Source organism: Vipera berus (assembly GCF_964194415.1).
Source record: "Vipera berus genome assembly, chromosome: 2".
NCBI classification, from domain to species: domain Eukaryota; kingdom Metazoa; phylum Chordata; class Lepidosauria; order Squamata; family Viperidae; genus Vipera; species Vipera berus.
Window position 1 is genome coordinate 103,872,447 of NC_138203.1, and position 72,089 is coordinate 103,944,535.

The 72,089-nt window shown below is 39.4% G+C and overlaps 1 protein-coding gene across 2 annotated transcripts; it reads right to left on the bottom strand.

Annotated features, from left to right (window-relative positions):
- Window positions 1–1,468: 1,468 nt before the first annotated feature.
- CLCN1 (chloride voltage-gated channel 1) lies at window positions 1,469–57,131 on the bottom strand. Of its 2 annotated transcripts, none has more exons than XM_081320329.1 (23): window positions 56,807–57,131; window positions 38,893–39,031; window positions 36,826–36,957; window positions 35,578–35,706; window positions 34,840–34,973; window positions 32,923–33,000; window positions 28,710–28,788; window positions 27,507–27,632; window positions 27,072–27,156; window positions 24,406–24,507; window positions 23,416–23,500; window positions 21,413–21,562; window positions 19,768–19,837; window positions 19,161–19,271; window positions 18,845–19,058; window positions 17,730–17,863; window positions 14,918–15,129; window positions 14,026–14,122; window positions 10,290–10,372; window positions 8,482–8,520; window positions 6,723–6,827; window positions 5,023–5,109; window positions 1,469–3,225 (listed from the first exon to the last, which is right to left on the bottom strand). In XM_081320329.1, exons 1-23 carry the CDS (start codon window positions 56,981–56,983, stop codon window positions 2,989–2,991), a joined length of 2,805 nt encoding a protein of 934 aa, XP_081176455.1. In that variant the 5' UTR covers window positions 56,984–57,131; the 3' UTR covers window positions 1,469–2,988. The 2 variants fall into 2 exon arrangements, 1 of the variants encoding a protein (XP_081176455.1); XR_014025468.1 differs by having other exon boundaries at window positions 3,207–3,225; window positions 6,723–6,823.
- Between the last annotated feature and the right edge of the window lie 14,958 nt (window positions 57,132–72,089).

Below are 72,089 nucleotides of genomic sequence, written 5' to 3' on the forward strand. Positions count from 1 at the left end.
CAAGAGGACGCTCTCTATAGTAGACCAGTAAAAGGGTCATAAGCCGTTGTTCTACCCTGTTCTTCTGCAAGACCCTGAGAAAGTGAAGCCTCTGTTGGGCCTGTTGTATTAATGCACATGAATGAGAGAATCAAACTTAAATTATTTACAGACTTACCCATTTTGATTCAGATATGGAAAAATCAGACTGGCAAAGATTTGCCTTAAGTGCCTGATATGTATCCCAAATTCTGGATTTGGGATTAGTTAAAGTACTGTTCCAAACAGCCAGTATACCTCTGGCAACAAGGAGGAGCCAAGATGGTGGACAGGCAGCAAAGGCTGTAAAGAGCGCCTCCAAAAGTAAAAGCTTTATTTTATTTTACTTTATTTTAACTTTTTAACCTCTTTTAATATTGTATTTTTAACCTACCCCCTTTTAATCTATTTTAACCTCTGGCAACAAACTTGTAAAATGTTTAGACCAGCAAATTGAAAGAATGACTAAACAGTGATTAAATAAAGCTGATCTGCATTTAATCAGTCTTGAATAGGCAGTTTGGGACGAAATATTCAGACAACAAAAACCCTGTCCAATGTGATTCTGACAAACCTGAGGAAGGCATTTCCCAGAAAAAATGGTAAAATCCACCATAGGTAAGATTGCCACCTTATTTCCTTTATCAGATCAAGTAACAACTCCATGAAAGATTGAAATTCACTGAATGATGGAAATCTGATGATGGAAAACTTCAATTTTCCATATTTGACTGGTGTGAAAACTGACATTGCCAAGTCTAGGCAACTTTCACTACACAGATGTGTTCTTTCCAATCTTTTCTCTAAATGTATGATGCTGATATTTAACTTGACGGTGATACTGTTCTGCTTGGAATAGTGTGCTTATTTTCCTGAGAAACTCTAGTCAAAATAGCAAGAGCATTTACAAGGACTAAATCTTAATCTCTTTGACACTAATGATCTATGTTCCCAAGCCAGGCTTCTCATACCTGAGCCAAAATATTTTTTCTCTCCATTTGTTAGACCAAATCTTGCTCGGAAACACTAGTTCAAACAATTAACACATTTATACTGAGTGTGGCTGATGATACAGTACTGGTACCGGTCCTGTACAGTACTAATAAAACAGTACAAAAAGAGTTACACTCTGAGTGCAATGGTTGCAAGAAGAATTGATTATTTATTTATTTATTTACTTATTTTTAATTCCATTTATATCCCGCCCTTCTCCAAAGACTCAGGGCGGCTTACAATCTAAAGCACAAATCAATGTGCTTAGCAATAGCCTTCATTCTATGTATATGCCTGCTTATTAGGGCTTTCGCTTCCCCCCCCCAAGCGGCATTATTACAAAGTCAGCTTATTGCCCCCAACAATCTGGGTCCTCATTTTGCCTACCTCGGAAGGATGGAAGGCTGAGTCAACCTTGAGCCTGGTGGGACTCGAACCTGCACTAATTGCAGGCAGCTGGTGTTACTTAAGGAGGCATTAGCCCACTGCTCCACCAAGGCTCTTATAGATGCAAGAGGTTAGGTAAAGCAAGGATTTTTCTTATTTGGTTATGTGGCATACACTTCCGATGAATCATCGAACTCAATTAACAATCATTCACTAAGTTTAGTTGTGCTTGTTATTTCTTACAGAATGCTCAGTACCATCCTGTTCGTAGGGATTCCTTTGGAAAGAGCCAGTGTTGTTAGATTTGTATAAAAGTTACACAAAGAAGAAATGCAGAAATATTCTTAGAAATGCCACCCGCTCTTTTATTTACTGATGCTGCTTCTCAACACATCAATTTCTTCCCGTATCAGATTTTAGTCACAGCCACAAATATGTTTAAGACAGTATTTATAGAAATTTCCTTCAAGTAAGAACAGTAGGATGTTTTAAGATGTACGTGATATTTATACCCTAACCCTTAACTTGAATCCTTGACTTATCAGCATTTAGACTTCACTGACATTCCCTTCTGGTTTGATGTTGTTGTTTTTCCCCAAGACTTCAATCAAACAGTAAGGTTCAGACAAATGCATCACTACAGGTAAAATTGAAGGTTTATGAATGTGTTTGCATAGCTAAGATGGGGAATTATCTGGATAACAGTAGTTGCATTACTTAGTCAAGTATACTTGATGATAATTTCCTCAATAAAGAATCAGACTTGTTTCTAGTATTTTTACCCCAGCAACAAGTTTCAGAGGAACATTTCAATACATGGGAGATTTTTTTTAGGACAAGGATGTGCCAATTAGTAGAAATAATAGACATTATGCCTATAATGACAAAATGAGAAGAATTTAGGGCGGGCGGGGGTGAAGTAGAGTCACATGTAGAGCGTAGATTAGAGTTTATTTCGAAAGAAAGGACATTGCAAAAAGGGGGTATGAAGCATTTGTCATATTTTGTTTTGTTTACAAATTGAGATGAGTTCTCTACATCAGGACTGAGCCTGGGCTAAGTTCTCTGACCCTTCTTTAGATCAGAACACCTCAAAGGGATGAAGAGTGCCATACACAATGGTATGTGGGAATGACCTTCAGAGACAAGAGGGAAAGCCACAGATGGATGGAGAGCATGGGAAACATTTCAGAAAAGACCCACCCTAGTTTTCTGGCAAGGAAAAAGAAAGGAGGGGAGAGGATCCTTCCACCCATTTGCTTTTCATGGAAAATGGCAGAGGAAAGCCAGTCCACACAGCCATGCAAGTTCTCCAGCATGAATTATCTTCCACTGATACCAGCAAAGCAGGTCACAAGTCTCTCCTGGAAATGCAAGTACGGTGGGCAGATTATGCTGAAAGATGAGGTAAATTTTTCCAAGGTGCAATTCTATTGTCATATTGTTATCATCCTTATTATCTTCTTCCAGGTTTCTGGAGCACAAGTTAAGGTCCTTGAGTAGGTCTGAGATGTTCTCAGCAGCTGGGCCAAAAATTTCTATGTCCTCCAATTCTGTATCAGCATCTGAAGCAGGGAGTTTCCCTTTTCTTTACCTGGGGAGGGAAGATTCTTGTGAGAAAGGGGAACTAGGGCCCACTGAGTTCTCTGGTCCTGAGTCCGCTGCAGATTTCCCAGGGACTGTATCACTGTTATCTTTGCTCCACAACTTTGTAGACCAATTGGTATGCTCTTTGCTGCTTGAAGTCTGAGTGGCATCACGGAAACTTGCAAGAGGAGGACGAAGTTGGACCCCAGTACGTGTAGACCCTTCAATAGCTTTCTGGAGCTGAGAGTTTGAGAGACACAGAATTAACAAGGAAGTTGCATAAAAGTAGCCTTCTTCCATCAAAATAGACCAGGAGGGCAATCATTTTCATCCTAAGGACCACATTTTTTACCCTTCTTGGTTTGCCTTATCACATGACAATGTTACCAAAATAGGCAACATCAAAAACCTTTTATTCCCTTTTTCCGCATTTAAAACCATTCATTCATTCATTCATTCATTCATTCATTCATTCATTCATTCATTCATTTTTAGACCACTACAACATATGAATCTCAGCAGTGTACACAAAGTATGATTTGGAAATATTTAACACAGTTAACACTTTCCATAATAAAATTTTGGGCAGTGGGGGTCTTTAAGGTCACACTAACTGCTTTAACTCTGCAAAAGTTAAGGGACCCATTTTGTTTCTTAAACATCAAAAATGCAAAAAGATCCAAAATTTTCATCTATCTCTAATACATGAGGCATTGGAGGCCTCAAATGGGCTACTGGGAGTGAGGGAAGTGGATTGCAGCTCACAAGTTATCCAGTCCTGTCATACAGACACGCACAACTCCACTCTGATATTTACTACTCATGCTATTGAGATCCTCATGTCAGAAGTTCATAAATGCTCAAGGAGGGGGGAAAAACCTTTGATTATCATTATTTTTACAATACAACAGAGGTTTTTTACCCCCAACTAGGTGTCTTCAAGTAGTGCTGGCTGGAAATTTGGAGAGTTGCTGAAAATGACTGCTCTATAAAAATACTGAGGAGTACATGTACATGAAAGAAGTAAGTGGCTCAATAGCCATTATCTCCTCCCTAGAGACAGGTCCCCAACCTTTTGGGCACCAGGGAGATTTTTCCATGGAGGGGAGAGTGCGTGCTTTTGTGTGCTGCCTGCATCCCATGGATGGGGCTTTGCTTGTTTGTGCTGACCAATTGCTGGCATGCCGCAGCCAGGTACTGGTCCATGGACCAGGGGTTGGGGACCCCTGCCCTAGAGAACAAAATTCCTTTGAAGGAGATGGCAAATAAATAAATAGCATCATCACAAACCAAAAGAGTCCCAAGATTCTTAGGAAGAAGACAAAGTCATGGAAGTTAAACATGTATAAATTCAAATCCACAACCTAATTTCTCCTCTTCTGAAAAAGGCCACAATCCAGTTGGCATTATAGCCAATAAAACCATAATAAGACTAAAGATCTTTTTTTTTCCTGAATGTTAAGAGGATTTAAAGAGGGATTACTCTTGTAGTGCAGATAATCATATATCTGTATATCAGATTTTGCAAGTTTTAGCAAGGCTGCACTAAGCCTTCAAGTGAGTATGCTTCAAAAATTAGGGAAGGCTGAAAAATAAATAGAGGTCAGAATAAAATAAAATGTTTCAATTTAAACTTAATGAAAATAAAATAGTGCACATTACTTTTTTGCAGGTACTGATATTACAAGTTACACTTCGCTGGCTTTGTATGGAGAAGCTCTGGGAACTGAATCTAAAGTCCATAGGGGAGTAGTGTTATATATCGCTGATAGTATTAAAAGAATACATGAAATGTAAAATAAAGCTAAATGGACGCGAAAGGGTCTTAAATGTATTTTCTAAATGTGGACTGAGAAGGCGCCACCAGGATTCCAGAAGGAATGGTAAGAGTGTGATGTAAGTGGTGTATAATGAGTAGCACTCCTATCTTTTACTGTCTTCTCCCCATCCCCTTTATGGGTTTTCTGTGAGATCTTTTCTTTACTCTCAAGCAAGACTCGACCGGACAAAATACAAAGGTAACATGATTTAAATTACCTCTTCCAGTGCAATCACACCCTTTAGTTTCCCCATGCTGGTTACATAGGTATGGGTGAGTCCTAGCAATGAAAACAAGGTATGTGTCTACAGAAATGAGAAGAAAGACCAATTAGCAAATAAAACAAGCCAAACGTTGCAAACTCGTGAAGAATTTGAAATAGGTTAAGAATGGTGAATTTTTTCTTTAACCCATATTAGAGCAAAGCCAAAGAATGAAACCTTCATGTCTGAAATTGGAATAATTAGAAGTAGAGATCAACTTATCCAATTAATGCAATGTAATACTTTGTTGGCATTAAAAAAACAAATTGTACCAAGTCTACTGATATTAAGTTACATAGTAATGTGGTATACAAAATAAATAAAAGATTATGGTTTAAATATTTTTCCAATTCTACATAACCTATGACACATCAGACTAAACTATCTTTCTCTCATATACTAGCATGCTAAGAGTATTCTCAGGTAGCAAAAGCAGAGTGAGTTCATCTAGATGGGATATAAATGGAATTAAGCTCTTCTTAACTCAGGGGAATATAGAACAGTCATAGACGGGCATAAGTTAGTAAAAATGAGATGCTATAAACCCGAACAAACCAAACCAGATAAAAGGGAAAAGTTGCCTTTTGATTTTGGATCCAGGCTTGTATTTGTCCTTGCAGATATCATTTTAGGTGAGACTAAGGCTTTTCTTCTTTGAAAGACAGGAAAATAAGGAAGATCTTTGTGCTATAGTAGGGCCCATCACTCCTAGCTTATATTAAACAAAACCATGCTGCCTAATTAAACAAGGGCACCTTATACATAGATTGAAATGCTTGGAATTGATTAAACATAACAATTCTAAGTATGTTTTCTACAATCTTATATTTACTGATGGATCATAAAAAGCACTGTTATTAACTTTTTTATTTTGAGTTATGTGTTGGAACAACATTGAGAATAAAGAACAACTTACTCAACAATTTCTGTCCCCAATTTTAATAGTAAAATTGCTCCTGCAAAGATTAAACAGTTGCCCAAGTAGTTTGATCCCTCTGTTTCTTTCATACAGGAATCATTTTAGTAGACAAGATTGTCTAAAGACATACCACTGCTTCTTAGATGAAACTTTCTGCTAATAGCATAAACTAAGTATCAAGTATCAAGAGACAGAACCGGCAAGAATGATAACAAACAATAAAATAAACTTAATTGAACATTGGGAGTGGTTCCTTTGCTTTTAATGCTATTTTTCTCATTCAAATCCTAGAGGTTCAGCTTCATATTGAAAACTGCAGCTCTTAATCTACTCTGCAAAGTTGCATGGCAAGGTGGCGACGTGCAATGGAAAAGAGATGGGTGAAAAAGAAAAACAATCTGTGATAGTAAAATAATTTGGTAGGAACGGGGGGGGGGGGGGGGGAGGAAGAAGGAACTGAAGAAAAAGAGAACAGGTCTGTATTTTGTAGATTAAGCCAAATTCTGTACCTTTTGCTTGCCTGAAAGAGTAAAACTAAAGAAGAGTTGTTGAGGCCATACTATATACGGAGAGCCTTACTCCACCTGATAGGTTAAAGCTTGAGCAAGATCGCACAGTATTTTGAAAACCAAAAAATATAAAGAGAACTTGAAATCAGAAGAAGGTGTAGGCCTTGATGGGAGTAGAGTTGGATAGCAAGGTAAGTAGAGAATAGGAGATAAACGCAGGCACCTACCTTATGCAGTGATGTTCTCTCCACCAGCTGAAAGGGAGAAGGATCTATGCGGCAGCTGCTGAAGCACACCTTTTTCTCAAGCTCCTCCTGCTCCCAAACTTCTATCTGACACAGGGGAAGAAAAACAGTTCACAAGTTCAGAGAAGTAATTTGCACCAACCACTTTCCCAGGCTGCTTACTTTAGCCAGTGAGCCAGCATGATTTAGTTCTCTTGGGCAGTGCTTTTTTTGTAAAAGAAAAAGGTGCCGGAACTCACACATGTCATACAACCCGCCTTGCCTACCCTACAAGGTTCCATCCAAAAAAAGGTACCGGAACTCCGTTCTGAGCGTTCTACGAGAAAAAAAAGCCCTGGTCTTGGGTATATTTCCCAACTTGTCCAATTCCTCTTCTAACTTTTGGGTTGACTGGAGAGCAGTTAGAAAGCCATTTCTAACAGGAATCTGAAACCAACCTCTTTCCTAAAGCAAACACCATGTTTTTATTTTTGCTATTGCTATCAGTACACTTTGGCATTTTCTTTATATTTGCATTCCTTCTCAGAGATTACTTTTTCCATGAATACTTTGGTTTTAATTTTAAAGCCCATTCCCTAATGAAATCAGGGGGAGGCCTACCTGGATATTGTACAGATGCTCACTCATACAGACATTATACAGCCTCTCTTAAGAGCAAAAAGTACATGTTCCAACCCATTCTCCTAATTTTTTATTTTGCAAAGTCCTAGTTTTCCATTGCCAGTTCAGTCATGTGGTTTTCAGTAATCATGCTTGCTTCTGCAAAAAGCTGCTGTTGTTAGGTTGCTGCTTGGAAAAAGGATGTGCTACCAATAAAGGAGAATATTTTTGGCTGAGGGCTGAAATGAGGGGTCCTTGGTGCTCTCTGAGCTTGGTTGTCTTCTTGCAGATGTTTCATTACCCAAACTAAGTAACATTATCAGTGCTAGCAGTTTACATTACGTAGTCTAGGTAATGAAATGTCTGTAAGAACACAAGCTCAGAGAGCATCAAGAACCCCTCAAGGGGTGTGTTACTTACCAGGCCTGACAAAACAACACAAATTTACTTCAAGAAGCATTAGGGACTCCAGAAATGATCAGATTCACTCCAGCAAAGTAAAAAAGACTCTACTAAGTTTCTCCCCCAGTATTTTAAGTTCATGCAGCTTTGGGACTATGCACAGCATTCATCAAAAAAAACACCACCCTGAGCCTATGTACCACCATAGATAGAAAACTGGATGAAAGTGAACATACCCAACACCAACTAAAGCCTGCAATTGCAGTACTATTGGGTATCCCAACCATGTGGTCTTATTAATACTACCTGTTTTCTTGAAGTTACAAGTCACACAGCTCACATATAGGTTATAAGCATGATAGATATTACACTGTACTTTTTGTCATAGACCTATTAAGTAGCAAATATATTTTTGAAAAATGATTCGTGCAATACTTTACAAAGGTAGAGTTAGGGAGTGTAGTAACACATATCTTCCCTCTTTAACCTTCAACTTTTTCTTGCAGGCTATTATATTGCCATGCATACTGATAGTAACATATACAACAGCTTAATTGTCATAGAGAAAATAAGGAGAAGTTTTGAGAAATCACATTTCATAGTGGAGAATGGATAAATATTGTGGTGTTTTTTTAAAAAAATAATAATCACATTACTGTTACATGGAATCTCCTGACATGACATTGACTGGAAATGTCAACCCTATCAACTCTGTCTGTTGCTTTACTTCCAAACGTACCTCTTCTGGCTTCATTGGGTCTTCAAACTCAGCTGAATCCTGAAAGGAATAAGTAATCAGTTCCAAGATCAGAAGAAAGGCACCAAAGCTTAAATCCAAATCTCATTTTCAGAACATAAATGTTGCTCCTTCCCTAACACCGTTGCTGTAACCAGCACTTGTATGTATTATGAGATTTAGCACATGGGCAAAGAAACCATGTAAGTGCATATGACATGGTAATGCATTCTAAGCTTGGGTTACAGTTTCTAAAACAAAAGTGATTGTCCTCCAAGCCTGCAAATTGGAAGACAATATCTGGTGAATCTCAAACTGTATTCCTTTGTTTTATATCATTGCTTTTATTGGCTATAGAAATGCCCAAAAAGGCAGAGGAACATCCATTTAGCAATGGTGTTAGTCTTTCATTCTGAGGGAACTTACCATATTACCTTCTTACAGACAGGGCAGATAGGTAAACTCGGGGTTCTGAATACTTGTCCACCCCACATCTTTTGTTTCTATTCACTCCATTTACTTTCCTAAATACAATGCTGTGGATGTGCACACCTTTGTAACATACAAGTGCATGTGTAATTTTTATAAGCAAATAAATGGAACAAAATTCAAAAATACCCTCTTATCATTGCAGCTTTGGGATTCTTGTGTTTGTAACAAAGAAATCTATTATTTGAAGAAAGCCTTTACTATAATAATTACGGCAGATCCATGAGGAGGCTTGTAGTATATTAATCTGCAAAGAATTTTTCCTAGGCAGTGATATTATCTGTTGGAAGGATTCAATTGCTACTCCATCCCTCCCCCTTCACAATCTCAAAATCAGTCTTGTCATGTAGGTGTACAGATTTTTAAGAAATAATAATAAAGAAAAACAATTTGCAGTTTTTCCATCCTTATTCTTTCCATTCAAAGAAATACAAAGATGAAAAACATAAGGTATTCTCAAGTGGTTTGGAAGTCTGGCTTAAAAATACATTTTAAAAAATAGATATGCATGCTAATGTATAAAATATCTGTGCTGATATCATGACAGTTCAGGGATGAATGAACAGGGATAGGTCAATTCTAGTACTGAACATCTTCCAAAATCTTTGGCAGCAAAAGACCATGATTGATGCTAAGCTTCCCTTGCTATTTTAAGTTTTCCTGCCTAAAGGGATTAACCCTATTAAGCAAAAAGAGACAAGGGTAAAACACTGATAAATGACTACAGAATATCAGTGTTGCATGGCTAACCTATTTCATTACCATAATGAAGTACGTATGTTGTATATCACAAGGTCTGTCTGGAATATAAACAGACTGTCCAAAACCATAATATTCCCATTCACTTTTACTATGCAAGGTTTTGATCTCCTGCCTATCCTCTTCATCCCAGCCAGCCCAGCCAAACTGGCAGTGCAAAGGGCTGTCTGGAATGTGGGGTTCAAAAGTAATTCCAAGTAATTGGGAAAGTCCTTCAAAGAAGGAAGAAAGTTCTCTGTCATATCCCAGCCTGAGACTACAAAAACTATCCAAAGAATGAAACAGAAGGTACTGCAATAGGAAAAGCATTCCAGCATTCTACAAAATTTGTGCAGGACAGCAGAGATTAAAGTCTCCTGCAGCACCAATATTCATTCTCTTTCCCTGGTACATTTGTGCCCACATGCACATCTGAGCCACCTGGTCCTTCATTTTGAGAAGTTTAATTTATTTCATTTCTTTCCCACTTCTGACTCCCAAAATGCTATTTTCTCAGGGTATGAAAGCAATCAGGACTCTTTTTCCAAAATTATTCAGGCATAGGATAGCTTTCTTGTTCAAACCTGCTCAGTGCTTTTTCGCTGAGGGGATGGGCTGAGACAAAGGAGTTGTTCCATCAATTTCCTCAGCTGCCAACATCTCCGGGCTGTGAGAAGGGGAAAAATGCAAGGAATGAAATGGTTGACCACTGGGCTGTCTACAGGTATGATAAAAAAAAATCAAGATGGCAGCCACAACCTACAACCAAAGCTTCATCCATTTTGACACTGTGGCTGACATCTTGATCTTTTGTACTACACTCTGCAGACACCTCTGACTAACGAGCAACAATGGTTTTTTTCCTACTCTCAATAATTCATACACATTAGGCTGCTTCTGCATCACCTCTGATTTCTAAGCAAAAAAATGCAAGATATTTTCTACAGAAGAGCAAACGGAAACAATATAACTTCATATAAATATAATTCTTATTATTTTTCAACTGAGCACTTGGTGCTTGTTGGCTGTCAGGGCTGTTAGGTAGACCAGGCCATGAAATCAACTCCACGGGAAGGCTGAAAGTACTTTTATAGACATTGGCTGTAATAAGAGAATCTTGCAAATCTGAGAATGCTGTACCACCTCCTCCTCCTCTTTCTTGCAGTTCAGTGAATTTAGGGAGGCCTCTGCCTGAGTTTCTTCTGAATATTATCTTGTTCTGGACTTGTTCAGCCCCTTTTGCCTAGGCAACAGATCCCACATATCTCCATCAAGGTCCACTTTTTTTCTCTCTACAATGATTCACCATTTCAGTGTGGAAACTATTGACGATTTGATAAATGTTGTCCTAAGTTGACTGAAGTTCACACAGATGTTCTGTGCAGATGGCCTGTTCATAAATGATCATTACTATTGAGTAATAAACTCTACTGGTTGAGTGGCAAAGGAAATGGAATTGTTTGTGACAGCATTGAAAGGGAAAGAGACAAGGCAAAGCCAAAGATTAAGGCTGATAATTGGCCAGATACCAAGAAAATGATGGATCTGATTTCTAGAAGCAGAAAGTGAGTGGCTGGCTATCTGACCATAGAGAAGCCAGGCTTGGGGAACCATGTAGTAGTGACTAAGCTGCCTAGGAAACCCTACTACTAGCTGTACTCATAGATTTCTAGCACTTGAAAAATCATGACTTTCCCATTTTGTTCCAAATATAATCAGCCTTCCAATTTCTGGTAATCATGCTATGTTCCATATACATGGAAAGATCATTAGTCAAGCATGCATGCTGTATTTTCCCCTTTTTTTCTTAATTGCCTCGAAATGAAAGTAGGTGTCTCATTGTGCCGATTTAGTTTAGTTGTGTATGTATATATCTGTTTGCAGCTTTGATGTTGCCTTTCATTTCTTTAAAAAATTATTGTAATGCTTGTAGATAAGCTGAGAAAACAGAGATTATGTTGTTATCTCTAGTCAATTTCATTACAAGAAGGAATCAAATCAGTCACCTGCATAGCTTTGCTGGGGAAAAATGTCATTTGGCTTTCTTAAACCATTTCATCAATCATCAATCAATCCAAGTGTCTGCAGTACAAGGCCAGAGAAGTGCAATTCCAAGTACATTCCAATAAATACTTTAATTCATGGTTAGGGTTTGAGTTGTAAGTCATACCAATTTCATCTAGTAACTTCTGCCTAGCATGATCAGCTTATAACTGGCTCTAAATCAGAGAACCAAACACATTGGTTTTATAGTTTGGCTCAAAAATATCCTGGCTAGTTTTTCCTTGCTTGTTAGTTGTGTTAAATGTGATTAAATATTGGATCGTCAGTGAGGAATATGAAATGACTTTAAAGTTGGAAATGCAGACAGAATATTGGGGAAGGACGTCTCTAATATGTCCTTCCTTACCAAACTGCACCTTTCCTTCCAACCATGCCCATTATGCCTCAAATAGAGGTATAAATTTTCATATGGGAAGCTATCAAAGAGATTGTATTGCTGTTCTGCTCCTTTCCTGAATGGATTAGCTGCAGCAAGAAAAAGATAGCAGAAGAATGAGAAAACCTGGAGTGAATGTAGATGGCTTCTGATGTTGTCTGGACCTTTTATAGAATTGTGCAAAACGAATGACAATTGCACACTGTCTTAAAAGACATAGGAAACAAAATGTAAAATGCATTGATCACAAGAGTCAATAAGCTCTAGGCTTGTGTACCAAAGAATAAGCAAGGGGTGGGTTTTTTTTTTTAGGAAAACAGGATTGGATAAATTAAGAAAGACAGGTCTCCTTGGTGATTATAAATAGATGTCAGATCCAGCAGGACAATTGCCTGCCTTCAGTCTTGGAGCACTGAGGAATCACAATTGGAACCTCTCTCTGTTACCATTGTGAATGCTAACGTGCTGGTGAATAAGTAAGCCATATATAAGTAATAGATGGGGCCACAGCTGAGAATACATTATTGGGATTCTCACACAAAGGTTGCTATGATCAATTATAAAATAAGGATATACCAAAATATGAACAAATCCCTGGGCTGCACATATCCCAATCAACTATTTTCTAAGAAAATATCTGGGGACAATACTAGTAAGCAGCCTTACTTCCCAATAATTTTCTTTTAATTCAAAGAATGTTAACAAAACTAGGCTTAAGAACCTAGGAGTGCCCATGGGACATGTAGACGGGCATACAGTCACCCCATACACTATAGTGAGGACTCTAGAATTACAGAAAAATAAATGCACAAATTTAACAGAGATCAAATGACAATCTCCTGCTAAGCATGCTTTTATATACTGATGTCTGCCAAATTCATGCTTCATTTTGGGGCAGAATGTACCTAGAAAAGTATGTGAATCTAACAAAGGTATGTGTCAAGAAGTGTATCTATTTCACATGTCTTATTCAAGATAAAATATGCAGAGTCTGATGGAGTGTCCTTCCCCGTGTGTTCAATAATCCCCCTATATTTTCCTAGCAGTTGTTTTGGAATTTTCCTTTCCAGATGGAATCCGTTAAGGAGGAGAAGATGGAACATCTGTCCTGTGCTTTTCATTAGTAGTACTAGGACTCCTCTGTCTGAAAGCAACCTGGATTTGGAAGTTCTCCTTCTTCTCATTTGAAAATAGATCTAGCAAACCAGGACATATGTGGACATATTTGGAGGTTCCAAATGCTTTTAACCGAAACTATGCTGCAATTCTTACTGGTGCTTTTACTTTAAATGTTTTATGACATTTTATTTTGTTTTTCATTATAAGATTATTAAAAATGTAAGTAACCCTGAGGATGTGTCTGGCAAAGCAGACACCGCTCACTAAAGAAATCTGTAGCATTTTGGTTCTATGTTTATGGAACTGTGACCTTGAGAGAGAAAGCTATGATGAATTAGAAGAATAGAAAGTTCTGCCACAACCTGGTAGATGAAAATATATTAATATTAAACAGCCTTATGTGGTGGAGTAATACATGAGCTCAGTGGATGAAAAATGTTGTGGAGGGATAAACTATATAACATAATTGTATAATGTAACTTCCAACTTAGGGGCTCTCATCTCTTAATTACAACAAATACTTCTAATACAAATGCATTCTGTATTTGCATAAACATCTTGTTTCTTTTATGATCGCCTTTCTGTTCCCCACAAAGTAAACATTAACAAGCTGATAAGTCAGACATATGTCCACTCTCCAGCAATTCAAATGAGGTCCCTCTTCTCTCCCATACTCCATTACCCAATTAGAATAGGCTCTTTAACTCTTCAAATATTGGCCATCACATCCCACCCAAAAGAAACTAGGTAAGACACAGTACTTGGAGATTGTGGAGGTGTTGGTGCCTCTGCCATTAGCTTGTGAGGAGTCACTGGGCCATTAGGTCCTCCTGGGTAATCAGGGGTTAAAGCAGGCTGCTGTGAAAATTATTAAAGAAAAGAAAATAAAGCAAGAATTAGCATTTCCTTTACATAAATACTGTATCTCAAAGAGGTTTTTTCACAAGGCAACTGGACTTTCTTGTTTTTCTTTGAACATATTTCGCTTCTCATCCAGGAAGCTTCTTCAGCTCTGACTGGATGGTGGAGAATGGAAAGATTTATATTCCTGAAGACAGCTCTCCATTCCCCACTATCCAGTCTGAGCTGAAGAAGCTTCATGAATGAGAAGCAAAATGTCTTCAAAGAAAAACAAGAAAGTCCAGTTGCCTCTTGAAAAAGCATCTTTGGGAGGAGTTTGACCTGGATGACTGAGAATCCCCATAGACATAAATACTGTTCTTTTTTTAAATTTGCTGCTTCTCTAAAAATTATTATCTATATTATTTCAGCAATCCTTATGAATTCTTCAGCAGAAGCAGCTATTTTCCCCATACTGCAAAGGGGTTGCTCTAAGGTGAATTCAGTGGTGGGATTCAGCCAATTCCCACCACTTCTGCAGAACCGATAGCAAATTTTTTGTTGTCCAGGCCCAGAATGGACTTCCGGAAGTGGGATCCACACAGAGAACCGGTTGTTCACATATTTGAATCCCACCACTGGGTGAATTGTAGTTTCCTTAGTGGCACTCAATGAGTTTTCTCTGAGATTTGAACTTAAGACTTCCTGTTTCACATCTCATCTACCTAGTCACTATGTCTCATTGGTTAAACTTTCTATTTTTCTCTCTCCGCTATTGTTGTTTTTTCATTTTATTAATCTTCTATTCACTACCTCAGTATTTCCTTTGTCCTCTTCTTCCTCATCCACATCCTCATCCACAAAAGCGAATGACTCATGCTTCCACTGGTGTCCATCATAAGATCCGTCAATCAGTTTCTGTGGCATCTCCCTGGCAAGATGCAGACGTCGCTCTGGGCTGAGGTGTCTGCGCAGCAGAGCTTGGAGCTCCGTCCGCTCCACTGAGCCCATCAGAATCATGGAATCTATAGAGGGGGGAAAGCAAATAAGAAAATCTAAGGTCTAAAATTCAGAGACTGTCGCGATCAGAGAGTCGCTTGTCAGATAGTCAGCTGATGATGACCCTTACACCTTTAAGATGAACAGGAAGTAATGTCTCTGGATTGCCTTATGATTTTAGATATGTTTTCTTCTAAGAACACAACTAGACTGTAAGCTCCAGCCATATATGAGGAAGGTGACTCCAGGAAATTTCCCTTTCACAATCACCTCATATTCTCTCTTAAACCTGGCTAGTAACAGGCCAGGACTGTAAAGGAAAATAGAAAGATATCAAGGAAACTCAGAAAGCTGAGTTTCATCATATGCCACAGAGCAGCAGATTTCAGTGTGTTTGGAAGAGCTTGGAGAACTCTGGAAAGCTTATCTGTTTCCCATTGAGAAAGAATCTAACAGCAGGCAGCATTCCTTTCATATGAGATGACTCAGAGAAATGCATTAAATAAAATTTAATTTTAGAAATGGAAAAAGTGGAAGAGAGGAAATGTGACGGGAATCTAATTATATAAGAAAGGTAGCTAGAAATTAAGACACTCTGGCCATATCTACTTTCTGCTTTGTCCACACCATTTCTCTTCTGCCTGCACATGTGTGTCCTTGAAACATTCAACAAATTCAGAATATACCTCCAAATCTCAACCAACTATTGAAGTTCCACTGTAGACAAGTAACATACAAGGAGACACTGTTCCAGAGTCTGGCTAGAATCAAAGGGTTTCTTCAGCCATGATTAGGGTGTAAAAGAATGAGTGGAATCTAAGACTATATAAACATTTGATCTGCACCTAACAAATGTCATTTCAACAAGGCTCTGGTTTTCTTACCTAAGGCAGTCTACAACCAGTTCTTTGGATTGCAAAAAAAAAACAGATGATCTGTTATTTCTCTCTATCCCTTTGCTGCCACCTACTTTATTATTTTTCTTGCACAGCTGCCCAACTCACGACATAGGATAGCATACAAATTAAAAACAATAATAAAATCAATGCATTTTCAAAACAAAACAGGAACCAAGGACATTCATCAGTGTGTTATCAAAGATCTGCATTTTGCAGTCCAGATATCTGTTATTTCCTCATTAAACTATCAAAGAAGCTTTCTGATCATGAAGCGGCCTCAATGTACCCCTTCCAAAAATACATTGCCCCCCCCTTCCCCTCCTCCTTCTGCTCTTCCAACAGGGTGAGGTCTCCTCACAGCATTGCAGCTGCTGCTGATTCAGTTCAGTATTTGACACCAATCCCCTCTAGCTGCCTTCTCTCCCACACAAGACACTGGATCCTAGTGCAAAGGTGGTTGGTGACCAAACATTATTGTCCAGCCATTTCTATGGCAATTGGCCTTCTCTGTTGCCAATTCTTAGTGCAATTTCTTCAAGCCACTTGACGGGAGGATTGCTAGGTTCATCTATGGTGACAGAATATCAGAAGGTGTCTGGTAGCCCTTTTTAAAACTAACGAGTTTTATTAAAGGATATAAGCTTTCTTGAGCTGTAGGTCACTTTATGCAATGATGCATTACTGTATGCTTTTAATTGGGGGGAAAAACCATTACTTGGAAAAAGGACTACCATATTTCTCCTGATTTTTTTCAGTACACATCTTCAGTCACAGATGACTATGGAAGCACTGTTCTCAGTAATACCAAAAGTATTGGTGCGTCTCATGGAATATCCTTGTTTGGAAGGAGAGGGGAGAGTAACACTGCATTGCTATCTTTAAATTCGTCTTTTCAGCAATACCAAGAATGTGCAAAAATGCAGGGCTTTTTTCCTCATAGAACACTCAGAACGGAGTTCCGGCACCTTTTTTGGGTGGAACCTTGTAGGGTAGGCAAGGCGGCTTGTATGACATGTGTGAGTTCCGGCACCTTTTTCTTTTACAAAAAAAGCACTGCAAAAATGAATTATTTTCTAAGCTGCTTCACTCAGGGGATACATATTCATTAAATCAGTGTCTTCTGGGTTCCCAGATTTTTATGACTAGTTGGAAATTGCACTACTCTCTCAGGACATATTGACTGATTTCCCCAATAAGTAAACATTGCTAAGAAAAACTCTGTTTTTTCTGCCCCAGGTAAAAGGACGAAAAAAACACAGTATTTAAATTATATTTTGAGAGAAACTGAAAATTAAATTGAAACTAGAGTTTTAGCTTTGTCCTCTCTCCCTTCATACTACAGAACTATACTACAAGAATGTATTTGTGAATTCTTATTAGTGAGACAATATTCCTGGCCTGTAAAAATTACTTTTCAAAACAACACATGACTATTCAACAAATCCACTAACCAGCTGGATTTTTTTTTCCAATGGAAGAGCAAGCTTTTGTTTGGGCATTCCCACTTAGCTAGCAGCCATCATAAGTGCAGTCAAAAACTCTTATCTAACAAAAATTAAATTAATACTTAAAAGAATTATAAGCTTTACATTCCTCATTAAAACCAATCAAGCAGCTGATCAGAAAAGCTTGGAGTGGACAAAAGTAAATCCCCTTTCCTGAAACTTTGTTGGCAAGACTGCTTTTAATTGAAAACAGGAACTGATGTGCTTCCTTACAAAGCTCACCTGGAGAATCCACCAGAGGAAACGTCTTCACGGTGGTGTTCTGGAGTATGTCCTTCAGATCCCGATATTTGCAATTAGAGGAGATGAATTTGACATCACACACCATAATGTCCTCAACAAAAATATTGTATTTGCTTGAGTGGGCATAAGTTAAAAATTAAGAAAGAATAAGTAAAGTGGGAGAAAGATTTATTTATTCATGTCATACTTTGTCCCAGAGCCCTTGCTGAAAGCTACTTCCTATCAAAAAGATACCATAAAATCTTACTAATTAAAGCCTACAGGATATCATTAAAAGACTGAAAAAACTAACATAAACATAAAACCCCACAGGCTTTTAGAAAAACTTGCTTTAATTAATCTAGTTTGCTTTTTTTCCTTGATATTTTTAATTTACTGGTCTTTGTATGCCATCCAGTCAGGTTGTTTGAGTTGGACAACCATATAAATGCAAGAAATAAATGAACACACAAACAAAGGAACATAGGAGCTAATCCCAACAACTACAAATGCCAGGGGGCAGCCATGTTGCAAAAGAGAGATTTCTTAGGGCTCAGAGAGGAAGAAGTGACATTTTCTGAAATTCTTTCCATTCAGGCCATTGGGGGGGGGGGGTTGAAATTTCAGAACCATCATTCAGTTTAAATTATTTCCAGGAATTATAAAAGAGCCAATGGTTTTTAATGGCCAGCCTTAATACAGTTCTTGAGTGTTCACCCTACTAACAAGAAAGTTGACCTATTTTTAATGAATTGAGTTTTTCAGGAGGTGTGAACTCATGCTATTTCCCAAACATAACTGAAATGAACTTTACTTAATCCATTTTTTGGAAGTTTGTACAAGGCACTAGGCAAATATGTGATTAGCTGCTTTGTGGTTCAAGGTATCGTGGAAAGAGCCAAACTTCAAATCTTCCCCACATAAAGTCTTTAGGGTAGCTATTGAGCTATGGATTGCCATAACTGATACATTGGCTACAGATGATCTCAAAACAAATACATTCCGATCTATGGACCATCTGCTTTGTAGCTTGGGACTGAACTTATCTCCATCTCCTCCTGAACATCTCACCACCTTTTATCCTGCTCCCTCCCTTCTTGGTCAGTCCTAAGTACCTTATTTGGTTCCAGCCCAAGTCTGGTAAATAGGGCAGTTTCTTCACTTGGATGATGCTGTCATAAAGGCTTGGCTGCAAACTCTGAGCCACCATGTTGGCAAGAATGACGGCCACCATCATTGGCAGGATGTGGGCAATCTGACCGGTCAGCTCAAAGCAGATCACTGCTGTGGAGATAGTGTGGCTGACAGCACCTGTGAGAGCTGCAGCTCCTTTCCCAGTGGCAGAACAGGACAAGGAAAAAAGGGGGAGCAACATTAGCATCACTTGGATCAGAACTGGAACCAGAGAAAAGAAGAAAGTCCTACACTTACCAATTACTGCATAACCACCAGGTAAGATTTTGTAAACAAAGCCATCAAAGAGAATCCCATCAGGAAAAATCCAGGCCATGATTTCACCAATCAAGCGTCCAAAAGCAGCCCCTAAACCCAACAAAGGTAATTTCCAAACTGTCTTTATCAGAGTCATTAATACACACTCATGATCTAATAATATTTTAGGGCAACGAGTCACCACCCAGAGCTTAAGCAACACCCATCCTTGCCTCCTTTTATGCCAAAATAGGAAGAGTGGGCTTCGCTGCTATTTCTGAGGACTTCAGTAGCTGAAGTTTCAGCTTGCCAGAGGGTCAGATTTTCAGGCTTTCCAGTGGCAGTCCTCTATAAACTTGCCCAAGAAAGCATCTTGGAACAGAAGATGAACAGAAGATCACTTGTGGGTCTGCCCCAATCATTTGCACGACATGAAGGACACAGGAAAGTGGTATGTAGATAAAATAGGAATGGATTGAGGGAAGGAGACATGAATTCGGGACTTAGTATTTCATAAAAACACAATCCCCCTTTTATTTATGATTCTACCAGCAATTCCCTCCATCACAATCTGTCTGGAAGTTTTCACAAAAAGATTAAAACTCACCCAGCACAAACACTGGCATGAAGCCTCCACAGGGTATTGGCATAGTTGTGGCAATGACAGACATCCAGAACTAGGACAGAGATAATAAATAGTCAAGGTTACTGTGCAATGCCCGCTCCTTTTGTTAGAAATAGCTTGAGGGCTCCCTGGAAGATGAAGGTTTCAGCAGAATCCCTGTTTTCCACTCTGACTGGAACAAAGTAGCAGGATACAACCAAGCATCCACTCCAAGGAATCTTCTTCAACAGCTACCTTTCTCAACTATTCTCTCCGGTCCTTTTCCCCACACAATGGGCTTCTCTAAAAAGGAACATTTTTCCTCCCTCTTAAGCTGTATTGTAGGAGCTATTTTGATGTAGAGCAGAAAGATCTTATGGCTGTTAAATTACAGAGCAGTTGTCCAGACCAATCCATCTCTGTTGACTTGGCCAACTTCTGTCTTCCGTTTAGCACACTGTGTGTGTGTGTGTGTGTGTGTGTAATGCATCAATTAGATCAACATTTTTTAAAGTACTAGCATAAATACTTCTTTTGAAACTCCCCTTAGGTTAGGTAACATACTACTTGTGGCTCCCTTCCCACAATTTGCTAAAAAAAAATCTTTGTTCTAGAAGGGATGGAAAGAAGGCTTCTTTTTATGACCTGTTATGCTACTAAGGGACGCGGTGGCTCAGTGGGTTAGGATGCTGAGCCTGTCGATCAGAAAGTCGGCAGTTTGGCGGGTCGAATCCCAAGTGCCTGCCGCGTAACAGAGTGAGCGCCTGTTACTTGTCCCAGCTTCTGCCAACCTAGCAGTTCGAAAGCACGTAAAAATGCAAGTAGAAAAATAGGGACCACCACGGTGGGAAGGTAACAGCGTTCCGTGCACCTTTGGCGTCTAGTCATGCCGGCCACATGACCACGGAGACGTCCTCGGACAAGCGCTGGCTCTTTGGCTTTGAAACGGAGATGAGTCGGAAACGACTAGCCCCTAGAGTCAGAAATGACTAGCACACATGTGCGGGGGAACCTTTACCTTTACCTTTACCTTATGATACTAAAGTAGTCCTTTTCCATAGTTAGAAATAAAATGTAGCATTTAGCATAGCTTTGTATTTTCCATAAGATTCAGCAATAAATGCAACACATGGCCAAATTCACTGTACACTGAAGCAAATTCTATTCAGCTAAATCCCTTTTTGAAATGGATGAACATAAAAATTAACTTTTATTTTTTTTATACTGCACAAATTCACAAATTCATTCATTAGGAAGAAATAAAGAACAAAAGCCTCTTCCCAGTGGAGCAAGAACAAATGATAGACTTTGAAGGATAAATTCAAGGAACAACCTATTTACACTGTAAATAAAGGAGCAAGGAACAAAGCAATTACTTTAAGGAATGGATGTTACAATATCATTTTGACCATTCACACTAGGAAAACTGGCATTAAAACTGTATTTTATGCAGTACTGCTTGCACAAACCTTATCTGAAAAAAGGTGGAGAGTCAAATAGCACCAAGATACAATGTTTGGGCAATGACATCAGTGAGTTTCTCTATAAACCAGGAATTGAAGTTTTCACAGTTCTTTGATTCTGCTCATCGGAAATGGCTGATAATGTGGTGATAACAATACAGAACTTGCCAGGTTAGCTACCTTACCTTCATGAGAAAAAACAACAAGATGATGACAAAGACGCTGACTTTGGGATGGATCCAAACCGCAGATCTCCCGAGAAGCTGTGGGTCCTCTGTGTGCTTTACCCAAGTGAAGTTATCAAAGAGGCTGCTGATGGCTTCTCTGGGCATCAGCTATAAGGAGAAAAGGCAATTATGCTTGACTCTCAGAGAAGACGTCTTCCCTACCACAGTGAGGCAAATTTAGCAACAGACACTGACATTTTGATATGCATAAATTATGCAAATTTGAATTGCATATTTTCACTTCAAGCATGGCATCTCATTGTAGATGTGAAAAAAAATAATTGTTTTGGCTTTTTGTTATGAAGTTGTATTCTGTGACAGAACCATGTTTTGTTGCCCTTCCAGGATCTCTTTATAAAAAAAGACCTGATTACATTTGTTGGAGGCCACTTTTGGACAAACAGTCTTGCTGTCATCCAAGCCTTCAGGTCATACATTCAAAACAAAACCAGGCTTGAAAGGGCCATTTAAATAACTCTTGATCTTCAAGATAAAATCTTTGAGAATCACTAGCCTTGCGGAGAACCAACACCAGAGAAGCACAGAAATGATTTAATCAACTGGTGCTCAACTGCCAGCCAGCCAATGATGCTTTTTCCCATCTTTTTAGTATTGTGACAAAGTAAAACCCTTTCCCCTTTGTAAACATGCTATTTTGAAAAGGACCACTCCTCTTGAATCTGGTTTGGGGGATTTTAACAAGATATCAACATTCAGCTTTAAGGCAAAACACTGGGAACTGGGAGGCGGGTGTCTTTTCTTACAGGCTCTAAAAATGCAGTGCACAAGAGATAAGCCAAATGCTATTTCTTCTGCTATAATCATTCCCAGTTTGAAATCAGCCAGGTATTATATTGCTGAAAAGGAGGTTTTTCTCAATCCCTGATCATATTTGCGATCCAATCCGACAGGTCCTCCAACAATCCAGATGTAATTTCTATTATTTCAGAATCCAGGATATTACTGTATTTTTCCGTCTATAAGACACACTCTTGTATAAGACACTCTGGCATGCGAGTTTCTCCGTGCCGATCAGCTGTTGGGAGGAGTCAGCAAAATCGGAAGTTCAGCCAGCCAACAATCTTGCCCTCTCCCCCCTCCCATTACTGGCAAGCCCACAGGGGCTTGACACCTGCACCAGGCGGCATGGCAACCCACACAAGCATGCCCTGGGCTGCGGAGGTTACCATTATTTTTCCGTGTATAAGACACTGCACTTGTATAAGACGCACCTGATTTTTGAACAGGGTGTTTGCAGGAAAAAATAGCCTCTTATATATGGAAAAATACAGTATCTATATTTTCTTTAACTGTTTTGACGATGTTCTCTTTTTCCAGCATGCAAAGTACAACTGTTTAATAGAAAGAAGCTTGCATAAGCTTGCTGTGAGCAAAACTCTCTTCGGGTACTACTGTGGAATTCATCCTTGATCCACGAGTCATAAAAGGGCCAAGGTTGCCTACCCCTGGCATAGCCCTTACTGAGTCCAGTTTGTTCTATTTGCAGTTCACTCAGTAAATCATGAAAACATATAAGATATATAAGATATATAAACCTGGTCAGAATGAATTTAGATCTTATTTTTTTCAGGGGCAGAATCTCCTGCCTGCCCTTATCCTGTGCAACAAAAGAAGGGATTTATCATTGCTTTTCTTCTCAGCAGGCAGACAAAATAGAAGGAAAAGCAAGAGTTTATGCACCAGTAGTGTGCTAGCACAAACAAAGAAGTGTTAGTGCTATCTGAAAAGTAAGTGCAAATGGAAAACACTGTATCCTACATTCTATGAAACAGACACTTGATGTGTATTTTTATGCACTCTGTTATTACAACTGTTAGTTTTATTGGGTTTTTATAAAATCTATTGTTTACATTTGTACACTGTCCTAAACTCTCAGGCAATGAAGAACAACACCGCAAAGTTAAATGATAAATAACTATTTAGATAAGTGGAACCCTCACTTCTCCAGCCATAAACTGTCCAAAGCCAGGAGGGAATGTCACAGATGCTATCACAAAAGTTACCACCCCAGGATACACAAGGCGGCTGAAAAAGAAAAGAAAAAAAAGCAGGAATTAAATTCTCACAATGGTCTCTGAAAGATGCTGCGAATGCCGTCTAGAAGGCAAGGGCTCAGCCAGTGCTTTCAATACTGTTTCCTGAGAATGTGTTGAACCTTTTCCTCTTAGCTAGACATCGGTGTGAGTTATATAGGGGGAGGAAAGCCACCTATCAGGAAGTAAGATAAACACTAATCTCTTGGAAGAGTTTCTTGTTTTACCTGAACTAGAGCATAATTCAGCAGATTCTACCACTTGTCTGTCCCTTGAACTTTTTTCCTCTAAATCTAAATTTCCAGATCTGGACTGAAAAATTCAAATGATCATTAGACAATAGTCAAGAGATAGAATGTTATCTATTTCTTTGCTGGCATCTGGAGGTCTCTAAGATATTTACAGCCCAGATTTGTTAGCTCTACCTGATAGCAATTCTAGCTTTAATTTAACACTGTTCTACTTACTACAAGAGAAAAATAAATATTTCAATTGGCCATCTACCATAACCTCTTAAAGCACAATAAACCTTAAGACAATATATTTTTTAATTTCCTATGTTAAGAACATTTCCTGAATTATAGTTCCTCTAATTATTAAAAATTTCAATGCTATCCAAGTTAATTTACATTTTATAGAAAAGGAAGCATGGCTTCAGTCTTTCCTATAAAGATCTGAATGTAGGAAAAGTGCCATCTTTGTAGAGATGGCTGTTGACTTGTTATTTTATAGATAATCTGTCTAGCCTTGACACCAAATAGTTATTAGGAATATGTCTATATCTATAGCTATAGCTATCTAATCTGTGTGAGTGTGTATGTGTATATATAATATAACATAACACACATAACACATTCAATAAAGTTAAAATATAACAATTTAGCAGAGCATACTCACTATTTGGTTAGGAACCGACTTAGAGTAGTATGTTGTCTGACAAATAAAACCACTTGTCGATTGAAATAAACAAAAAACGCTCCAAGGAAACCAGAACAGATCCTATAATAGAAGATTTTTAAAAAATTAATCCTAGGCTTTGAATTTACATAAGAGTGCTGTTAAAATTAGATTTTAAAAAATCTATAGCTAATCTTTCAACAACCAATCAGATTCTTCCAGAAAGCTTCAAGGATAAATAGCAAAATATATGCCATTTTGAATTCTGCACATTCATTTATATTTAAGTTCAACAGTATATCCAGAAGGCATAAGCAACAAGAGAGAAATAAACCTTATTGATTAAGATGATAAAAATCTTGAAATGGTGCATAACTTTCCTGGCTTCGGTGCGACCATTTGAATGCTTAATTTATGTCAGTTGTTTTTTTTAAAAAAAATGTCTGCAAATAAAAAACAAAAAGAAATGGCTGTATCATTACCAGAGGTTTCAGCCCATTTTCTGCATCCTGATTTACTGCAAGGAGAACATTCAGAAATGTTATCCATTTTCTGTAGTTTAAAATCATAAAACCTAGTCTACTACCTCAGAATTCAATCTCTAACAACATAATTCTAATCTTCTGTGATTTGTATACTGCAGAGATGGCCCTCCTCCTTTACGTATATATTCCCATAGTTTGCTTTTCAGTAGTTAGATGTTCATATGATCATAAAATTGAGATAATATCTCCCAATATAACCTCTAGTGTGGTGTTTCTTAAAGTGTAGTCCTAGGACATAGGTGTGTGTGTGTGGGTTTCTCCCAACACTCTACAAAATCAAAATTATTTATCATCTTATGTTGAAACATAATACAGTATTAAAATCCAATCAATTGATCATGAGTAGCAATTGTGGCAGCGAATTTATTGAATTTAATTTTTAATAAAATAAATATCAATAAAATATAACCCATACAAACAAAAGCTCTTGAGCTGCAACAGGTCCAAAGGCAGTTGGAGGAATCACTACTTTGAGTTATTTTGCTTAAAGGTTCAGGACCTACAACTGCAACTCAGCATCAAAACTCTTGGGAAAGCATGAAAACGTTTGGGGTTCTAAAACCAAGACTAGAATATCAACTGCAGCTCTTTCTTAAACTGAATATATGTAAACATGCCACTAGGGTTGCAAAGTAATTGTTGAATGAATTCTGTCAGGAGATTAAAAAGATTTCTGGTACAGGATACAAAGAAAGAATTGCAACGAAACAACTTTCTGCACTTGCGGTATTTCTCAACCCTGTATGATAAACTGCACAACCAAAAATGTTAGATGATGACTGGAATTTTGCTCTTAGTCATGAAAGTTCACCATCTCTCAGCACAACTTAGCAAACTGAGGAAGGGACTGTTCATATAATTTGTAGAAAAGGCAGACTAGAAATCTAACAAATATATAGTGTTCTCTTTTGTATCTGATCATCCCAAAACAGAGTGTAATCTCTGTTTTTCCAAACAAAAACAAAACAGTTCCTTGTCAGTCAACAGGAGTGCTGATTTACCACCACCTTATAAGATACTTAGGAGCCAAGGACTTGCAGCACAAGGAAATCAGCCATCAACATGCCAATCAACATCAACATGCCAATCATGCCAACAGAAAGCCACACCCAACCAATAGAAAGCCATACTCAACCAGGTACCACATAACTACAATGCATCAAATAACCCAAAGGAAACATTCTGGTAGAAAGAAGATCCCTAAAGATTGGCTTCAGCACAAGTCTAAAAGATCATCATCATTGGAAGGGATCTTGAAGGTCTTCTAGTCCGAACCCCTGCTCAAGCAGAAGACTGCACACCATTTTAGACAAATGGATGCCCAGTCTCTTCTTAAAAACCTCCAGCGTTGGAGCACCACAACCCCTGAAGGCAAGCTGTTCCACTGGTTGATTTTTCTCATCATCAGGAAATTTATCCTTAGTTCTAGGTTGCTTCTCTCCTTGGTTAGTTTCCATTCATTGTTTCTTGTTTTGCCTTCTGGTGCTTTGGACAATAAGCTGACCCCCTCTTCTTTGTGGCAGCCACTCAAATAGTGTAATGTTGCTGTCATGTCATCCCTAGTCCTTCTTTTTACTACACTAGTAAATTCCTGCAACCATTCTTCATATGTTTTAGCTTCCAGCCCCCCTAATTAATTTAATTGGTCTTCTTTGCACTCTTTCCAGAGTCTTAACTTATTTTTTACATCAAGGTGAGCAAAACTGGATGCAGTACAATATTCTAAGTGTGGTCTTGCACGTGGAGCAGAGGTTTAGACTGACCGATCCAGGTTGGATCCTGCAATGTTATCCTGGAATACATATATTTACCTTCATTCATGAAAAACAAAACTATGTTCCTTCTCTCAACTGTGCTAATATCAGGCAGTTCACTGGTGTGTGAAGAGTTAGAATTGTATTGGGAAGAAGGCAATGACCAACCACCTCTATATTATCCCCAAGAAACTGCATGGACATTTCTACGAAATCCCCTTGAGAGATGAGTATGACTCAAAAGAGACCTTACCTTTTTCTAATAAGGAACCTTCTAATTTAACTCTGTTTCATACTGAGAACTTTCAACAAGGCTTCATTCCCACACCTGCCTGTACTGCAATTAGGTGTGCTCCAGTGGGCTTACCCTATTACAGCAAATGCCGGCAGCTCCTGCAGGTCAAAAGGAAAATCCATGCGAAAGTTTGTTCTGAAGAGGGCTGTGATGGTGACTGTGAGGAGGGGGTGGAGAGAAGAGACAACCAGCGTGACCAGATAAGAAAAAAAGAACATGAAGATAGACTTTCGGTACCCAAACAATGAGAATACCCTAAGAAGACTCTTTATTACCATCATCTAAATTTTAAGAACTTCACTGTAAAAATCATAAGAGTGAAATTATTCAGCCTAAATACCACTTTGTTAAAAATGGTTCTGTTGTAACTAAAAACCTTTCTGCCTTGCATAGACATTCCTCTAACCACTATCCCCCCAATTTTGTAGAAGTTGTGTGTAAAGCTAATTGTTGGAGGGAGCAATAGCCACAAGAGAGGCTGGGAGGAGATGTGTATTCTCATCTTACTTGCATCCTTGTTCCAGACAGCAAAGACTCGGAAAACAAAGGCGCTGAATGTGGCTGCAAAGAATCCACGCCAGTAGTTACGGACTGCAAAATAGGTGGAAGTGACTTCAATGCTAAAGAGGACACCTACAGAGCAGATAAAAATTCTCATCAGTACAAAACAGTTTATGCACACAAAATGCATCCAAATACTATTTCCCTCAGCCATCACTCCCCAAAATAGGCATTTAGAGAAGAGATTCAGTTACAAGAATAAATGGGCACGAAGGTGAAGTTTACTTTTTATTTATTTTTTATTTTGGAATAGATTTTTGTTTTGTTTCATTTTTAAAGTTGGAATTAAGGCCAAATAGGCAATAAATGTAAGGCAATACTGAATTTCCGTGAGTCATCCTTTATGTTAATTCACTTGTTTCCCAACTTTTTGTCATCGGGAGAATATTTTCTATTTAAAAAAACCCTTTGAAGTTGGATTATATATTAAATTCACTTCACAAGAAGTTCTGGATGAGACTACAGAATCTAACTGATTCCTTACATCAGGGGTCCCCAATCCCTGGTCCGTGGACTGGTACCAGGCTGCAGTATGCCAGCAACTGGGCCGCACAAACAAGCAAAGCCCCATCTGCAGGATGCAGGCAGCACACAAAACCACATCCCATCTGGTCTGCAGAAAAAATTGTCTTCACAGAACCGGTCCCTGGTGCCCAAAAGATTGGAGACCTCTGCCTTACATCAACTGAGGTTGATTGTAAAATTCGTTTTCTTACTGAAAAAAATCCAAAGAACTTCAGGGTTATCTGGAATGAATGTTCAAAGCCTGTGCTTTGGTGGAATAGAAGCTGCCCCCACCATTCCAATTTGACATCACTGTCTCCTATCTTAGTGACAAGGTGCTTCTGAAAACATTGCATTGACCTTGTCCACATGGTTATGAGTTAAGTATGTCTTGGAGCAGCATGAGAAGATGCCATGAATGAACTCTAATCTTCATACTGCTAAGGTTCTAAAAATAAATGGAGAGTTTTTTAACTGGATGGAAAATGATGACCAATAAGACCCTGGAAAGGAAAAGTGCTATCCACATAAAATAAATAATATTATTAATAATAAAGGACCTTATAAATAGAGACTAAAGCATGATACAAGAGAGAAGATGTGACATGTCTGGGAAAATTTAGACAAAAGCAAGCAGCCACTTGCCTCCAAGTGGTGTCCCGAAACAGCAGCCAACCCCCACTGCACATCCCACAGTCAGGACATCTGTGTAATAATATGGCTGCTACTAGTGGAAGAGATGAGACAGATAGAGAGAGAGAGGGGGGAAAAAACAGGAAAGAAGAGGAGTGAGAGGATTGGAAGCTAATATGTCAAGACAATCAGATGATGTTCTGTAGCACATCTTGGACCTTTTAAATATTCTTTATATGTCATTGTTTCTGTTTTATGTCATTCTGGCTCAGACAAATTCCAATACATTTGTGCAAGAAATTGGGATATTGTATCTGAATGCACAACTCTTATGGAAATAGAAGACATTCAGCTTTTCCGGTCCAACATTTTTTAAAACATCAAAAAGGTTGCTGTATATCAACAGTTGGTTAAGAAGCGTATGGTGTGAATAGCTTCATACATCACTGAACTCCAGTTTGAAGGTATAGGAATTTGGATGTGTTCTTCATGTACAGGCTTTTGTCTGTGAATATCCATACCTGGAGAATGTGCTACAAAATGGAATTGCAGCATTCTCCCAATTACAGTAGTACTTGTGAACAACATCAGTAATTTAGAATAAACTCCATTGTAGTATAGCCTTTGTACTACTTTGGATTGTTAAAAGTCCAAACACAATGAACAGAATATTGAGTATGGGAACTTGCATCCATTAGCTTTCTTGTCTGATTTATGTTCTCATGAGGGAAGTACCACTTTAGGAAGATTATAATTACAGTGGTAGGAACTATTATTCCATTTGGAATTCATGGATGTGCCATAAAGGCAATATATCTGGCTGAAACCCTTTCCTTTCCTTAGATGGAGCTGAAATGGTTTGACTCAATCTGTATTTGTTGTCCAATTCCTATGATTTACTGCCATGCATAGACAATAAAAAATAAGAAGGAAGAAACAAAACAGCAACAAGGCCTCCCTTCAGAGAAGCACATAGTTCAGGAAGACAATTGCTGAAGCCACCAAAATGTAGTTGGTAAACCAAGAGGTCATCACTATACGAGTAGGATTATTATCAGTACTGAATTCTATCTACTAAAGAGCTCTCATTCAAATTTACACAGATACTTCAAATTCATGTTTGTAGTTCATGCCTTATTTCAACATTATCAAATACAGATTCTGTTTAATTTAGAGGATTCAGAGAGGAAAACAGCAACAAAGCCGGGTATTTATTTTTATTAATTTAATTAACAAGTTCAACCTTAAAAAAACCCTTAGCATTCATCAACCAGGATGGGGGGAAAAATAAGGCTTTAAGACATACATAGGAGCCATGGTGGTGCAGTGGTTAGAATAAAGTATGGCAGGCTAACTCTGCCCACAGCCTTGAGTTTGATCCTGATGGGCTCGAGGTTGACTCAACCTTCCATCCTTCCAAGGTCAGTAAAATAAGGACCCAGATTGTGGAGGGCAAAATGCTGACTTTGTAAACCTCTCAGAGAGGGCTTTTAGAGCACTGTGGAGCACTATGTAAGTCTAAGTGCTATTGCTATTGCTATTGCTATCCATTCAAATATGTATTTCCAAATTAAATTTGGAAGTTGCAAAAGTCAAATACTAACTTTCCGAATTATACCTATCTGTCACTTCAGAAAATAAGGATCCACCATGGCGGGTATAACAATGGGGATGGATGAGAATTGACACGGTCTCACTGAATATATTGAAAAATTGCTTTTGATTCATGTGAAAAAAAAGACGGAATCAAGATTTACAGCTCTTGGCAACTTGATAAAGAATCTGCTATAATTAGCTTATGGATTCAATTGTGTTTCTTCAGTGTCTAATATCAGCTATTTGTTTATTTAAAAGCTTTCTAGGACTACTCATCTTTTGTACTCTAAATTTTGGCAGCTCACAGAAACAGCTAAATAAATAAATAATAAAACCAGCGTTAAACAAACTTCCCATTTCCTCAAAAGAAACATTCCTCCGTATGGCAACATTTAAATTTATTGGGCTCTTGGAAAATAGCTGCCAGACTGAAATCACAGTCTGTTTATCTCCCATCTAATGTTTCATCTTTGTAAAATGACTAAGATCCTTAATCTCATACCAAGAATCATTGTTTCCCTACTGCCTATGGATAAAATTATCTTTCTTAAACAACAACAAAATTGCTTAAGGTCTTTAACCCAAAGCATTAGTTTACCATGGTTATGACTATACTTGTTATTTATAGACTAGCTGTAAAAAAAAAGTGACTTGGCAGTTTTAAGGTAATGGTGGAAAGAAAAATAGCCTGCAGTATATATGTGTACATAGTAATGCATTTTAATTAAAATCCCTATTTTCCTTAAGAAAACAAAAACAAATAGGGGAGATAATGGGGATAGTCATTTTCCCTAGGTACTGCCTAAAATGTAGAAGAACATGACATGGAAAACAGAAATATATGTAATGGCCATGGAAATAATGTCTTGATTGTCCATCCCATGTCATCTCCTTGCACCACCGCTACTTGTGGATTTCCACAGGATGCACATTCAGCTCTTTTTTATTTTTATTTATTTATTTATTTTTATTCCATTTATATCCCGCCCTTCTCCGAAGACTCAGGGCGGCTTACAAGCTTAGCAGTAGCCTTCATTCTATGTATATGCCTGCTTATTAGGGCTTTCACACACACCCCAAGCGGCATTATTACAAAGTCAGCTTAATTGCCCCCAAGAATCTGGGTCCTCATTTTACCTACCTCGGAAGGATGGAAGGCTGAGTCAACCTTGAGCCTGGTGGGATGCGAACCTGCACTAATTGCAGGCAGCTGGTGTTACTTAAGGAGGCATTAGCCCACTGCTCCACCAAGGCTCTTTTCTGTTTCCCTGCAAGGTTACATGAGATAAAATAGCGGTACCATTGTGCCTTAAAGAGTTCTTGTATCTGTTACAAAGAAAAAGCATCTTTCCTTCCAGAAATGTCCTTAGCCCGGAGCATCAGCATGTTGTATGATCACAGGAATGCACTTGCCTCCAAGAGGGGCCCCGAAGCAACATCCAACGCCAACTGCGCAAGCGGCCACCAAGAGGTCCAGTTGCCTATGCATGTTCTGGAACAAAGAGCCCAGCCAGAGAGAGGCATGCCAGGGTTAGAGTGAGCACAGGCAAGAGTTAGTCCTTTCTTCTTCTGCTGCTCCAATGCTAAGCCTCTACCAGCAGCAAAGCCAGCCTTTTTTTTAGAGCCTTGTCAGTCGGCTTTATTAGCAAGGGCAGACAGGATCTACAAGAATTCAGTCTCTTCCTGCCTTGGTCCCATTTCCTGTATTCTCCTTGCATTAGTCTTATTTATTAATATTGAGATTGATTAGATGACTTCTAAAATAAATCATCTAAGGCTAGCATTTGTTACCAGCCACGGGAAGAATACAGCATGGCCGAGTCATAAAGCTGTTGCTTTATTTTATTTCTGCAGCTAGGGTTAGAAGCAAGAAACCTCTGGAATCGCAGCCTCAAGACATAGCTGCTTACCACAGCCATAGCTATAAGCACAGTTTGCATGTTAATTGTTCTCAATGAATCTGCTCTTAATAGAAGAAAGGGGAGGGGGGGGGCGGAAGACATCCTTATTTACATCTATTCAACCCCTTCTGTTCCATAAGGGTAACAAGTGAAGTAAAGACCCTCAGTCCCAAATTATGCTGATCTTTTTACAACCAGCATATATTACAGAGATATAGCCAGGCTTGTTTATCTTTGGCTCTTTTTTGCATATTTGTGTTTGCAAAAGTTTGGAATTATGTTTTTATCAGGAGAAAAGGCGCAGCTCCACAGGATAAGTAAAGTTCAGTCTTAGAGTGAGGATAGGAAACTGTGCAGGATATTAAAAGCCCATCCCAGACTGCCAGTTTGCCTCTTCAAATTGTTCCCTTATAACTAATTCCAAACTTTTATTTACACAGAAACGGATAGTTTCAAAAAGCCAAACATTGCTCATGATTTTTTTCCAGTACAATTACAATTGCACTACATTATTCTTAAGTGATTCCTCCACGTTTTGCTAGACATAATTACAGTCGAGATACCTAATACTCCTCTCTCTGTCATTTCCTGTGTTGTGCAGCTTCTTGTTCTTGAACTTACTGTTTCATTTTAATGTCCTCAGTTCTGCTGCCATCATCAATAATCTATAATGCTCTTTCCCCCAGCAATCTCACTCTCAAGCCAGATGGAACATGCAGAACACTTACCTCATAAACCCCACAGAAGATAGACAAGAACTTGCTGAGGACAGCAGCACAGATGCTTGCAATGTGCACAAAAGGGCCCTGCAGGAGAGAGAGAGAGAGGGGGGGGGGAGGGAGGGAGGGAGGGAGAGAGAGAGAGAGAGAGAGAGAGAGAGAGAGAGAGAGAGAGAGAGAGAGAGAGAGAATAAATAACTGGGAAGAACTAGGCTGAGTAGCAGCATCACAGTGCAGGCCAACAGCAAAGGATGTGTCTCCAGCCGGCCTCTGATCAGTCCCCCTCTTCCTACATTGAACTGAAACTATTTCAGCATCTTCGCTCATTTGTGCTATCCAATCCACAGATCCAACTTCTGTCCTTGGTGGTCAGGTGTAGTGGGGAAGATGGATTTGGGAGCTGGATTTGGGAGCCTTAATTAAAAGGAGGGATTGCACTTAGGTCCCCCAGGCCTCTGGGCAGGTGGTGTATCTTAAAAAAGGTAAAGGTAAAGGTTCCCCCACACATGCGTGCTAGTCGTTTCCGACTCTAGGGGCCAGTGCTCATCTCCGTTTCAAAGCCGAAGATCCAGCACTTGTCCAAGGACGTCTCCATGGTCATGTGGCCGGCATGACTAGACGCCAAAGGCGCAGAGCGCTGTTACCTTCCCACCATAGTGGTCCCTATTTTTCTACTTGCATTTTTACGTGCTTTCGAACTGCTAGGTTGGCAGAAGCTGGGACGAGTAACAGGCGCTCACTCTGTTATGCGGCACTCGGGATTTGACCCACCCAACTGCTGACCTTCTGATTGATAAGCTCAGTGTCCTAACCCACTGAGCCACCACATCCCTGGGTGTAGCTTAGTTGCTTCTAACAAGTAAGCTTGTTTCTGCAGCTTCTGGTTGCATTCAGCTCACTAGGCCTCCTGTGTGTTTCTATTCCTTTTCTCTCTGACTGCTTCCCAGATTGCTCCTTTATCAAGCCAGGAAGCAGTATATCCATGTAGCTGCAACTCATCTCTTCCCTTTGTTCTTTGAGCTGAGCCTATTTCTGGCTTGAAATAAACCAGTTAGTTGCATTCCTCTGCTTGTTTTGCCATAATGCAAAAGTGGAATTGCAATCCAAGTATTGTTATCCAATTTATACTATGGTCCAATTCCTGAGCTGCTGGTATCGTCACTTGTTCCTGTGCTTTATGTCTCCGGTTTGACAATAGCTTTGGCTCAAAAGCTTTTTCTGGGGGGAAAAAAACCTAATGGAACTGCCAGAAGCAAGAGTTGCAATGATCATCATCCATTTGCCTCTGCTGCTGATGTAAGGAGGAGCTTGTGCCTTCCTCTGTTTATTAGATGGAAGGGAATGACCTAAAGAAATGCTAGTGTCTGACACTGTCAGACTAATTAAAGATATTGTCTTACAGCCAGCAACAGAGAACTGGCTAGTTTAGTGCTCCAGTGGGGAAAATAGTTTAGTTCAGAAACATTCCCACTCATTTATTTGAGTGATACCAACAGAAGAGTACATGTGTAGCTCAGGGCTGAACTCTGGAGTCTTTCATGCTTTTTGAGCTTGGTTGTTTGTTTGTAGATGTTTCATTACCCAACTAATGCAGTTGAGAGTGGGTTTCACTGCCTGTTTAGGTGCAATAGCTTGCCCTGCCAGTTTGCTGGGGTATGGTTTTCTCCTTGGTTAATGTATTGTTTTTTGCCTGATTGTTGTATGGTGTTATTCCCTGCTTCTCTGGGTGTTAGCAGCTGAAGATGATGTCTTTTTGTTTCCTTCTTGGCTTTTTTACTGTGTCTTTCGAATGCTCTGGTTTTTTTTCCCTTTTATTTGATCTATTCTGAGTTTAACTCTAGAATCCTTTAGTTCTTTGCAGCCTTTGTCTACAAGCTGATACCTGCCATCACTTATCCTCTTTTCTCCACTCCCAGGTGTACCCACCTCTTTCCCAACAGGAATCCCACTTCCCAGGCCAGCTGTCAGGCTCACAACTTTGGCCACAAATGCTTTAGGTGTGAGGTACTCCTTCAGGATTACTCCTCGCATAATAGTTTTCAATTCTGGAATCCCAGAGCCTGAACAAAACAGAAGGGATTCAAGAAAAATGCTATTCAGAGAGAACACAGCCCAAAACATATTGAGACACCACAGCGCAAGGGTCACATGTCAGATAGTGCCAGATCTCTCTTAGGTGACACCCAGGTTGACCTTAATCAGATAGGAAGCATACCTCACAAGTTTGTTATTGTAGGGAAAATAGGAGGAGGAAGTTGTGTTGGTTATGTTCACCACCTTGAGTTATTTGTAAAAAATAACAAAGGCAGAGTACAAACTAATCAATATTCAACAATAAGAATTAAGAATAAGAATTAATGGGAGATATTAAAGTGTCCTATCTGCCTGCAGTAAATATCTCCTTGTCCTTCTTCCCGATGTAAAAAAAACACCCTGGGATACTGATAAAAACAGAACAAGTTACATGGACATAATAGAATCAGTGCTCCTTCACTGTGTACCCATTTTGCCCTAATAATGGGCATAGGGTGGTGAACTGGCAGGCAAAAAGGCAGGCAGGGGACTTCATCTATGACTGGAATTGACAAACAAGTCTGCTCTGATTGTGTGGTTTGGGGCCTGAGATGAACAGACATAACTTCCCATTGTCCTTTGATTCCTCACCCACAGCCTGTGGAGAGACAATCTGGCAGAAGAGGGCAGCAAAGAGGATAAGGATGAGTGGGTAGGTGACCCAGGCCAGGAACTGCATAGGGATGCTGGGCTGCATCTCTTTGTACATCCACTTGTAAGCTGTAGGGGAGAAATAACAATAGATGTGATTGTAGCACCTGAACAGAACCCCCTCCCCCCCCAAAAAAAAACCAAATTCAACCCATGCAGGAGATGTCTTTGGCCGGACTCGGCACATTACCAGAATGATAACCAAATGTAAATGAGCAAAGCCTAACTGAACAAGGCAAGAACATTTTCCAATCTTACTCTGCAGTCTTTCCTACCTCCATCTATATTTTCAAATGGCTTGTGTCAAGTGGCAGGGTGGGATAGAAGAAATCAATAACAAGCATGTAATGTATTGGGCTTTGTTTTACTAAGTGTATCATGTGGGTTTGATTTCTGGAAGGCTGCTTAAGCAGGGAGCTGGCTAACGACTCACAGCTCCTCAGACAACCCATCTCCAGTGCCGCCATTGGCTGCTTCTAGGGCAGCAATAGGTTGCTTTAAACCTATTGGCCATCACCTAGAGGCCAGGGTATTAATAGCTGCATTCGTACCCCTGTTCCCCAGTTCGGTTCCTGCAAGGAAATAAAGAATGTATCTGACTGAACTCATTCACCTCGTCTCTTTGCCCAAGCAAAGAAGCCAGTAAACCACAAAGCATTTCCTTTTCTTTTTGTGGAAGGGCATTTTGTCATGATCTGTGGAGGGTTCAAAGAGGGCAGGATCACTGAATGGCCGATCTGGAGGCAACCCAGATCAGTTTCTACGATCAGCAGCAACCCAACATCCAGCCTAATGAACAAATGCAGCAGCTTTCCAAGGCCATTTCATTCCTTGTTTGGATAGCAGATGTTCGCTAGAAATGAGAGATACATACCTGCCTGGTAAAAGACCCAGACCTTAAGAGGGAAAAGCACAATGTTTGCTTTCGGAAAGAGCAAACAGTAGGGGGGGGGGAAACAAACAAGCACACCTTCCATGACCCAAACTGGTACCTCCGAGTTTCTCTTTCAATCAGCTGTGCTTTCAAGAAATTATTCAGCTCTCTACTCTGTCTTGTTTGACTCGTTATGTGATATGTTTGTTGGGGATTTCCATTGGTTTCAATTGTGAATGACACTGGTTCAATAACAAAACAGAGTAGGTGTGTATTTAAGTGGCAGCATTTCTTCAGAGCGTGATCCAACCTACCTTGCAAGCTTTTGGCACTGGTGTAATCCACCCCCCAACTGACTAGTGCCATGACCAGACCCAGAAGAATCAAGAATATCCAGTCTTCTCCCAGTTTCTTCGTAATGTATTTCTTGATACTTTTAGTACAGGCTGCAGAAAAGGAAGGTCTTTTAAATAGTGGTAAACTTTCCACCAAAGTTGTTGTTTTATAGTTCTGTGTATCACACTGGGAACTGTATGACACTGTAATAAATGTGTGTAATTTCTTCCACTGAAATCAACAGGATGAGACAACTTAAATCATGCCAGATTGTGTCATTTCCTTCCAAACAGATGGAGATACATTTAAAGCTTGCAGAAACTCTCCTTAATTCAGAGATGTTGAAGAACATAAGCACCAGTAAAATCCATTAGGTTTAAAGTGCCCTGATCCATATTTTATCAAGCAAGTGCTATGTGACTTACTGAAAATAGCAAACCGTAGGCTTAAAACAACAAAAGTAAAATAAACATTCTCCATTTCACTTAACTGAAAAAAAAATCTTACATTGATGTCCAATCTGAATTAGAAAAAGTTACTTAGCCCACAGTGTTCTGAGGATGCAGGCGAAATACAGTAAATAGCATATGGCGTTATTTTTAATAGGTCATTAGCTCCTACTCTTCTGCATTGCTAATACAAGGCCCTTTGTGAACATGTTTGAATTTCTGATTTCTCATTAATTAACCTTTATGTGTTCAGAAGTAGAGTTATCATATATTGCCTAATTTTCTTAATAACTTTTTTTTAAAATCAAGTATTCTACAGGCTTTAGACTCAGGTCCTGAGCTAAATAGCCAAGTCACAGCATTCTTCAGCTTTCTTTTAAAAATGTATTTAAGTGGTTGTTTTTATTTGAAGAAAAAGCAACTGTGTCATTTCTCCATTTGTTTTATGTTCCAAATTCTAATGAGGATCTTGTGCCAATTTCTCACCCCAAAACACCTTCTTTGCTTCTATTTGTGCCACAAAGCACTGATCACAATACCCTGAGAAACTGGGCAAGGGTGGGGGGACGTGGATTAGCAGGAAAGCAGGACTGTGAATTGGGGTTCATGCTTCTTTTCAAACAGTGGCTGCTGAAACATCTTAAAATCTGATCTGGTGCTCCTCAAGGAAGCAATTAGTAACAATAGACAAAATTTTCTTAACCTGCTTTTAGTTAGTTTTTGAAAAGAAATCTGTATCCAACCCAGAACAAAGCACATATGCTTTATTCTTCAAAATTCAACATGTATTTTCACAGAATTGCTTGAGAATGCTAGTGCATTTGTTAATCAAGAATGAGCTTCACTATTGCTCTACATCAGGGGTGTCAAACTGCTGGCCCGTGGGCTGGTTGCACCATACGGAGGCCGCGCTTACCCCAGCTCCAGCAATGCACATGATGCAGCGAGTTTGACACCCGTGCTCTACATCAGTGTTTCTCAACAACTTTAGGATGTCTAGACTTGAACTCCCAAAATTCCTATAACTGACTGGGGAATTCTGGGAGTTGAAGTCCAGACATCTTAAAGTTGCTAAGGTTGAAAAACACTGCTTTACATGACCTGTATGTTCTATCATCCAAAAGCAAACCTAATTCTTCTGTGTTGTTGGACAGTGTCAGCAAATGTTTCATCTTATTTGTGGGTAATAATCTTTAAAGAAGTGTGTCTGATGTTCCTGACGTTCTCATTGAGAAAACCTGAAGGAAGAAGAGACCTTGTAGTAAATGCTTATGTCCCTTTTCTCAACCCCAAAGTCTCCCAGTTCAAATAGTTTTCATTCATGAAAAGCCTTAAGATTACCATTACATGCAATGTGTAGTTTGCCCCAAATGCACTCACAGCCACAATCATGGAGGGATTTTTTTATATATATTGGAACAGTTGGAAGATATGTGAAATAAAAAAATATGAGAACTACAGAATTAAAGCATCAAAACGTCCATTCTATGTTCTTCCTTTCCATTGTTCCCTCTCACCATATGCAATAAATTCCAGTGCAGTTTACCCCGAAGCTACAGTGAGCTTCTTGGAAGCGCCAGTTTCACTGGGGCTTACCATGATACTTAGAGTAGCTCTCCTCTTTGAGTTCAGCATGACTTCTCTGCTCCAAGGGGTCTTGAGACTTCTTATTAAGAAGTTCAGCTGCTTCCTTCTGGGAAAGACTGGGAATCTGTTCTGTATATTGGCCATAGAGCTGACAGAAGAATAATAGGCGGTCAAGACACTCCAAAGATAATATAGAACAAGACAGCCAGAGACTACACGAAACATAGTAATAAGTATGCCAAAATGAAGTATGTTTACTGTAATTATAATACACAACTGAATGTAGACATGATTCCAGGTCCTCTGCCATAAAGGGCATTCACCGAGTCTAAACCAAATACATTTTGCTCATAATCCTGATTGGTAAATGTTCGCACAGGTACATATATTTCATCATGTTGCATTTGAAAGTGTAAATATGAAATGGTATGAATGTTCCACCTGTGGCAAAAGATTTATGATAGCTCATTCATGCACAATCTTATTTCTTGCTGCATAATCATTGATGAATGATAAATCTATGTTAACCAAGGCTTGAAGAGTTTTTTAATCCCTGCTGGTAGATATGTATATTCTCAATCTTCCAAATTGCATAGCAGTCATACATTGTGGATAAAAAGATAATGAGATACCAGTCTACAGGCACTTGCAATGTATAGATCAGATCTTACTGGAAGGAGTGGGGCAAGGAGAGTGGATTCAATCTGAAAATAACCCAGATTATTTTTAGGCATTTTTTGAATATTAAACTAATCTAATTAATGATTGCAAGAAGGAATAATGCTGGTACAAAAATCAACAACTGCATGAAAAGAAGGACTAGGGGTGACAGGATAGCAGTCTTCCAATAGTTGAGGGGCTGTCACAGAGAATAGGAGATTCAACCTATTCTCCAAAACCCCTGAAGGCAGAACAAGAAGCTGTGGGCGGAAACTAATCAAGGAGAGAATCGACTTAGAACTAAGGAGAAATTTCCTGACAGTGAGAAGAATTAATCAGTGGAATGACTTGCCTCCAGAAGTTGTAGGTGCTCCATCACTGGACGATTTTAAGAAGACATTGGACAACCACTTTTCTGAAATGGTACAGAGTCTCCTGCTTGAGAAGGGGCTTGATTGAACCAGAAGACTTTCAAGGTCCCTTCCAACTCTGTTAATCTATTCTGTTAATATATAGCATACTGTATATTCTATTATTTGAAAACTAATCACTGCAGTAGGGGCCCCAAGTATACTATCTCCATGATTTGCCTATCCACATATTTATAGGAAACTCATGTTTGTTGTCTAGTTGTATTTAGAAGCTAAATTAAATAATATGTAGCATGCAGACAGCAAAAAGATGCAATTGATAACCAAGAAGAACAGTGAAAATGAATATCTTACCAAAAATACTCTTTTTATTTCAAACGATTCCTGTAAGAGTGGGAAAAGCCTTTTTTGATGAACTGAATACAAGCAACTATTTAAACATGGCTTAAAGAATGGATAATGCTTAGAGATAAAAGAGTATTGTACCTAGAGGGGCATGACCTACAAATTGGTTGGCATGTCTTTCTGTGGTATCGGAAGAATAAAATACATAGATACTTTCAAAACCATTTTATAAGGAATGCACTTCTTTCAGAATGGGAAAAAAATAAAAGAAAAAATTTATATTAAGATACCTGAATGGCTTTCAATAATGAAAGCTTTTGCTTACCCAAATTTAATCAACTATGATAAAGTTGTGACTTATAAAGATATTTTGGACAATGAAGGAAAATTGAAAGGCAGACAAGATTTATAAGAACAAGGTGTTGATCTAGCATGGTGGCCATATCTGCAAATTCAAACGAGATATGAAAAAGATGTTAAAACAATGGGATTTTATAAAGAACAGACAGAATTTGATCAGATACTGCTAAAAAAAGATGAAACGTTGATTAAGAAACTCTATATTTCTATTAAACTTAAAGATGGAGGAAGAACAAGTAAAAGAAACAATGTTAACATAGTCAAAGAACTTTGGATATAACATAGAATTAGAAGATTGGCAAAAGTTATGGGAAAGAAATATTAAATTAACTAAAGCAGTGCCATATAAAGAAAACTTATATAAAATGTTTTACAGATGGCATATGACAACAGTGAGATTAGCAAAAATGTTTAAAAATACTTCAAACAACTTTTGGAAATGCAAACAAAGACCAGGTACTTATGATCATATCTGGTGGACATGCCCTAAAGCAAAAAGATTTTGGGTTAAAATACATTTATGGTTGGAGAAAATGACTAAAAAACAAATAGACTTTTAAATCAGAATTATTTTTGTTAGGAATAATAGGAGCTAATTATGAAAAAGATTGCAGATATTTAATACATGTATTAATGGCAGCAAGAATTGTATTTGCCCAACATTAGTAAAATGAAAATTTACCAGCTGAAAAAGCACTAATTAAGAAAATTCTAGAGTATGCAGAAATGGATAGCTTCACTTTAAAGATTAAAGAGAAAGAAGACTCAGTGTACTCTAGAACATGGGATAATTTCTATCAATGGCTAGAAAAATGAGTTAGAGAGAAAGGAATGTGATATGTAATTTTGAATATATATTAGCAAGAAAAAGGCTATTGAGTGATTAATTAACATATTGTTTATGATAACTATTATCTATTATTGTTTGTTAAACACATGAACCCAGACATTATGCTGTTCGCTAAATATTGAGAATGCTATTTGGAAAAACCCCAACCCCAACCCTAACCCTAATCCTAACCCAAATCCTAACCCCAACCCTGACCCCACCCTATTCCTAACCCTATAAAAACTAATAAAATCTATACAAAAAAAACATGCCCTGACAAATAATGGGGAGGCATTCAAATTCGCATTGCATGGGAAAGAATTAATTTGAGGTATTAATATGTAAATGAGTTAACAAGTTTACTTTACAAACTCAAGCAAATAACCATATGGAAATCAATTATTGAAATTAATTGCATTTGTAGAGAAGACAGTGACTTCCTTAATATGCCCATTCTATAGTATATGGACAGTTATACTGCAATTACAGTTATACTGCTATCCTAAGAGAGTTAGGGGGAAGAGAAAAAGAGAGAAATTTGTTAAATATATATTGGAAAGTGGCATAAGATAAATATTGGTTGGTTAGCTAAATAAATTAAGCTCATTCCATTTTATTGTAGCTTTATAATACAATAGCGTATCTAGCTTTGTTTCCTGTATGGTCTACCTGGTAAGATTGACATCAGTCTTGCAAGGCTAAAAGTATAATTTTCCCACCATCACCTTTACAGCCCATTATGACAGGATTCCTCCTGACCCTCTTTCTCCATCCACTATGCAGTTGTGGGATTTGTTCTCAGTTGTCTGATTGGTCTTTAGCCAGGTCTCCCAAGGTCATTCCCATATGTCCTTACACTCTGCCTTTTCTTGTTACCTGTTAGTGTTTTGCCATCTTTATTGAGCAGCTGATATTCTGATTCTTTTTTTTCCCTTTGAAGATGCCTAAAGAAACCATTTTTGTTATTCTTAGCATCCTTCAAATAATCTCAATTCATTCTGCCCTTTCACTTTCCTGACTCCAATTTTCTAATTCTGTGTTACCTGACTGCACTCTTCCTTTGTGGGCTGCCCTCTTTCAGATTCCCTCCCTATGTATATTTTTGTTTTCAGATCTTCACAATGTTTTTTGGGTTGTCATGTAGCTCCAGCAATTCTCCATTTTTCTTCCTCAAAGGAATTGTTTACAATTGTACTTTTACCACCCTTGGGGATTTTTTTTAACCACCTTGAGCTCTTTTTTCCATTAGCTTTTCCTATCACATATGTTTCTACTTGTGATTACTTTCTGGATTTATGGCCATCTACTTTTGGATTCCAAGATCTGTGTATGACTACCCTCAGTTTTAGTTTTCCTTGAAATCAAGACCAGCAGTATGTGGACACTTCATCACATTGTTGCTGTTTCTGTTTCCTCAATTAAATCCTCCCTGTTAATAAATTATTTCTTAAATTTATGTGTTGCCTATCTCGCCACCTTCCTTAACCATCTAAAATAGAACAGTATCAGAAAGGCAACTCTGGAATTTGCTAGAAGGACCAGGCTTGGCAAAATCTTAGCGTACTGCATATCTGCATCCTTGCAATTTCATGGCTCTTTGACAGATTTGCAATATGATTTCAGAAGGCATTATTAACATCATTTGCCTAGCTGAGATTACAATATTGTAGACACCAACAACAGTATATGTGGTGCAACTTCTGTTGCTTCTATTTGTTTTGAACAAGTCTGAATCTTTCAGTTGCTATATTCTAGCTATGGACATCATCCTACCAGGTCTAAAAAATTAATATTTTAATTTATTTTAATTATTTATTAAATTTATATGCTGCCTATCTTATCTATAAGGTGATTATTTAGATCTAGATCAGATAAGAAGATAAGATAACTTTTTTTATTGAAAAGTTTTACAAAGTTTAAGAAACATATAAATTGAACCCCCCTCCCCATCACCCCTCCCCCCTTCCCTCCCCACCCCCCGACTTCCCAAAGCAGAATACAGGGTATTATGTATAACAATCTTATACAAACATATGCTAAATATCTATTAAAACATTAACAAACCTTCCACTCTTTAACTCCCTTATAACAAAACTATAATAACTATAATAACACATCTTTTTAATTGCTAAAGATTATTCATAAGCTATTTGAAACTTTTTATGGTCACTTTTTTCTGTGAACACACTGGCACACATTAAAAAATGAAATTCTGATGTCTGCCCACAAACAAAAATATATATTGTACATACAATATACAGTACATATGTATGCTATTAGTTAGATAATACATATGATATTAGTTAGATGTTTTTCCTTCATTCTATTTATTTCCCATACTATTTATTTTCTATACTAACAACACTCACACTTTCCATAGTGTAGATAGAAGATTTTATGTGAGCTCCTTACTTCTGGGTTTTGGTTCTAGTCCCAAACCAAATTTCAATGGAAAGCTCTTCCAATGAACCTTGCCATACTTTTGTGGTACACATTGTATCAGCTGTACATCAGCAGTCTGCCATCTTGACAACTCAGGTCATGGTCCTAGGAATCCCACCCGTCTCTTCAGTGCTATTTGCATAATGATAATTGACCACTAGAATTACTATTATTTCCATTTCCAAACTTCTTTCATTGAATGGAAGGAAGGATAAACCCTATTGTCTTCCCTCCGAAATTTTCAAAGTCTTTGCTGATGTGGTTGTAGCTGTTCTTCATAGTATAACCTGTTCCCTCATCTATCAGCAGGAAAGGATTATTGCCTGTTTTGGAAATTATGACATAGGACAACTCACTATTTGTATAGGGGTGTTTTTTTCAGAAAAGAATGAAATTCATATTAAAATATGCCAGTCATGTTTAGATGTGGAAGCAAGTGATAGGGTACCATACATTATGCAACATACGATACAGGCTGAAATATAGAACAATCAAATGCAATGTCTTTAAACAATCAAAAGTAGCATTTTTCCCCTTACCATAACACTTATATACATAAAACTCTTTGTGGGAAGAGAAGACATCAGCTTTTATATAGCAACAGATTTTGAGAAGGTTGGTGGAGAACATGGAATTCTAGTAGCTATGTCTTGAGTTTGAAAGTGAAGTCTGTTTTGGGAAACAGCGGGTTCGTAATGTGGGAGTGCTTCCTGAACCCCACCTGCCAATGGTTCAGCCGATGATAGCTATTGTGAGGAACATCTCCATGCAACTCCAGCAAATGGCAATCATTCCTCCAGCAACTCCAGCAAATGGCAATCATTCCATACTGCTAAGCTTGTAACCCGCCCTGAGTCTTCGGAGAAGGGCAGGATATAAATGGAATTAAAATAAAAAATAAATAAATAAAAATTCCTGAGACACTCAGACTTTGTAGCAGTTATCCAGGACTTGGTTACAGCATGTCTGGCCCATTTCCATGAACTTTATGTGTGGCTGCCCTTGAAAATTCTACAGAAATTACAGCTTCTACAAAACACAATGGCTAGGCTTTCTACTAATGTAAACTACAGAGACTACATGATTATTATATTGAAAACTCTGCTTTGACTGCCAGTTACCTACTGGATACAATTTAAGAGGTTGGTGTCACCCTTTAAATTAGTAAACAACTCAAAGCAGTCTTACTGCAGGCAGAGCTGCCTTTCCCACAAATCAGTCAGTCAATGACTTAATGGGAAGAATAAAGGAATCTTGGATCTATTATTCTGCAGGAAAGAAACCGCTGCAAAATGAAATGACCCATAGAAAATAAAGGGGGAAAGCTCCACAGTCCACCATTCCTCCATTGAAATTGCTCTTTTTGTGGATGCCTTATAATAAGGGGGGAGGGAAACTGAAATGTCTCTCAAACATAATTCAATTTATTTTGCAGCCACAAGTTGACTTACACCTTCAACTCCTTGGATGAAAGTGAGATTTTAACTGGTTGAAAAATCAATAAAAGCATTTCAATGTAGACTGGTTTTTCTTCGGAAAAAATAGTCCAGCTTCCTTCAACTCACAACCAACGGATTCAGCTCCAACTCTGTAATAATCAGTCTACCTCCTATGGCAGTGTGACTCAGCCTTGTCAGCATGGAGATGTGAGGAACTTCAACTCCCAGAATTCCCCAGTCAGTAGGTTGAAGTCCACATATCTTCAAGCTGCTAAAGTTGAGAAACAGCGCCTTAAATGAAATGAAATAAAAAGAGAGAAATAGGGCAACAGAGATGCCTTCTATAGGAAAAGAAGGCTTTGATGTCCTATCCGCACTTTCCTTTCATTTACCTTTTGCAGAGATAAGAAAAGATAAGATGCTTAGCACAGCTTGCAGCACAGGTGAAAATAGGAACCACATGAGGCTGTGGACCAGGTTGGAAAGTTGAAAAAAGACAATGGCAAGCTACTTCTATGTCATTCCACAAAGCAAAATGGATGGGTCAAGGTACCTGGTGGAGTCTCAACTCAAATCAAGGGAGACTGTATCTATTTTTTAGTCTTCCTTGAAGCAGCATCTTGGGTCAAGAATGTTCTACCCCACTTTACTGTTGTTGTTTTTTTAATAACAGATACAACTTGTGGCCAAGTAAATTTCTGTCTGGTGATATCTTTCTTCTCTCCATGAGGATTGGGGAATTTGTTTGAGAATACCCAGGCCTTGATCACATGCCCTTCAGTAATCCAGGATAGGTTACTGAATGCTCACTTGAAATTCATCTTCCTCTACTGATGCGTATCCCAAGATCTTAAGAATTCACACCTTCGACACATTGAAATCTTCTTGCTCCCTGGACACACATGCTCTCCAAGGCCCTAAGGAGGGAGGAGAATGGGCAATGCCTGGATCAGCAGAACAAGAAATGGCAGCCACAGCAGAAATAGCTGCTGTTGCTGCTGTTCCTGCAGAGAATCCCAGGGAGACCTGAGACTTTGTGTGCTGTCTGGCCCTTGAAGAATATTCTTAATCAAAATATGACATCTATGCTTTCCAATTGTGATTTTTAGAGATTTTTCTGCTTTTAATTTCATTGGTTTACTATTTCTTTTTATCTGAGCCAAAAAACGGTTATTTGTTTAGAATTATGCCACTTGTGAATGAATGTCAACTTCTTCTTGAGAATGTATCATGCACGAAAATAACTTCATATTTTGTTGTGACTCAATTATTTGTTTAGGGGAAAAAACATTATTAACAAGCATTCCCACCACCTCAGCTGAAGTTCTGTGGACATCTGTCCCATTCTGAATTATTTTTTCCTGACACCAGTCTTTATCAGTAACCACCAACCTACACCAAGAAGAGTGGAAACCTCTAGTAGAAATTCTAGGTCCTAATACTGCTCCAGAGTAGGACCTAATTAGTTACAAGCCCTTTGGGCCACTGACATCCAGCTAGGAATCTCAAATGCTGCAACTTGAGTTAATTTAATCTCTTTTATATTTAGGAACCTCACACATACAAATGACTATCAATTAGCATCAACAATGAACAAATTGAAATTGAGGGTTTCAATTCCTCAGAAAGAAAATGGAATCAAGATGTGATTGTCTAGTTCAAGAAATAACAAGGACCCCATTGAGCACTAGTTGTTATCAGACTATGTTTTTTGTATGAAACATCCAAGGTGCTGAAACTCATCACTTCCCCGACTGAGCCACCCTGAGATCATGCTTGTGGACACCTATAAGTAGAGAAAAAAATGCATTTCTGCTTCTAGTTCAACTCAACACAGTCTACTTCTGCTAGTCTATACATATTAGTTGTGTGTTACCATTTCACCTGCACAATGTAGAGTAAGAAATAATCTTGTCTTTGCATGTGTTCCATGTAATACCTACAATGTGTCCATTTAATCTGTTGCCCATGAAAATCTCTTCTCTGTGCTTCTCTTGAGCTAGTTATGGTTTATTGTTTTTATTGTGTTTAATGAATGACTTGGACATGCTGCCAAATTAATTACTAGGCAACACTTCAAGTGCCTGTCATTTTCATTTCCCTGAATGCCTCTGGGCAACAGCTGCCAAGAATCATCCATCAAGGAAGAAGCCCACATAAAAACCAGCTGGCCATTTATGAGTGTGAACACATCTGAAAATAAGTTCATTCCTTTCCATCTGAATACAGCTTACTTGAGCATTATATCCTGTGCATCAGTTGTGCCTCCTCTTAAAGGCTCCACAGAACTATTGCCTCAGATGTTCTTAATTAGGACTTCCTTGAGCCAAAGGCTGATGCTGCCAAGATCTGATGCCTACCAGGTGTGGTTGGGTATTCTGGCATTGTACCCCCAATAATCAAAAGGTGCCAGGATGGACAAAGCTGCCATAAAATATGAGCCTCTTTGAACGTATATGCCCATTAAAAAAAACATTCTGCATGCTGTAGTGAGTTTCTTTCACTGTTGAATTATTTTGATTTTAAAAAAAAACCCAATCCTTCCCTATAATTTTTCTTCTCTACTTTCAATAGTGTAGTTCATCTTTTTTTTATCCTAGGATTTGATCATTTAAAAAAAAATAGGTTCAAAGAACTTTAGAACATTCACAAACTAATACAATGCATCTCTTTCCCGTCCTGTTCAAACCAGGCTGGACGGTATCTCTTTACTCTCCTACCATCAGGTAGGAGATATAGGAGTATAGCCAGCTGCACCAACAGGCTGAAAAACAGCTTTTATCCGTGGGCTGTTAGGCTTTTGAACGGGAAATAATTTTTATAAACTTCATGCAGAATTGACTTGCGAGGCTGGTGTGTGGTGCAATTAGTTCACATGGTGTAGTAAGATGGAGGGTTTGTTGTCACTGTGAGTTGAGGGGTGGGAGCACGAAGGGAGGCTCAGCTAATCTCAATGAATACATGGTTGTACTTTGACAATAAAGGTTCATTCATTCAAAAACAGACATGAACAAAGTTTTAAAATGGAGAGTTGCATTCCTCAAAGCATGAAGGAAATAATTGACAGATGACACTAGAGCAGGGGTAGGCAACCTCGGCTCTTTTATGACTCATGGACTTCAACTCCCAGAATTCCTGAGCCAGCTATGCTGATGACAACAATGAGAACTGTTGTCCTGAAATTCAGAGCAGAACAAGGATGAAGTTGGCTTGTGCAAATGGAATGAGAGCATTTTTGTGTCTTTTTTATGCTTTGCTCAGACTGCAATAAGGCTGAAGTACCAAGTACTAACTATTGCTCTCTGTGGTTAGTCTTCTGAGAGCTGCTAGGAGATGTTGTAGTATCTTAGACTAGAGTGTCAATAGGAGAACACACCAATTGCAGCACCATTCTCCTTCTTTCCCCATTCTCCTGGTGATTGCAGGGGGTGGAAGAGTCATTAGCAGAGAGAACTGTGGGAAATTGTCATAGCAGGAGCACAGTTGAGTGTCCTGGCAAAGAGTGGCAAATCAGGAGTATTAACCCCAAGCCCTCAAGTTCTGCTATGAGGCCTCATTATGAGAGGGAGCATTCCTGGGAGAGATGAGCACAGAATACTAGGAATATATGCCAAAAGTATGCATTCCCAGCAGAGTCACTGAAGACATGAAGGAAGATACTGGAGGCAAATACTTTAATGACAATGGCAAAATGTATATACTATGTAGGAGAAAGCAATGTTAAACCACTCTTGTATTTTATCACAAGGACAGACAGTTATCATATTCTGGATGCAGGTTTCTTGAGAAGTCCATAGTTTTGGAAAATATAGAAGGAAAGAGAATAAGGGTAACCGGCAGCAAGGCGGATGGACTTAGTTATAATAGCAATGAATGCACCATAAAAAGATCTGAAGGGCTGTTGCCTAAGATTAGGTGTGGAAGATCTGAAGGATCGGATAGTGAATGGACTGTTCTGGAGAAGACTTAGCAATCTGGTCATTAATAGTCAACACTGATTTCATAGCACATAATACTGTAAATCATAAAAAATCTAACACTAATGCATTGAATTTTACAATATTAACTTTTAAAAAGAAATAATTAGGGAAAAGATGCATCTCACCAATCAGGCAAATCTATATTTCATTTACTTAAGGCTTAGGCTTGCTAGAAATTACTAGAGAAAACACAGGAGAGAACAAAAGCAATAACTCTTAACACAGAATACAGAATAACAGAGCTGGAAAGGCCTCGCAGGTCTTCTAGTCCAACCCCTGCTTAAGCAGAAGACCCTATACAATTCTGGACACATGGCTGTCCAATCTCTTCTTAAAAACCCCCAGTGATGGAGCACTGATAACTTTTGGAGGCGAGCCGTTCCACTAATTAATTGTTCTCACTAACAGGAAATTTCTCCTTAATTCTAGGTTAGATCTACCTTTGATAAGCTTCCATCAATTACTTCTTGTCTTGCCCTCAGGTGCTTTGGAGAATAGCTGACTCCCCTCCTCTCTGTGACAACCCCTCAAATATTGGAACACTGCTATCATGTCACCCCTAGTCCTACTCTTCATTAGACTAGACATAGCCGGTTCCCACAACCATTCATAAGTTTTAGTCTCCAGTTCCCTAATCACCTTTGTTGCTCTTCTCTGTACTCTTTCTAGAGTCTCAACATCTTTTTTGTATTGTGGTGGGCAAAACTGGAGGCAGTATTCCAAGTATGGTTTTACTAACACAGTGTAAAGCAGTACTAGCACTTCATGTGATCTTGATATTATCCCTCTTTTGATACAGCCTAGGACTGCGTTGGCTTTTTTGGAAGCTGAAGCTTACTGCAGGCTCAAACTTAAGTGACTCCTAGATCTCTCTCACAGTTACTGCTGTTAGATGGAAACAAATGTGAGCAGGGTGCTTTGGTCTTTGGATTCTTTGCAAGTATGTCATTCTTAGATACTAGGATGACCTTTCCTAACCATCGTTTCTGCCATATTAACACAATAAACAGATTTTCCCTGTGTCTCACCAGTCTCACTGTGAGTCTTCAAGCGAACTACTTCCTGATCTGCTCCATAGCACAGAAAACAGGGAGCCAAGAACTCAGTGGGAGACAATGCATTAGATTAGGGTCTTGGTGCCTATCTTCTAAACAATATTGCACCAGAAATGAAGACAACCTGCAAAACCTGCCAGTGAGAAAGTGAATAAATTTTCTTAAGATCCAATCGGTGCAGAAGGATGATCATCACCAGCGTGAACCTCAGCAGAAATTGGTCTGAATATGACAAGGAAATTGATGGAACATTGTTAGAATGTTCAGCCCACTGTCTGAATCAGATGAGAAAATCCGAAAGAGTGTAATCTCCCATATGAGATGAATGGATGTAAATTTATTTCTTTATTAAATTTCTATGCCACCCATCTTGCTAACACAGGGGTGTCAAACTCAATTTCATTGAGGGCCTCATCAGCATTGTGGTTGCCCTAAGGGGGCCGGGTGGGTATGGCAAGGGTGGGCGTGGCCTACTGGGTGGGCATGGCTAAAGTGCGTATGGCCTACTGGGTGGGCATGGCCAGCTCTACATCGTTCGCATCAAGGGTGCCTATGGGGTCCTGGGCAGGAGTGGGACAGATCTGAGGGTCTCTGGCAGAAGGAGGGTCTCTGGGCCAGGGCCAAGGCAGTGGGGGCCGTTCCCTCACTGTTTCCAGGATGGCTTCGCGGCCTGCATGAAACCACTTCATGGGCCGGATCCGGCCCCCGGGCCTTGTGTTTGACATGTCTGTGCTAACACATGCCTCTGAGCCATTCAAGATTTTAAAAAATGACACAGAAATCTCCTGCCTTCCCCCCCCCCCCAAATTAGCATCTTGGAGGTTCTCAACACTTGTCTTAAAATGGCAATTAAGATCAGAAATTCTGTCACTATGCAATGTGGTTGTTAAGTGAGTCACACCCAATTTTACAACCTTTTTTGTCACAATGTTTTTTAAAAAAACAAATTTCTGTGGTCATTAAACAAATTGCATCATTGTTGAGTAAGTTTGGCTTGTCCATGGAAGTTGCAGATAGTGATCGTGTAACCCTGGGATGCTGCAACCATCACTGCCCCTGACCTTCGTTCATTCCGCCGGGACCTGAAGACCTGGCTCTTTGAGCTTTCCGGCCAGGACTGAGAATTTTTAATTTTAATTTATTTTAATTGGGTTTTAATTGGAGTTTAACAGGGGTTTTATACTTTATTCAAGAACTAAATTTAATTATTTTAACTGTTCTTAACTTTTGTAATTTGTATTGTTATTTTAAATACCTTGTGAACCGCCCTGAGTCCTACGGGAGAAGGGCGGTATATAAGTCCAATAAACATAAACATATACATAAACAAATACATGTTGTTGCGAAGCGCCCAAATTTTGATCACGTGACGACAACGATGCTGCAATAGCTATAAGTATGAGGAAAAGTCAGAAGTCACTTTTTTCAGCCTAGTTGTAATTTTGAGTAATCATTAAATGAATGGTCATAAATCAAGAAGACTACCTGTACTGGAAGGAAGAGTGTTAGAATCTGGATGGTTAGTATCTACTTTATTCCATAAACCCAACACAAGAAAAGCATTGAGAATTGAATAATCTGCTCCCAGATCTGGAATAAAATACAGTTTCCCCTTGAAACCACAACAACTCTTTCTCCCTAGCTGGGCCACTATATTTTTTAAATACATTTCCTTTGTGGTCAATGTTAATGTTATCCATTTAAACCATATGGGGTTAAATAGCTTTTTGGAACATCTGTTATATTTGTTTATGATTGCATATTGACATCTACAGTAAATCTTGCAAAATACAAGTATTCCTTCTACTCCCTCCCCACAAACCTTTTAATTCAGCCCCCAAAGCAGAGGACACAGAAAGTCATCATTAGGGTAGCTCTTTCCTCTCCAAGCAGGCTCTAACACCAACAAACCTGAAAGAGGACTTTTCCAGTATGTTGCTGTGCCAAGAGGCAGGCGTAGGGCCAAACAAGCCCTGAAAAATTGCTGGAGAGCAGCTGGGGAGCCCAACATGAAAAGGAAGATTAAAGAAGCTGGCTAAATGATGACTAAGAAGCAATTTGATACCGCTTCAGATATCTGAAGGGTGTAAACATCGACTAGGGAGAAGCCACACTGTTGAGCAAAATAAATTGAAAACATGACAAAAGCAAGCCTTCATCCTTCATTATGGAAACAGAACTGCAAAAGAGAGCTATATCAGAAGAAATCCCATGAGTCTAGTCTTGGCTACAATTAATGATGATCTTACAAGCAGGAGCCTTGCTGGACCCTTAAAATATTTGGGGATTGAGTCCATCTTGCAATTCAGAGTTTGTTTTCTGCAAGAGAGTTAAAAACTGGAGAATCCTAATAAATCACATCATTTTTTTAATCCAATTCTACATTTATTAAATTAATGCTCACCACATCCTATATCATTCCAAAGAAGTGATTCCTTTTAGTTAGCTCACCAATAGATGATTCACCCAAATCTGTTTCAAATCATACTTGGAGGAAATTAAAAGAAACAAAAAAACAAATTGAAGGAATAAAAACCATGACAAAGTGGAAAGGTAAGGAAGAGGTTGTAGGATAAGGGGGTAAAGAAGATACCTGAGCCAAAGCACGCTGAGATGATCAAATGCAGATGGTTGCATGCAGGACCTTGGTGCTTTGGGCAGGTTAAAAAACAGCGCATAAAGGTCACATACCTCTCTCACATTGTTTGTCCTGCATGAACTGGCACCAAGCTACACTCCTTTTGAAAATGAAGGCTCTCTGAAATGTCTCTCCACATGTTTTAAACACACGCGTGCACACATCAAACACTCAAGCCTCCCCACCACCTTACAATAATGAATTCAATATGAATCATAACCTAGGGCAGAAAAATAAGAAGAGCTGAACATAGAATTTTTAGCCAGAGGTTGTGCCCTGTTGCCTGGTAAGCTTGTCACTGATACTATTAGCCGTTCACATATCTTAAGTCCATCTGAAACAAGATTTGGTGTTCTCACAAATACATTTGGACCAGGCCATTTAGGCAAAGAGCAAGTCTGTGCTGGTTGTATGTGCCTATTGTATTGTTATGATTTTTTTTTAAAAAAAGTAAGAGTTAAGAAAGCTATGAAAGGGAAGAGAAAAAAGGGGAGAAGGGGGCATAGGCCCCGTTTACCTATCCCCAGTGCTTTTTTTGTAAAAGAAAAAGGTGCCGGAACTCACACATGTCATACAACCCGCCTTGCCTACCCTTCAAGCTTCCATCCAAAAAAGGTGCTGGAACTCCGTTCTGAGCGTTCTATGACAAAAATATCCCTAATCAGTCCTATGTGGTCAGCTCATCAGCAATTTTGTTTTCTATCCTAAACCTAAGCTTCTCACTTCTTGCAAAACTTCCACTGGAATCTCTTAGTCATGAGTTGCACTGAGTTTCTTGGTATTTCTGTCCTGGGTTCCCCCCATTTTTTAATCAAACCATCGCTCTTGTATTGCTTATTTTACCCTAGCAATACGTAGTGTTCTGTGACTTTAATCTCAAAATTCAAATAGGCAAGTTTCTTATATCCATAAATATGACATCAAAACTAAAAGCAAAGTGTATGACTAATGTCACACTGCCTTCTACCCTGTTGCTCCTACTGTTCTCCTCACCATATTTCAGCTCTTTTAGCTTTACTTCACCCTCACTCTGGACCTTGCATCTCCAGTTTTAGTAGTTGGAGCACTTGAGGTAAACAGAGCATTGACCATTTTAGATGTCCATGTACAATAGGAACCAGCAACTTCATTTTAAACTCTTTCTCTCTGAACAATATGGAATTAAATTGTATGAATAGTCATCTTAAAACTAACCTAGTTTGATATTAGTGCTTTCTCTGGTTGCTTGAATCTCCCCCACTGCAGCTAAAGTTGCTACTTCCTCAGCAGCAGTCCATTGGCCATGTTTGCTCATAGGATTGTGGGGATTATGACATAAAGCCACATGGCAAGTTAGACTAAACATATGGCAGTATTGTATGTGAGACTCTCCCATTCATGATTTTAATGGTTTTTAATGTTTTTAAGGCTCTATTGTTTGTTTTGCTTCAATTGCCCAATCTGTGAAATAGATGACAATATATAAATGAACTATGCCAGACATTACAAAGAGGCAAATCAGTGTAAATAATCACATGAGCCCAAGGGACCATGGGTTCTTCTATCATGGTTCTGAGGAAGATAGAAAAGACTTGGGTATCAACATAGTGCCTTACATCAACCAGTCAAGAGGAAGAATTGATCCCTTTCAACTAGGTGAGAAAAGGTAAACTTGTAAATATCAACTATGGTCCCTAGGGTCCATGGCTTAATTTGCATTATTTATGGAGTGTCAAAAATCAGTGCACACACACACAGGAAAACCCTAGAAAGATGGCTGAGGCGAGTGAAGAGGAAACATTTCACTAATAATTGTCCATTGTCAGGATTTCTCAATATCATTTCATGTCCCTGTCCTTGCAAGGAGTCCAACATTGTTTGCCAAGACATATAGTCAAAGAAATGTATGTGTTGAACATTAACAATTCCCCAGATTATGCAGATATTGGCCCTGATTTATAAATACAAATAAGTATTTACAAAGGTTATTTTAATCCATAATGTCCTTTTCGCACAATACACTAATTCTCACAATACACTCAGAACATGAGGCTTAACCACAGAATGATTCTTGCCCAAATATACTCAAGGCCAGAAGTCTAAAATACTATATCCCTGATCAAGTTTTTACCAGCATTGCATTCCCTTTTTAACATCTCCATGAAAATCATTGCAAAAATCAAGCTTTCAGTATGGATCATGTCGTTGCAAGGGACAGTGCGTTGATTTTGAAAATCTGAAACAAAGCCCAAGTCTTCTCTTGCCTTTTGGATGGCTGCTTTTAGCCAGTCTGTTTTAGGATTATTGTAATAGAAGTGTTCTTAATCTAGACTTTTCCAGCTATATCAGATCTGCTCTCATAATTTCTGATTGCTATGGCCAACTACACTCTTTGGAGAATTGTCCAAAGCTTTCCAAGAGTACAGGTAGTCCTTGACTTACATCCATTAATTTAGCGAACATTTGAAGTTAAAACAGCACTAGAAAAAGTGACTTGCAATGGGTACTCACACTTACAACCATCACAGCAACCCCACAGTCATGTGTTCAAAATTTAGGTGCTTGACAATTGCCACATATTTATAAAGGTTGCAGTGTCATGGGGTCATGTAATCACCATTTGCGATTTTCCCAGCTGGCTTCCAACAAATAACATCAAGGGTGGAAGCCAGATTCGCTTAACAACCATGTTATTAACAACGACAAGTGATTTGCTTAACAACCATGGCAATAAATTGTCATAAAATTGGGGGTGACTCACTTAACAACTGCCTTCCTTAACAACAGAAATTCTGTTGTAGTCATAAGTCAAGGACTATCAGCTTTGGAGAGGCTACTGTAATAGTGAAACAATACTCTGCATGCAAGGACAAATAGACAGAAAGATATAACAAATGAAACAAAATCTTCAGGTATAAAATATACGCATCCATGCAGCTTCTAGGATATATCTGAAATATGATAACATTATGTGTAATATAGAACTTCTTTAAAGGCATTAAAATCCTGCCTTTTCCCTCTGTACTACACAGAGGCCTCTGACTTTCTGTATCACAGGGGGAAAAGAATCATTCTCTTTGCTCTCTAATTCTTAAAACCTCCAGGGAGGATATTTCAACCACAATGCATATTAAAGCATTTCCCAAAGCATAATACACTGGTACCATCAAGATTATAGAACATTTATTCAGAGTTCAATACAGGATATGCATCATCCTAAATACTTTTTTAATGCTAGTCATACCAGGTAGGACCCAGATTGTTGGGGGCAATTAAGCTGACTTTGTAATAATGCCGCTTGGGGTGTGTGTGAAAGCCCTAATAAGCAGGCATATACATAGAATGAAGGCTACTGCTAAGCTTGTAAGCCGCCCTGAGTCTTCGGAGAAGGGCGGGATATAAATGGAATAAAAAGAATAAAAAAAGGTAAGTGTGAATTAACGTGGTCTGAATTAGATATTGAAGTTTCTTTCTATATTATCCTCATGGCACTATATATATATATATATATAGCTCAAAAAAATAAAGGGAACACTTAAACAACACAATGTACTGTATTTAATAGTAGGATGTCTTATCTTGTGTTCCCTTTATTTTTTTGAGCAGTACATATACATATACATATACATATACATATACATATACATATACATATACATATACATATACATATACATATACATATACATATACATATACATATACATATACATATACATATACATATACATATACATATTAATACCTTACTTTGAACTCTTCACTGATATGGAATTAAGCAATCTGATCCAGAATACCTTCCATACTCCCCATATTCCACTCTACCTGGATATGATTGAGGGCCTTCTCCTGGTAGTGCGTATCATCTCCAGTCCCACTATCCTCAGATGGGATCCCATAACTGGTGCAATTGTCATAATGGATGTAGTCATACTGGGGGGCACCACCCCACAGCGTAGTATCCTTCAGGGTCTTAACCTTCTTGAGCTCTGAATGCTCCATAGCTCAACTTTTGCTGAGGTGGACCAAGGACACTGCAGAAGAAACTCCAAGACCCCCTAGCTGATCAGCCCAAGGCATGTCTCCCCCTCTTGGCCCTCCTCTCCTTCCCTATTTCTTACGTCTTTCTCACTTTCTTTTCTTCCTGTCCCCAAAGGCGTCTGGGGCAGTGATTGCAAGGTTTAATTATATTTATAGCAGCCTCCTTCTGTCACATGACTCCTCCAAAGCCACATCTGATCTGAGCAAGAGGCATTAACTTGGTCGGGATTGAATATCAGGTGTGACAGGAGGGAACCCTGAAGGAATGGGTGGGGGGGGAGGAGAAGACAAGAGTCAGGGAAGGAGTCAGCACGGTGGAACTCAAATGTGCCAAGCTTTATATTCATGTCAGAGGTCTTTCTGCTCTTGATGCACGTAAGCCTACATAGCATACTTGGAATTGACTAATGGCTTCCTTGGCAATTCTCTACCTCAGCATCCTTGTCTGAAGGCAGCAACTATTGAAACCTAAGTAATAACACAGTGCAAGACTACAGGAATTATTCCCTCTTCACATACATCCCAAACTCTGCCACCTAAAGCACTCCCTACTTTTAAATACTCCAAATTTAAGCATATTCTCTTTAAATCCCTGCCCTGGGTTGCTTACTCCAGCTGTAATACTGGCAGCAGAAGCTTGTAGCAATTACTTCCAAAGCCCATGTAGCATTCTTTCCCCTCACATCCCGATAAATCCCAGACAGCCACTGATGCTTTTTTGAGAATTTTCAAATAATTCTATTCTGACTGGGTCCCTTTTATGTGGAGACGTCTTCTGACTCCTCTCAAATTCTTGCTCCAGATGCCTTCCTCAAAAAAAGTATCTTTTCTGTAAAAATTTGGGCACACATCTCCAGCCACCCATCTCTTCTATAACTAAGCCTATGTATAAAATGAATACTTCATTTTTCCAGCTTTAGTTCCAGATCCTTTCCCTCCTCCTATTGTCTTCTCAAGCCAAGCTCCTTCAAGGCATTTGGAAGGCACTATAGACCTTCACAGCAAATCATACACATCAGGGATGCAGACATGTTCTTGAACAAAATGAATATTTTATTTAAATGAACTTTCTGTTTTCTGCAGTGATCATGAAATTGTCTCTGAGAAGCTGAAAGCAAGATATGAATGCAAGTGGCCTATATTGATTTATTTATTCTGCAATTTGCTTCACAGGTACAATACCTTCTGCCCATGAAGGTTCTGTTTAATTGTTGCCAATGTAGACATCTATCTTTCATTCATTTATCTAACACTTCTTTTTTAAAAAAATAATAATGTAGCAACTATTATCTTTCCTTGCAGCAGTGGATTTTGTTAGTTCAGTATGTGCTATATAGTTTCTTTTGCTTGTCCTGAATCAACTGCATTTTAATCCTATTTTATTTATACAGTCATTTGTATGCTGCCTACTCCGGAGGTCCTAGGAGCTTGCAATTATAAAAGCAAGAAGAAATAGACAACCACAATGTATCACTTTCTTCTCCTACTGCCAGCTGTCTGAATTCAAAATAAGAAAAATGCCTGTCCTTCCACATCTGCCAGAAGATATTATTTTGCCAGTATTTTAGACAGTTTTAAATACACATAGAGAATAATTTTGTATTCTGAACAAGAATGTTCTTGAATCATATTGGTCTGAAACGAACAAAAGAAGAGCATCATTTCTCCATTTGTGAATCTTGAAGACACCATACTGGGTCTTCTGCATGCCCAATTCAGTACACGTACTCTTAGCAACGAACAACAATCTCCCCACTCCTCCTTCCAAAATAATGATGATAATAATAATAATAATAATAATAATAATAATAATAATAATAATAACAACAACAACAACAACAACAACAACAACAATGTTGGAAGTGACCTTGGAGGTCATCTAGTCCAACCCCCTGCTCAGGCAGGAAACCCTATACTATTTCAGACAAATGGCTGTCCAATATACTTTAAGAAATGTTGCATCAAAAGTTGTTGTTTTTTTAATGGAAAATTTGCCATTGCTGAAGTTAAGAAAATAAGCCATCTTTTCACAAATCTTTGCATCCATTGTTTTTCTGACTTTTTGCTGCTTCGGCATTCTTTTTCCTTCGCTTGAAAGAGTATCTTCATTATACGGTCCTAGCCAATTCAGAGATTATTTAATCAATATACTAAGCTAGCATAACCAATCAGTTATAACTATGAAATGACATCTCTGGGGGCAACTTAAGTCTTCTTGCCATCTTGACTTTCCATGTGTATTTATGTGAATTGCCAAAAGTCCCCCAATTGCCAGACAAGATGGACAAAGTTCCCAGTGTTTTGCCTCTGCACCAGGATGTAGTATAGGTAGCCTTTAACTCACAACCACAATTGAGTCCAAAATTTCTGTTGCTGAGCGAGCAAGTTGTTAAGTGAGTTTTGCCCCATTTTATGACCTTTCTTGCCACAATTGTTAAGTGCAGTAATTAAATCAATAACACAGTTATTAAGTAAATCTAGCTTCCTTGTTGACTTTTCTTGTCAGAAGGCTGCAAAAGGTGTTCACATGTCCATGGGACACTGCAATAGTCATAAATACATGCCAAATGCCAAAAGTCTGAATTTTGTTCAAGTGATCGTGGGGATGCTACAGTGGTCGTAAGTTTAAACATGGTCATAAGTCACTTTTTTCTGTTGTAACTGCAAACAGACACTAAACAAATGGTCAGCAGTCAAGGACTACCTGTATAGCATCAGTATCATTCTAATTCAACTATAATCCCATTAAATGATAAAGTCAGAGCAAAATGTGGACAAGAATGAATCTGAGCAAGAACATCAATCAGTTTTCACATGAAATTAATGTGAAAGAAAACATCTACATTCAGTTGCATTTTTGGATACAGATGTGGGCAGTTCTGTATTATTTCATTAACAGAGATAAGCCACTAAATGTGCATTCCAATATCCCCATGCTTCACAGGCATCTGTAAGATTTTTCCATGACTTTCAAAAATGTTGCTGGTTAAAATAGAAAAAGCAGGGCATAGCAGAATGTCTAAGGGTTGAACTTCATTACTACCGTATTTGGATAGCACATCACTAGAAAATCCCTAGATTACAAATTAAAGTAGGACATTGTCCTTTGCTCCCCCCCCAAAAAAAATCCTGGGAGCCAGCATTTCTATGTTTATTATTGCCAAGAAATAAAATGGCTATACTCACCAAGAGTTTAGCCCAATAGGAAGGTATACTTTACCTTTGAAATAATTACTTTTTTCTCCTTTGTACCTACAATGGTACCTTGGTATTCATCGTTAATTGGTTCTAGGATGTATGATGAGTATCAAAAATTATGAGTAACAAATAAATGTTTCCCATAAGGATTAAGGCAGCCGACACTGATTTCTAGCTTGTGCATTGAGTACCAAATAAACAATGAATACCAGGACAAAATTTTCACATCAAAATGCGTTGAGTAACAAATTCGATGAGTTTCAAAGCAATTGAGTACCAGGGTCCTGCTGTAACTCTATACTGAGCTCACTTGATTTCCTGCATCAACTCAGTTCATCACATCTATTCCTAAGACTACTTCTTGGAATTAATACATCCATATAACTGAATTAAACTTGTATTTGTAGATTAAAATACTTAATACTTAAAATGTTCCTGGCTGGTAATGTAAATGATTTTATAAGCATTAATTGGAGTGTATGGGAACACCTCATTTCACAAAGCTAACTGAAAAATGCTTTTTCATTGTGCTCCGTAATACAGAGTTGTAAATAACCAGCATTAACATATACAAAATTTCAAATAAATGAAAGCAACCAATTATGTAACGCCACCATCCATCTATACAGAATATGATACAACACAGAATTAGAGTATTTCGCTCCCAATGTTTGTATTTCTTTTATAATAAAGGATTTATTTACCTATCAAATTTACATGTCTAGCTATCTGACAAAAATGGCTCTGGATGGCAGACAAGAAGGATATAAAACAATAAATGTATTTACAAAAAAAGTCATTATTAAAAAGATTTTTTAAAAAATCATGTAAGAGATCAGATATTAATAGGCATAATGGAGCCATATATTCTGTACTATAATTATAATTTTCCCATTCTTCTTTCCAAAGGATATTTGTAATAGTTATAGAAATTAAACAATGGTTTTAGTAATTCCCATGGTTATGAGTGACATTCACCATTACATTGCATTCTGTATCCTGTTTTTTGAATTGTGAGCCTCCCTCCTCTCAGGTTTTAGTTTCCAATGAAAATATGTCTCATTTTCAGAGACATTTAAAACTCATCAGTGTATGAAAATGGCAGAGGTGGTGGCTTCTGGATACCCTTTTAAGCACAAAACAGGAATAGTCAAAATCTCTCATTCAGAGGGAAATGCTACAAATGTTCTCCTTTTTACATTTTTCTAGAAAGCAAAGGTCTTTGAATTATATGACATTAAACTTAAGCTTTGTATCTGATATGGGGTATTATACATTTTTGGCAAATAAATTGTTAAAAGACTTCCACATAATCTCGAAAGCTGAGTAAACCAAGCTCCTCTAGTTACAGAACATAGGATACTTGGCAACTTCTCTCAAGCTAGGGAATGGAGTTTATATCAAACTAATGGTAATCAGGAAATTCTTATTGTCCTCTCTCTCTCTTTATATATGGGGAAAACTTTGAGAAGAAAGATAATGGAAGGGATGTTGAAGCTCACCTGACATGGAAGTGTCCTGCTGCCACTCATATTTCACCTAATGTATTGATTCCTTCAGTTCTGCTCTCCCTTCTTCTACCTGTTTCCCCAGATGACAATGGCCCTGCTGACCTAATATAGTTGTTGCTTCTTACCTCCACCCCCATCCCCATGTGCTTCACCATTATGTGAACACCATGAGATTACCTTTGCAATCCCAGGTTCAGAGGGGACGGGAAAATATATCTATTGACCTTGAGTGTCAGTGCTGGTCTCATATCTTGTGCCAAATGGGAGATTTATCACCTCATATCACAGAACTATCTATCACTGGAGGAAGGATTAATTCTTTGTGTCCTCCACCCCACCCCTGCACCTCTTAGCAAAGGTTTTCTGTTCTAATCTAGATACTGGAACAATGAAAGTTCTGATTTCCCAGCCAAGAGCTACCCAAAGCAGCCTTGTCCAGGTTAGTGTCCTTCAGATGTGACAGGCCAGAAACTCTCAAAAGCACACTTAACTTACTTCAAAAGTTGCTACTCTACTCTCAATAACCCTGACATTTTGGGCAAAGCCAGCATTCGTACAACTCTTGATGTTTACACACAAATTTTTCCAGAGCCAGTGACAGTTGGTGTATTGTGGGATCGCTTGATGATGGTCAAGTGGAAAGCTAAACACAAGGTTATATCCAGGTATGATAGAGGGAGAAGGAGGTGATAACCAGGACAGAAGTTTTTAAAAAATAGAGTTTTTATTTGGGTGAGAAATAGGAAGAATAAGAAAAACAATGCTTTAATTTTATTGTTTGATAAGGAAAACTAGTGTTTTATAGATAAGGCACAAAGGCGTGGGATATATTATCAAGAATGAAGTCTGTAAAGGAAAATACTTCTTTAAATTAGTTGTGGGAGACACTACAAGGACTGGAAGGGCTGTCAATGAGAAAAAAATTGAGAAAAAAATCAGAAATCTGGAATATCCACAGGGAAGAAGAAATTTAGAGAAATTACTGAGGAAATGTCTAATCTGCAAAGTAGAAAACTAGAATAAAAGATGGCAGATGGGAATAAGTAAATAAGAGAGGTAGAAATACATTTTGTAGAAAAAGAGGTCCAGAGAAAAATAGAAAAAATATTACTGAATACAGAAACAGATGGTGTTAGCAAATGGTTTTTGGATATTTATGCAGGCTGATATTATGCACATCCAAATGGTTTTCATGCACTAAAAGACAAAGTGTATTATTCCTAATGACAAATGATAGAGAATATATTAAAAGGTAAATAATAGACGAATAAATGAATAACAGAGAATCATAGAATAATAAAGTTGGAAGAGACTATTTCAGGTATTGAATCCAATGCCTGTTCAGCATGGGAATCCAAATGAAAGTATCCCTGATGGACAACTAACTAGTCTCTGCTTGAATACACCCAATAAACAGCTGCCCCCAACTTTTTGGGCATCAGGGACCGGTTCCACGGAGAGAGGTTTTTCTGTGGACCGGAGGGGGCACAGTTTAGTGTGCTGCTTGCATCTCTCAGGTGGGACTTTGCTTGTTTCTGCGGCCCGGTTTCTGGCATGCCAGTCCACATACCGAGGGTTGGGGACCCCTGCAATAAAGGGAGCCTACCTTTATGGGCAATTAGTTCCACTCTTAAATTGCCCTAGCCCTTGGGAAGTTTTCTGCAATTTATGAATCTACACTGCTTTAATGCTTTCCCATTATTTGGTATCCTGTATTCTGGATCAAAAAGAGAATATATCTTGTCCTGCTATATGACATCTTTTCAGGTAGATCATAGAACAATAATAATATAATAGGGTTGGAAGGGACCTGAAGGTCTTTTAGTCCAACCCCTTGCTCAAGCAGGCGACCCTATACCATTATGGAAAATGCTCCTCCAATCTCTTCTTGAAAACTTCCAATGATAAGAGCGCCCACAACTTCCAGATCTACTGTGAGGGAGACCTTGGAGTCCTAGTGGAGGATCACTTGATCATGAGCCAGCAGGGTGCAGCAGCAGCCAAAAAAAGCTAATACAATCCTGGGTTGTATAAACAGAGACATAGAATCAAGATCACGCAAAGTATTAGTAACGCTTTATAAAACCCTAGTGAGACCACACCTGGAATACTGCAACCAGTTTTGGTCACCATACTACAAGAAAGATGTTGAGGCCCTGGGAAAAGTTCAGAGAACAGCAACTAAGATGATCCAAGGCCTGGAGACTAAAACATATGAAGAATGGCTGCAGGACTTGGGTTTGGCTAAAGAAAAGAAGAAATAAAGGTGACATGATAGCAGTATTCCAGTATTTGAGAGGCTGCCACAAAGAAGAGAGGTTCAAATTATTTTCCAAAGCACCAGAGGGCAGGACAAGAAACAATGGTTGGACACTGACCAAAGAAAGAGAGAAGCAACCTGGAATTAAGGAGAAAGTTCCTGACAGTGACGACAATTATTTATTTATTTATTTATTTATTAGTTTTTATAAACCGCCCTTCTCCCGAGGGACTCGGGGCGGTGTACAGAGGAAGGAAGGTATACAGATCGAACAATAAAAATAATAAGAAGCACTAATGAACACAAACTGGGACCCCAATTAACGCTATCATGCCAGGCCAGCCTGCTGAAACAGGAAAGTTTTTAAGTCGCGACGGAAGGTACGGAGGTCAGGGGCCATCCGGATTTCTGTTGGTAAGGTGTTCCAGAGGGCTGGCGCACCCACTGAGAATGCCCTCCCCCTGGGGGCCACCAGCCGACATTCCTTGAGCGGTGGCACCCTGAGGAGGCCCTCTCTGTGGGAGCGCACAGGACGGTGGGGTGCTGACATCGGCAGAAGGTGCTCCCGAAGGTAGTCCGGACCCATGCCATGTAGGGCTTTGTAAGTCATCGTTAGCACCTTGAACTTCACACGGAAGGCAGCCGGAAGCCAGTGCAGCGCACGGAGGAGAGGTGTGATATGGGAGTATCGGGAGGCTCCCAAGAGTGTCCGTGCCGCCGCACTTTGCACCAGTTGAAGCTTCCGAGTGGATCTCAAGGGCAGCCCCATGTAGAGAGCGTTACAATAGTCTAGGCGAGATGTCACAAGGGCATGGGTGACTGTACGTAAGGAATCCAGGTCCAGATAAGGCCGTAGTTGGCGAATTAGTCGAACCCGGGAGAAGGCCCCCTTGGTCACAGCTCCAATGTGGTCTTCCAGGGAGAGCTGCGAGTCTAGGAGGACACCCAGGTTGCGGGCCCTATCAACAGGGGGAAGTAACTTGTCCCCAATGTTAAGCAGTGGGACGTTCTGAATCTCCTGGTTTCCCGGTACGTACAGCCATTCAGTCTTGTCCGGGTTCAGTTGAAGCCTGTTTCTCCCCATCCATTCCCGGACCGCTTTCAGGCAGCGGGACATCACGTCTAGGGCATCACTGATATTGTTTGGAGTTGAGATAAAAAGCTGGGTGTCATCAGCATACTGATGGTACCCTACTCCAAAACTGCGAATGATCTCACCCAGCGGTTTCATGTAGATGTTGAACAGGAGAGGCGAGAGGACCGACCCCTGAGGGACTCCGCAAGCGAGAGGCCTCGGGGTCGACCTCTGTCCCCCTGTCAGCACCGACTGCGAGCGACCCTGGAGAAAGGAGGAGAACCAACGCAGAACCGTGCCTCCCACTCCCAGTCCCCTGAGGCGTCGCAGCAAGATACCATGGTCGATGGTATCGAAAGCCGCCGAGAGGTCTAATAAGACTAGGACAGAGGAATGGCCCCTGTCCCGGGCTCTCCAGAGATCATTCATCAGAGCGACCAATGCCGTCTCCGTGCTGTAGCCCGGCCTGAAACCCGATTGGTACGGGTCTAGATAAACCGCTTCATCCAGGATCTGAGGAAGTTGGTGCGCCACCACGCTCTCAACAACCTTCGCAAGGAAGCGAAGATTGGAGACTGGACGAAAGTTATTCAAAGAGGATGGGTCCAAGGTGGGCTTCTTGAGGAGAGGTCTCACCACCGCCTCCTTCAAGGCGGTGGGGAAGTGACCCTCACTCAGAGAAGCAGAGATGACCGCTAGGAACCAGCCTCGTGTCGCCTCTCGAGCTGCATAGGCCAGCCAGGAAGGGCACGGGTCCAGTAAGCATGTGGAGGAGCTTAACCTTCTCATAATCCTGTCCACTTCCTTAGGAGTTACAGGATCAAATTCTTCCCAGATGACGTCGACAAGACTGTCCATGTCTTAACCAGTGGAACAGCTTGCCTTCAGAAATCGTGGGCGCTTCATCACTGGAGATTTTTAAGAAGAGACTGGACAGTCATTTGTCTGAGATGGTATAGGTTAACCGTTCTCCTGCTTGAGCGGGGGGGGGGGCTGGACTAGAAGACCTCCAAGGTCCCTTCCAGCTCTGTTTTATTGTATTCTAAGCCCTTCCACTGATTAATTATTCTCACTGACAAGAAATTTCTCCTTAGTTCAAGTTTGGATCTCTCTTTAATGAACCTCACCTGTTACTTCTTGTCCTTTAGGTGCTTTAGAGCAGCGGTCCCCAACCTTTCTGGTTCCATGGATGAGTGGTGGGGGGGAAGGGGAGGGGATGGTTTCCCCTGCATGCACAAATGAAGCTTCACATGGTCGCCTGCCACCTCTGTGCCCTAGTTCCCAATAGGCCACAGACTGGTACTGGTTTGCAACCCAGGGGTTGGGGATACTTGCTTTGTAGAATAGGTTGACCCCATCTTCCCTCAAGTACAGGAAGATTGCTATCATGTCACCTGATATACCTAGTTCCCTCAATTGTTCATCAAACATTTAGTCTCCAGATCCCTTATCAACTTTGTTGCTCTTCTCTGCACTCTTTCTATGGTCTCAATATGTTTTATGTACTGTGGTGACCAGAACTGAAAGCAGTAATGTGTGAAGAGTGATATCAAATTCTTCCTACAGTTAAGGTTGACCACAGACAACTTCCTCCATCTTTCCACATAGGATTTAGTTTCTAATAAGGCTGTAGGCATCTTCAGATTTCATTCCAAAAAGGTGCTTCAGAGCATGAATGAGCACAAATGTAGCTCCTGAGTGCAACTTTTTAAGACGAGCACATGGACCTCTATCTTTTGATCAGATTTTTATTTATGACTTCTTAGAATGAACAAACTCAGCCAGTTTTATGTCACCTGAATATCTAATAAGCAGTCCCATCACCTCTTCACCCAAGTCACACAAAAGTGTAACTCAATTACATTAATTCTATATTGTGCACTGTACTAAAGATAAAGGTGAAGTTTTCCCCTGTCCAGTCATGTCTGTCTCTAGAAGGCATTGCTCATCTCTGTTTCCTAGCCAAGCATTTCCAAAGGCATGGTCATGTGGCAAGCATGGCTGTGCGTCAAAGTACATGGAATGCTGTCACCTTCCCACCAAAGTGGTACCTTCCTATCTACTCACATTTGAACTGCTAGGTGGGCAGGAGCTGGGGCAAGAACAGGAGCTCACCCCGTCGCACAGTGCTTGGATCTCGAACTGCCAACCTTCCAGTCGACATGCCCAGCATCTTAACCATTAGACCACAGCACTCTTGTGCCACTGTACTGCACATTTGTAAATGTAACATCCCATGTTTATATATAAATAAATGATTTGGGGATTTTGCATTTTTCTCCTTTAAAGCACATTATGCCATATCAACATCAAAATTCTTAGTAGTGTTAGCAAAGTGCCATTGGAAAAACCTACACACCCATTGGCCAATTAGCACCTTAAGGTTATAACATCATGGTTTATATATTTCCAACCCAACCAGGTAGGCTATAACCATATGCCTAACAAGTAGTATGAAAGATGTCATTTGAGAGCGCACGGTATCCCGTTTACAAAGCCCATGTAAATTGCTTTGAGAAGAGGTGGAATTTCACTTTGTTAAGACTCCATTCTTAGGTTTAAGGTCTTGTATCTAGATATGAAAATCATGCAGATGTTGCCTGGAATTATATATTTGTATGAAATAAATATATGACATGTTATTATATGTGGAATTGAACTAGAGTACCTGAGGAACCATCTGACTCCAATGGGATTGTCCTGTCCCACTTGATCTGGCAGAAGAAATTTTGGCTGGCAGGGTCTGAAAGAAAAGCCTTTTCTACCACAGCCCCTGCTCTTTTGAACATCTTGCTGCAGGGGGTGAAATCCACCCCCACCCTTTTGGCCTTCCAGAAGGGCCTTAAAACATGAGTCTGCTGGTTGGCTTGGGGTCCCAATGGAGGCAGTCTATGCTGGAGATGGCAGGTGGAGTAACAGAGAAGATTTCCCCTCCATATCGGTCATGCTGCTGTGTTTTTTAATTTTTTTTTATTCTTGTTAATGTTAATTGCATTTATACTTATGATTTTATTGTCTTCTAAGCCATCCAGAGTCACTTTGGATAGCGAGATAGGCAGCATATAAATTTAATAAAATAGATAAACAAACATTTGAAAGCCTCATTAAGTAACTAAGCAGCCATGCCTCGTTCATTTCAGGAAGCCTTTTTCCTAACTTCTTTCAAGACTGTCTTGGGTTCTCTACAAGGGAAGTCTCTAAATGAGGTTTCTTTTTTTTCCTTTTTGAATAAAGAAAAGAGCTGCTTGGAAAGTCACTGTTAGTAACCGTCTCTTGTGAACAAAGAATATGGAAATTGAATTCTTTGTGTCTTTCAAGTACTCATCTACGAGCTTGAGTTTTTCAGTGATCCGAGGCTAGCAGGTGCTATGTCTGTTCTGCAAATGAAACTCAAACAATTTTAGAAAATCTTATTCTGAAGACAGATCACTTCCAAGAGCTCATTCACAGGATTCTTGGTAACACAGCCAGGACGCTGAGCTTCATACAACCTTAAAATAGCAGCTGCCTCTTGGATGAGTTGCAGTTAAAAGGGGAAGCAATACACAAACAAAATCTTGCCATCTGTACAGCCCACCACAACCGCAATGGTGTCAAATCATTCTGTATGTTGTCCTTTTGAAGAACGTCCCAATTTATCTTTTGACTCTGGAGAATTTTGCCAGTGGGGACACAACTCTCCTTCTTTGTGGGAAAGCAACTTTATAGAAATTACTGACAAAAGATTTTTGAAAAGTCCCATCGGCTGAGACAAAAGTGATTTCAGCCCAATCAGCCGGTAAATCATTTATTTGCAGAAGAAAGACATGGCTTATAAAACCAAAAACAAGCAAAGCAAAGTGAGAATCTGGAACATCAAGGCCAAACTTCCAATATGATTTATTTATACTATTCCAGACATTTGATTTCTGAGTGTGACTCTCAGAAGAGTTAATCAGCTACACCAACAGGAACAGAATTGTGAGAGCTGAGCCAATTTATACTGTTCAGGTAACTTACCTGCTGAGACTCTTAGATCACAAACTACCCAGAATCCCTGTTTCTATCTTGCAGTAACACAACCAAGGGACAAACCTGTCTATAGCAATATTTTAACTCAAAGAGGAAAAGAGTATAGATAATTGGAAAAGTTGCTTTCTACTATTTTTTTTCATTTTTATATGCAGACATTGCTGTAATATTGATTTGAAAGAAATAAACTCAAAGCTGTGGAATTCTTCTCCAGTCCTCCCTCCAGGCCTATCATTGGAGATGTTACTCAGTGCTAAATATACTTTCAAGCTTTTCTTCAAGTGTGAAGGAACAAAGGGAGGAAGAAGAAGAAAAAAAGAACAGCAATCTACAACTAGTAAAAAAGCATGAAGCTTTCCCTGAAATGTGAAGCATAAATACAGAAGGCATATATTTGGGTTCAAGATCCATAACCGGGTGTTCTCATGCATCTCCAAAGAACACAACAAAGTGTCCAGGACTGGCACCCGTCAGTGGCTTCTTTTGGCTTTCTCGGCTTCTCACACACACACACACACCACCATCACCACCTTACTGCTGCAGCCAGAGTATTTGAGCTACTTAATCTCCTGCAGCTTCAGTTTTATGAGCTTTGCAGAGAAACTGCCTGCTGCGCCAGCAATCAATCTGGCATCAGAGACTCCTGCTTTCCTGCCTTGCTTCTCGGATCCTAACCCCGCCCCCCAACCGAAGGAGGGACAGTATCCCGCAGTGTCACACGGCACTGTAATGTTCTCTCCCCCCCCACCCCCTTATCAGCAGCCCGTGCCAATTTTTTTTACAAGAGCAGTACATTGCCCTGGCCTTGCCAGTGATGGATTTATTAGCCTTGAGAGCTCATTTCTCTTCTCTGCTTCACTCATTTTTCACTTCAGGTCACACTACTGCCATTGCACCTTTCGTGGGAAGCAGCATAGACATTTCTGAGCCAGTGGTGGCCAGCCATTTCCAGCAAGAGGGCCTTCAAAGAGGAAGGCCAAGATTGATAGGATGGCAGCAGAACCATTTTGTTTTTATTTTAAATCCCACAGAAGGGAGAGGGGTCTTTTTTTAACAGCAAAAAGGTGTTACTATGGGTGACAGCTCCCACCCACCCACATGTTGCTTACTTCTCAGAGTTGGTGTTTTTCCCTCAGTTCAGGTCACAGGGAAGTGAACTTCTGAAGAAACAGTTCATAGCTCTTTAACATCACTCTCCTTTTATTATTAAAAACTGATCCAATTCCCTCCTTCTATGTTGCTGGAATATGTCTATATTTACATACAAGGAACTGCTGCCTTCAGAACTCCTTTGGTCACCAATGGAACTAATGTGTGCTTATGCCTTCATTTATGTATAAGCCACTTAAAGAACTAATTTATAAATATAAAAGCATCTAATAGATACAACCTATATAGTTGATCAGAAGAACAAAGTATTCAAAACAAGATTAAAACAATAGAAATCAAATCAGGCAAAAGAACAAAAGAGGGATCCTTACTCATCCTGTCCTCAAAATCCTGTCCTCAACATCTGGGTCTTCAGTAGCTTCCTGACTGACATAAGGATGGGACCACACAAATCTCCAGGGAAGGAGATCATTCCAGAGGTCAGGAATTGCAACAGATATGAGTACACATGGTCCCATGACAGTGATGGCGAACCTATGGCACGCATGCCAGAGGCGGCACTCAGAGCCCTCTCTGTGGGCACACCTGCTGCCAGCAGCTTGCACAGGTCCATTAGGCCACCGCCAGAGCCCAGAGTGGTAGCCCCGCCCAGCACAAAGGAGGCGAAGCAACCAGCTAGCAAGCTCGAGTAGAGGTGGTAGAGCATGCCCCCATGCACTCACTGGCCTCTGTGTGCGGGGGCCGATAGTGTCAGGCGGCAGCCACCTCTGCCTTGCCTTGCCCCGCAGCAATGGCATCCCCATCCTACCCCTAGCCTCACCCTGCAGGACGAGCCTCCTGCCCACTGCCCCACCCACCAGAGACCCCCTGGATCTCCCCCAATCCTGCCCAGCCCCCACAGGCATCTCCCAATGAGCAACATCAAGGTGACCGTGCCCACCCTGGCCATGCCCACCCAGTCTGCCATACCACTGCAGCCAAGCCCACCCAGTGGGCCATGCCCCCCATCCCCCCTGAGGGCACCACAATGCTGATGAAGCCCTGGCACTTTGCAATAAATAAATGGGTTTTGGGTTGTGGTTTGGGCACTCGGTCTCTAAATGAGATGATTCTTTAACCTGGAGGGCCTGGAATGCACCCACCTTACAGGACCCTACTAGGCAGGTAAAGATAAATAGAGATTGGTGGTCTGTCAGATAGGCCAGCCTCGTTTCTTCTGATGTTTCTAAGCTACAAGCTCCAGACAATAGCAACGTCCTGATGGAGGGCAAGAGAGAGGGATTGAAACTTTGTTTAGCCAGATCAACTAACCACAGGTAGGTATGACATAAGTCTCTGCTTACCTGCCTCAACTATTTGTGACTATTGCATTCTCCAGCTTGATGTTCTTCAAATGTGTTGGAATATACTTCTCAAATCCTTAAGCTGTGCTGACCTGAGATTATGGGAACCAAAATTCAGCATACGTCTAGTGGTCACCAGGTTGAAAAATGCAGTTTTAGGTTCTCACCTTGTCATATTTCTATCACACTATTGCTTTTTCAGGGTAAGCAAGATTACCTAGAGTTCAGAAATGGAGGGTAAAATAGTCAAAGAAATTAGAGCCATAAAATAAAGAAAGAATTATTGCACATATAAAGTTGGAAATCTTTCCTACCTACATAATACATGATTGCTGATCCATCTTCTTTATCACCTATATGTAATCCTTTGCCTAACTGTTGGGCTCTTGATGTTTGCTTTGATAGCACTTTCAGTGGATCATAATATTTTTTCTAACAATTTGAACCATTATGTCACACTGTTTCTCTCTATTTTGACTTATATTAATAAACCTTCACCATTTATGAAAAATATTATCTACTACCTTTGGCCATCATCCCTTAAAAATTATAATTTTTA

Excerpts from the sequence above, each read along its gene's own strand:
- CLCN1 (XM_081320329.1), bottom strand. The coding sequence starts at position 56,983 with ATGGAGCATTCAGAGCTCAAGAAGGTTAAGACCCTGAAGGATACTACG. Across the intron at positions 35,707-36,825 it reads CAGTGCCAAAAGCTTGCAAG|CTTACAAGTGGATGTACAAA; the intron begins GTAGGTTGGATC and ends TCTCCCCTACAG. Across the intron at positions 14,123-14,917 it reads AGGACAAAGGAAATACTGAG|CAGCCTGCTTTAACCCCTGA; the intron begins GTAGTGAATAGA and ends TAATTTTCACAG.